This window comes from Nesoenas mayeri (genome assembly GCF_963082525.1).
Source record: "Nesoenas mayeri genome assembly, chromosome: 5".
NCBI lineage: Eukaryota > Metazoa > Chordata > Aves > Columbiformes > Columbidae > Nesoenas > Nesoenas mayeri.
In genome coordinates, this window is record NC_137548.1 from 17736864 (window position 1) to 17808952 (window position 72089).

Sequence of the window (72089 nt, forward strand, 5' to 3'; positions counted from 1 at the left end):
TGGAGAGATGGGGTTTGGCTGGGCTGTAAAACTGACATCCTGCAGGGATTTAAACTCCTCCTGCACTTCCTTAAGGGTCAGCTATGAATCGTATTTCCTTGAGAAGTCCTATTAGGCTGTATTCTGTGTACGAGAACTCCTGCCTTCTCCTCTCTGTTTTTGGTGGCATCGGTTACTCATGGGGCTCGCAGGTGCTGCTGAACGCTGTTAAACTGTCCTCCGTGTCAGCCTGCACATAGCCACAGCAGTGATGGAAAAAATGAGCCCTACATGGTTTTTCCAGGAAGCCGGACAGCAGCTCCCCATCTCACACAGGTGAACATTTTCTCATGCCAGTAACTCATGAGGGCAGCACGTGTGAACTTGGCTTGTTCACAATGATGCAAGGGTTTGTAGTCTGTGCCACTGTTCATATGGACTGACACAAATGGCAGCTGATTGATCATCTTTAACAGCGCTCCTGCATTTCCTTTTTTCCTCTTCCTAGCCTGTGTTATTTTTCCTTTCCTGGGCTCCTGCACAGTTCATCCATTACAGAATGATTGCCAACGCCCCACAAAATCCAGTACCAAGACACAGTCTCCATCTGCCTGCTAATGAAAATTCTTGTCAGCCTGCTAATGAAAATCACAGTAGTTTAACCAAACAAGCAGCCAGTGCATTGGCCGAGAAATATTCAGTTATGGTTTCATAGGATCTTGGAGAACTAGTTCAATAAATCCTTGCTTGCTAGAATGAGCGCACCTTCCATCTCCCACCGTATTTTTCATTATGTCACTTGGACACAAATGCATGTGTTTTTAATGTGAAGTTAATCCCCAAGCTGCAGTGAAATGATTAACCCTTCACCCTTGAATTCTTTGCTACCACATGATATAGTTCTTATGGAGCTAAGAGTTAAAGCAATAGTGACAGCTGAATGTAATACTTGAGGCGAGTGGATATTTGCTCACCATGGAAGGCCAGCCTTAGTCATACACATAAACTTTTTGGCTTGGGAAGCACAGTTAAATAACACAGCAAAGCTACTGTGTCCTGCAAACAAATATGTGCACCTACAGTTATTACTGCTGACTCAGGATTCTTGAAAATAATCTGTAAAGAAAATACTGTCAAGAATAAACATCCTGCAGTTTGCAGCTGTTAAACGTTCTGCTAAAAAACAGGTTCCTGACACCTGTGCCATTCAGCTTGGGTGTATGATCAAGCTGTACCAAGAACGTAACTCACTTCAGCCTGTTCAGAGGAGTCTCTGTGGAGCTACACATTCTCCCCTCTCTGGATATTTATGTGTACCACCAACCACAAGTTAAATATGTATAATCCCTCACCTTGGGGTGAGAGTTCATCCTTTTTCCTGCCCTAAAATCTCTACAGCAAGGGTTGTGGACGCAGCACGTTTGCTTCCCAGTGATTCTGGCTGCACTGGTGAGAAGCAGCCAATGCTGCGGCGGGTCTGCAAAGTGAAGGCCAGGACGGTGGGCAGCAGGTTGGCTGTGTACTGGTCTGCTTGTCAGCAAACATGGCCAAACACCCTGCAGCTGAATTAAAGTGTCAAAATCAGGGCAGAGTGGACGGGAAACCTCTGTTTCTAGTTATGCTGTTTTGTAAGTGGTTTAAGTACCAAGCCAGACTGGCCTGTTTCTGCCTCCTTGCCTCTCCCTGAGGGACAAGCCCAAGGCTTTAGCTAGAAGGTCAGCATGTGCTCTCATTTCAAACTAAACCATTTTAGATGGAAGAACAGCTTTTCATCTTCAGTGGGCAACCAGTCATTGGCCTCCATGGTTGTTTTTCCCAGCTCCCTTATGTCCACAGGGCTGGCAGGCTTTAAAGTGTTGTGATTTCTGGAATTACTTTTTCTCAGTCTTTAAGCAAAGTAAATGAAGTTTGTTTTCACCTAAAAATAGAAGAAAAAACAAAACAAAACAAAACCACAAAGGCTTTTACAACTGTAAACAATACACAATATTTGTCCCTCACGAGTTGGACCATGTCTTTACTCAGCCCTTTTCAGGAGGATCTTTTGGGTATTGCCCTTGTTCCAGCCTGTAGGTGACACCTGGCTGGACTCTGCATCCTGGGGAGACGAACATCTGCCCATCCTCAGGCACACCTTTGTCTTTTTTTGGGAGAGAGGCCAGCTCTGAGGCCCTAAGTATACCCCAAGTAGACAATGGCATGAAAACACAGGTCAGGGCAGCAGCACCTGGCCCTGAGGTCCCAAAAAAGGGAGGGGAAGAAAGGGGCCAGGCAGGTGTTTGGACATCTGTCCCTGGCTCGGCTGCCTGCCCTGCCCTTCGCTTGGGCAAACAGGTATCCGACTCCCAAGGAGACTGGGAGGACCTGGAGAGATGCCTCTCATCATCATACACTGAAAGAGGCATTTCTGCACAGTATCACAAGCAAGTGGGACAGGAACACTGTTTAGGGAGACACCTCATAGGCATCCCGGGAGGTAGCACCATCCCAGCCCAGTAGGAGAGCACCTCTTTGGGAGACTTGGCTTCACAAACAGCCTGGGGAGTATCCCCAGGTATTGGGAAAGAGCTGCTCTCATGAGGTTTTCACTGACCAGGGTGAGAGAGGAGAGAGAAGCACAAATTGTAGGAGTCACGGTCTCCAGCTCCCCGCAGCCATGGTGTCCCATTCATCCCTGGCCCATCCCCAGGCCCAGGGAGGTGCCTGATGCCCTGGGGCTGGGGCTACCCAGCTGCCCTGTGCCCTGGTTGGGGGTGCACAGGGGTGGCCAGGCTTCCCCAGCTGCCCAGGCTTCCCCAGCTGCCCAGGCTCCCAGCCAATTCCTTCTTTCTCCCGTCACAGAGCAGGGGCGTAGCAAAAACACAGACATGCATTTCAGCAATTGCCTGCATTTGGACCTCTCTTTCCAGCCCATTTCTAACTGCAGCACTTAAATCCCACAGATTTTCACTGTTAGCTGGTCACAGCTATCATTACTTGATGTGCATTTGAATCAGATGAGCTAAAATAGTTCTGTTAGATCTATTATGTCTCTGGCTTGTAAAATACAATAATTTCTTACTAGGTTACACTAATATTACGTAATTCATTCTTAATATTATTCTTCAATAAAGCTCTGCACAAACAATCTATCCCACAGGAGAAACTTCTGCCAGATCCCAGCTGTCAAACACATTTGCTTCAAATACAGGAGTTCATGACCTTTTATGTTTGTCAATGTGACGCCATGGAAATTATTTATAATAAATAAGCATATTCCAGAGTCAGGTGCTCCATGGGGTGTTTTTCAGTGATACAACAGCCTTTCCTGAAACAGGTCTTTCCTGTTTTGCCTTTTTTTTCCCCCTAACAATAAAGGTTTGGGAACAATTTAAAACCCTGTCATTGAACTGAGTCCAAATGCTTCACTGAAAGGTAGACAGGAACTCAAAGATATATCTCAGATTTCAAATCCTTCGTGAAACCAGGAGCAGATAAGGTTCTTTCTTCCTCTTTTATCCTTTACCCTGCAAATGCAGTTTTCAAACAGCAGACTGTATGAATCCAGACAAACACTAAGTATGTTGTCTTAAAGCACCAAATCACACAGGAAACTACTGGAACTGCTTAGATCCAAAAAGCAGTTTTGGTACATCAAGTGATTTTTGCATGCAGCATGCTCACTTTACAGCTGGGATAGCACCATCTACCCACAATCTTGCAGGTATAAGCGCCCTAGAAAATATCCTAAGATGTGTTGATAATATTTAATCATCTTTTGTCAGCAGATGTGACAATGTCCTCCCAAACCTGTGCTGGGATTAAGAGCAGCTGGCTCTTAATGAAGCCAGGCAAGGAAAGGATGCAATTGGAAAACCGTGGGAGAAGCACACCTTGGCTGTTTCATCCTTTTGTCAGCTGTACATGAAGGTTTAGAATGCCTCTTGAGTTTACTGTATTCATAATCTAGGATTCCTAGACAGTAGTAACAGCAAGAAATGCCTCACGTGTATGAAACAGAATCTTTTCCTCCTATATAAATATGCACCCACAGTCACTCCTGTTTGTCGCTCCAAGCTGAAGCTGATGGCCTGAAAACTCTAGTCCAAGCCCAGCCCCCACTGCTGTGCCTCAGTGTTTCTCCTTCCAGGAACCTCACCTTGCCTTGGGCTCCTTTGGGACTGGTAGCCATTTAGGAGGTTGAAGACTGCTAAGTAGCTCAGAAGCAATCACTGCAGCCAGCACAGATGTGGGACTGGCTGTGGAGAGACAGGACCAAAGTATTCTGGTGCATGAAGGATGAGCCCACCTCAGATTTATTTTCAGAATGTATATTAATGGTGTGTTTGCGTACAAAGCATAAGGCAAGACATAACAAACCAGTGAATCCCTTTTCGAATTGACAGTACATCAAACCTAAGTGAGATCAAGAGAGGATCTGATTTGGACAACAAATTATCTCCATGCAATTGCTCCTCTAGGCATCCTAGCAACATATTCAAAAGATGCTGGACATTGTGCAATAAAGCTGTTCTGCAGTGCTGTGGGAGGAGGCAACTGGCTGCAGTCTCATATGGTGGACAGAATTACAACGGGTTATGTCAGGCAAGCACAACATTCAGCGTGCATTTGGAAAAAAAGGAGATAACAAAAATGATAGTCACAGACAGCATTACAGCAGCTTTCTATAATGAAGTGTGTGGACCCCACCCAGCATCTGCGGTAGAGGAGGGAAGGTGTCTGCTAAACCCGAACGTTATGATGGGAATGGAAAAAGCCAGGCTCCAGCTGAGAGTAGGACAGGCAGGATGAGGAAACAGTTTCATGTTTCTCCCAGCAAAGCCTCAGGGGATAAAGATTACTGCTGCAAAAACTTTTATGGTAGTAAAAACCTCTGGCTGCAGAAGTTGTTTACAACGGAGGTGTATTAACTGCTTAGAGACTTCAGCTGAAAAGAACTCCAATATTTCACTGAAATCTAAATTGCAAAATCCTTTTTTCTCTCTCAAAAAGCCTCTGCATCAGAAACTTAATTTCATGGCTACACAAGGAGTTTGGCTGTGAGACCTCGTATGCTGTGTGTTGGACGTGTCCTGATAACGCCCTGCCTTTAGGTCCCGACAGCTGAGCTCATCACTTGGCTATGGCAGTATACACTGGGTTTTGAGTCTGATCACAAGTACATCACTTATGCTAGTTTCTGAAACTAAAATATTTCACATCCACTAATGTTAGATGTTTGCTCCGAAGGATTCTCAGCAGACCTGAGGAAGCTATTTGCAATCATCAACTGCTTAGTTGCATTTATTCTTTGGTAAACGAGGCAGGAACTACTAAGCAATGATGTTTTCCACTTTTTTTTTTTGCTTGAAAGATTTCAGTGTGCTCTGTGCAAACATGATTCATCCTCTAAACCACTTGACTTTTAACATTGAAGTTGGCATGATTCAGTAAGTGCACAAGCGGTGGGATCAGGTTTCCAATGCAAACGATCACGAGGGAGAATTCAGGCTTGATTTATGCAGAACTGTAGCCTCTATCAGCATTTCTGCTTAAAACCTTGTTCACTGGAGTATTTGCACAAAGTGAGGAAAATGGGTCTTAATGTGTTTGAAAGCTTCTGCAGATATAAAGAATGAGTCAAGAACATCTGTGTCAGTATTTACGCATGTGGTTTTTATTGTTTCAGGTCTATTTCCTAAAAGTTTGAGGCCCAAAAGTGATAATATGCACTCCTGCTTGTCACTACTTTCTACAGTCTTCTAGCTACTCCTCTTTCACCAAGAAAAACACTGGGAAGTTGTAATCCAATAGCACAAACAGCCTCAGCAGCAAGCGAAAAAGTGTGCTGTGCAGAGGTTCAAAACAGATCATCAGACAGGACTCGCTAGGGTATATGAGAGGTGAAGCGTAGCCCAGACTAATAAATTCTCCTCTGTTGGCTCTGCACGGCTCTGCTCCAGTGCCTCAGCTGACAGAGAGGTCTAGGGAGTGAAGAACAGAGGTAAATTTGTTTCGCTGCTGATCTTCACACTAGATTTGTTTGGGACGAAAATCTTCTAAGGGAGGCAGGAGGTTCCCCCCTGCCTCAACTAAAACCATTACAGCATGATAGTGTTCTCCCCTTCCACACAAAATCAGGTTGGCCCGTCCCTTACCATATGCAACTGAATTTTGTGCCTGTTGAAACAAACTTCCAAATTTTCAAGCAGCTGAAAGCAGAATGGAAGGTGTGTCCCAAACCATCAAAAGAGCCCCAGGGATGTGAGAAGAGCCCCCCTCAAATTACAGAGGACAGCCTTGCATTGAGAAAGAAGGAAGGTAGGCTTGCAAACTGTTTGTTTTTTTTTTTTTTTTTCCCTTTAACTGCCTTGTCAAAAATACCATTTTTAATATCCTTCATTGGAGAGGCAACCTGCGCTCCCAAAGGCTGGCTGCTACTGCCCTGCCAACTCCAGCAGCTGGTTTTTTAGGAGAGCCTGAAAAAACCCTTGAGCATGAAAATGCTGACGCAACAAGCTGCATAGAGACCTTATCAGTAGTTAAACAACGCTTTTCTATGAAGAGTGAAAATAAAGTTGTTCAATCACGTAAATTAATTCAGTGAGATGCCTTGAAATGTGTGCCTAATGTTGCACCTCAGGAGGACTCGCGTAATTTTGGAAGCATACCGGGTTACTGGTATTTCTTTAAAATAGTGAGCACACATAATCTCCTGAGCTCCATTAAAAGGAATCAGAGCTGCTCCGCTATGTGATACCCCAGTACTGTGACTGGCTTTGTGCAGAGATGAACGGAAATGCTTTGTTAGCTCAAATATTGTGAGTCTGTGCTTCAAGTAGCTGTGTTACACTGCATGATGACAGGCACGAAATTCTTAGCAACAGGTCTGTGGCGCTATTAAATTAAAAACATCATCATAGAAAAACCGTCATCTTGGTGGATGAGGAACCCACCAAATGCTGCAGTTCAAGAGCTATTAGGGCAACTGTATGAAACTTCACTGACTGAAAATGTTAACGCTCTTAGAGTGTAAACAGCAACTGTATGAAACTGTATGAAACTTCACTGACTGAAAATGTTAAAGCTCTTAGAGTCTAAACAGCATTTCCCTGAGAAAATACTACCCTTTTCCTACTAATGCACCCCACTTCTTGCACATACTTGCGTCCTGTGGTATTTTAGTGCTGCTAGTTCTTTATCAGAAACCGGAATTGAGAGGAGAGGGAGAGCGGATCATCCTGAGCCTCACAAAACTTTTGCTTCCTGCCGGGAAATTTCTGAACCAGAATTTCCTGCTGACATTTCTGAACCAAACCGCTGTGTAAGATCCGTAAATTATCCTACAGACTACACACTGTGTGGCAGAGCCTTTCCTTCACATGTCGGCGTAAAGCCTAACTTGACAGGGATCCATATTCCAGCTGGACTTACCATTTACTGGGAACAGCATGAAAAATCAAAAATTCACTTTTCCTCTCTAAAATATAGGCCTGGTTTCGCTTCTAGCAACGCGAGGGGCAGCTTTGGCAGCACCTTTGCCAGTGTAACGGTCCAGCAAGCGACATGGAAAAGTTACTGGCAGCTATTTGGAGATAAACCTGCCCCTGTGAGTAGCTGCGGTGAGGCCGGTGAAGCCCGAATCAGCGGGGAAATTCCCCCTCCGCGATAGCGATCGGTGAGTAAGCGCTGTGGGAGCGCACCTGGGGCGGCGTGCGGGCGGTGGGGCGGCGGTGCCGGGCTGGGAAGGGCAGGCGGGGGCCGGCAGTGGCCGGGCGGGAGGAGAGGAGAGGAGAGGAGAGGAGAGGCCTGGGCGAGAGAGGCGGCGAGCGGCCGGGGCAGGAGCTGCGGGGCAGGGCAGTCGCGCAGGAGCTGCGGGCGGGAGGGGCCGGCGGCAGCTGCGAGCGGGCGCCCTCCCAAAAGGTACCGGGGCGGGCAGGAGCGGGGAGCGAGGGCCGCGGCGGTGCTGCCCTACCCCGGCTCTCTGAGACAGATCCGGCGGAGCGCGGCGCCGGCAGCGGGGGCAGCAGGTGCGGGCAGGGGCCCCGCGGTGGCAGCGGCCGGCGGAGCCCGGCGCGGGGTGTCCGCTGCCACCGTCCCGCGGAGGTGGGAGTTGGCTTTCCTTGCCTGGTCGCTCATCGCAGATGAAAAGTTGGGCTCTGTGTTTGCAGCAGAACCATTCGATTGCCCGTCTGCAGCAGCCTCTGTAACTCCTGGCACACCTCAGTACCTCAAGATGGGCCGTGCGTGAGGGTAAATGGGAGCAAAACTAGCCGGGAAAGTTGGCTTTTGTTGGGCTGTTTTGGTTAAGTGACTCTTCCGTGGAACAAAACTAGCTGGGAAGGTTGGCTTTTGTTGAGCTGTCTTGCTAAAGTGACTTTTTAATATATATCACTGATGTGATTGAATGTAACATAACTGCCTTGTGTACTGATACTTAAGAGTATTTAAATGTGAATATACAATGATCCTTTTGCAATCGGGAGATTATTTTCTCACTGTGCATATAAGGCTCCTGAGAAAAAAAAAGAAAAACAACTAATGATAGTTTTCATAAACCCTGACATACGTCACCAGATGCATACTGATAGGTATATTGAATGGGGCAGCATGTTTTTTAACGTCAGAATTCTTTACGGTTGTCAGCATATTGGTCTGTGTGATTTTTATAAGTAGGCTAAAACTTGACAGACTAATTCACCTTGCAGAACACAGATTGCAAAAGGCAGTGTTATTGGGCAGCTTGTGTCACAGGTGAGGCTGCACATCTGTATTGCTTTGCCACCACACTACAGTGTGAGTGGGGCTTTGGGAAGGAAGACGGTTCAGTGTCTGCGGTTCGTTTGCTTGTGGCTGCACGAGTGTTAATTTGACAGTGTGCTTCCAAGACTTGGCTCAAGACACTGTCAAGTGGCGGACCTTGAGAAATGGAGGCCAGTAGAAAAATAGTAACTAGATTGAACTACCGCAGAATTAAATCTTCATATCAATTAGGTCCAAGATTAAATTATACTTAAAACAGTCTCAAACTGGTATTGCTATAAGAAAGTGTCCTTTTAAAATGAAAATATTCTGTGTGAATTAACACCTAAGCATTATCATAGGCAAGAGATAACTAATTATATCAGCTTATCTAGGAACACTTCAGGTAATTAGAGATACGATTTAGCCGAAACTCAGAAGGAGGTTGTGAATATAGCTAGACAGATTTTCCCTTCTGTACTGGATGAAATTAGCATCAGAAAATACATTCTGTTTCCTGAAGTTACAACCTCCTGTATCCAAGAGAACTGCTAAAGCAGCAGTCGCAATTGTAGGCAGTTTCAAACTGTCCCATTCAAAAGCCATCGTGTACTTTTTAATGCATACCATACAGCTGGATTCCTGGGTGGTTCAGATTACTCTGGTTATTAAATAGCAGTCTGAAATAAATTTCATCTTAAATTAAACTGGTCATGCAACTTTCCTTCAATGTGGAAAAATTGCCTCATGCAATTAATTTCTCTAGATAAGAATGGAAAGGTTGGTATCGTGGCTGTTCCTGCAATGTGCACGTCCAATCAGTGCCACTGTAGTGGTGCAGGAAGAGAACTGGATCTCGAGAGACATACGCTGGGCCACAGCTGTGAAGTGCTTGGGCATGTAAATGATCCTGTGGGCACCTACTCCTCAGAGGTAGATCCTTGCAGTCCTAACCCTTGGACTCTGATCTGTACAGGCCCAGTTTTTCCCCAGTTACATTTGCTGAATGCATTGAGGTCTACTGTTCAAGGTGCCTTTGGTTTTGACACTGTTGATTAGTTAGGTGCCAAAACTGTCCAGGAATCCAGGAGTGAGGTGTTCATTGATGAGTTTCTCTTGGAGAGCCCAGGTGTCTTCAGATTACATGTAGATGGCCAGAACAACTTTAAAAACATGGAGGGGAGTATATTGCTATGCCTTTTTTTTTTTTTTTCCTGACTTATTCTTTCTAGGCTTTGTTTAAAGGTGTTACCCAGATACGAAGAGCCAAGTTCTCAATTTGCATATTTTATGTCTCAAGAGAGTGCTAGAGCCATAAACCTGCGTGTTGTTCTGGGCTGGTGGTCTCTGACTCCTTACTTCTGAAATAGTTTTGCCTTGCTTTCAATACAGAAATACTCATTAGGTGAGTTGTGATCCTGCAACTCAGTGGCTAGGGCATGAATCCAGGAGTGGTGAAGGTTGATTTCTTATCCTTTTTCCAGCTGAATACATGTGGTTAAGCAATACTGAATTTCAAGAAAAATGTTTATTATTAAGGTGTCCCTTGATTCTTACAAATACTTATAAAAATCACACCTACTAAAAACGCCGCACCTAAAGGGTACGTTGGACTCCACAGAAGGCCCACCAGTTCCACTGCCCTTCCCTGCACTTAACTTAGGTGATGGATCCCAGGTGATTTAGGTCCTCTTTTTTCTTATAGTATGGAGTGAGTGTGGGCAGGGTTGTTCAGTCACTCGTGTGTAGGCTGTTCCTTTACAGTGTTGGAGAAAAAGCTCAGACTCTGGCTCTTTGTCCTAACCATTAGGCTTAGTCATTTGACGTGTTCTGTCACTTGTGTTTCCTGTCAGCTGGTTTGCTTTTTGCTCAGCCTCTGATCGTTGTACCCGTAGGTGATCTAGTTTCAGATGTACCTTACTCTAAATGCACTGTCCAGGGTTGTGGGTTGGCTGTTGAAAGGGCAGTCCTGCCATGGCTCCCCGTTTCCCTGTGACTGCACATTCTGATTGTACCTTGTGCAGTCAACTATGGGGGGAGTTGGAAAACTACTCTTTAAAAAAAAAATGTTTGTTCATTTTGGTGGTTTAGTTTAGCATCTAATCAGCGAGTTGGGCCAGCTCATTGTGCATGTTTACTAGGTCCAAGAGGAGTAGTTGTTGGCAAGGGAGAGCCGAACTGCCCCTCTCGCCAGCAGCCAGCCCTTAGGCAAGTTCAGGACAGGTGGACGCAGCCTCTGTGTGTGGTGGGTAGAGCCCAGAGGACCTGCCTGAGATGGGCAACCTCCAAGAGGAAGCCAGGCTTTGGCTGGCCTAGGCTTGCTGTCTTCCTGTGCATCCTACCCACTTTGGCTTATACCAGAAATACCCTATGACTTTGGTGGAAACATATATTGAATTTGCCAGCTTGATAAAAATGCTATTTACTTCATTTAGTGAATTTTGCATGACTGTATATCCTGATCTACTGCTCCCCTCTTTGGACTCTTGTTTAATTTTATTAAAAAAATATTCCGTTTACTCTGAATTACTATCTCCCAAGATACCTTAAATCTGGTAAATATTCTCTCTCTAATCTAAGTAGGACAACACCCAATCTGTGTCAGCAGAGAACCTGAGATCTCAGCTCTGTAAAGTGAAAGGCAAAGTAAGCTTTAAGTGGGACAGGCTGAGCTTGGGTTAAGCTGTGTTGTCATTCTGGTTAGTAATGCTATTCAGGCTCCCTCAGAAAAATTGCTTATGCAGGGAAAAATTATTTTGATAGCATTTTGCTGCCAGGATGAATCCTCAGACCTAAACTGAAGAGTCTCATGTGGGAAGAGGTTCAAATCATGCGTTTGGTTTGAATTCATCTGTGTTGCATCATATCTCTTACGTTAATACATCAAACTGTAGAATCAGTGAGGACACTTCTCTTAAGCTTAGTATGAATGTTTGTTTCCCTGTCATCACAGCTAAAGTTTGTGTTAATTCAGTGCCAAAAAAAAAGTCAGAAATCTGATGTTTATCTTTCCTTTGAATTGTACCCTGGTGATTTTTGTTTTGAAGCTTTGTTTGCCGGTGATCTAATAGCCACACTTAAACTGGAGACAATGGATAATTAGGCCCCAAACAAAGACCCTTGATGTCTGCAGGGTTCTTGTGGTCATTGCAATGAGCTTTGGGTCTGGAGATGCTGCTTTGGCAGTTAAACCAGCTTTGAAGTCCAAGGAAGCAATCTAGAAGGACCATGACCCAGTGGCCTCAAAACCTATTAGACACTTCAGTTACTTTGGCACCTGCGCCTTGGAGCCTAGGACCTGGACATGAACTTGGAGAGTGCTCCTCCAGCCTGGGCAGAGGCCTGGCTCCCTGCCCAGCTCCCCTGGGTGCTGGGCAAGGCCAAGGGCCCTGCCGCCCTGGCAGTTTCGGAAGAGCATGCCTGGGGTACAGTAATGCACACATGTAGCACCTGAGCTGCGTCTGGCGCACGGGGAGCTGGAAGGCTGCTTGGCCGTGGTGGGAGAGCTGGAAGGCTGCTCTGCTTTGTGGGCAGCCTCACCAGCAGAGGCCTGGGAGGGTCCCTTGTACCTGCAGGAGTGCAGCCCCTCACTCCCAGAGAGCCCTCGTGCCTCCTGGTCAAGGGGCCTGATGTGTGTCTGTCCTTCCTGCTTGTTGAACCACCCCAGCATCAGGTGGTGCATGTGGCCAGAATATGGCCCAGCCCTTGACTAGGGCTTGGAGGGGGCAGATAAAGTGGGGCTAAGGAAGGATTCTCTTTGCAAAATTCAGGCATCCAGTCTGCTGTGTGTGTGCCTCTTCCAATGAGGAAAGTGCCTGCCATACTGCAGGGACAAGGGTTAGTCAGAGGGAGGTTCAAAGGTAGCTTGAACTAGCGGCACTTTTGTGGTTAGCGGTGAACTGGTCCAAAAACAAGTTGTGCTTCCTGTTTGAGAGGTTCTTAAGATATTGTTCAGCACTGAGCTTCCAGGTGACAGAAAACCACTCTCAAGACCAGCTTAGTTTCACAATACAGGAAGATTCAAAACCTCTTAATTCTGGGTTGGGTTTTTTGTTTGTTTGGGTTTGGTTTTTTCTTTTTCTTTTTTTTTTTCTCCTATTTACTTTTGCAAAATGAGCTTGACAGAGTTCCCAATCCAGAGGCTGACAGTCTCCCTTTCAGTGACCGGAGTAGCTAAAGATTCCTCCATGAAATCTTGATCAGCCCAAGAACATGTCCCTGAATTATCCTGGCTTGCATTCTGTTCAGTGGTATGTGTACTTTCAAGATTTAGTCTCACCAATGTGTGAAATCATGGGTCAAAAATCTCCTGCAAAGAGTGTTGATTTAAACCCAACAGGATAAAAAAACCCATACATTCAATGTGTAGGCATTATTCACTTTGCTTTAAGCAAATCCATCCTGAGAGAGGAAAAAGGGAGTGATAAGCTCACGCTGCCAACTTCTGCTCTCAGGACCTCTGTCTTCTCGGAAGGGAGTGGAGCCCCACTGCTGTGCCTCATAGTTGTAGCAGCATTTGGCCAATAATAATTGGGATGTCAGATGTTCCCATAAAATTGAGATGGGTCTGATTTCTGCTGTTTTCTCCCAATGTCTACACAAGATGATTTACAAATACCTCTTTTATGCAGTGCCTGCACAGCTGCCAACTGCTCCAGCCAGTACATCTCTTTGAAAGGCACTGCTGGGGCCATTAAAAGTGATTGGTTTGATTTAAAGCAAAAAAAATAATAAATAGTTGCACCTTATAAAGATGGGATCTTCCTGGACTTTTAAAGTGTGTTTAGGCAGGTTCCTGAGCTCAGTGCACGTGCCCAGCAGAGCCAAGCTCCCAATCTGGATTGAATTTTAATTAAGATCCATTCTCATTTCCTCCTGTTCTCAATTCATTCATTTAATCTCTTTCATATATGAGATGTATTGGAGTCACCAGTCTCCTTTCTTAATCTCAGCCATAGTCTTTTAGCCTTCATTTATACAGCTTCTGTATTTCTTTCCTCTCATCACAATGTTGTAATTGGTTATGAAGTGTGACAGTGAGGAGCAGAACTGCTGAACGGGGAATCCTCATACTCTGGAAAATCGTTAGTATAAAGATTTTTGTTTGCATCATGAAGCAAGCTAACAGCTATATGTAAGATAGCAAATAATTAATGTAAAATAACTAATAAAACCCTGTTTCACCTAAAAGAAAGCAGCAGATGTTTGTGTGCATGTATATATAAAGACATAACCAAACCAATGTGATTCTATGATATTCTGTCTAGACTCTTGTAGGTCAACATGGTTTTAATGGTAACGAAACTATATTTTTCCATGCAAAACTGTTTGGGTTTTCTTCTTTTCCATATGTACAGGAAGAGCTATTTTTCATTAGCTGTCTGGATATTTTATGTGTATCTGTGTGTTTTCTTGTGTGGCTCCATGGTCATGGCAGAGGCTGAGGAGTCCGGGGTGCCATTCAGTGGTCTCTTTTAGAGCTGCATTGAGTTGCTATCCAAGGCCCATCTTTTCAAAGTTAGACACTTTTAGCCATGTTAGGGAACTCCACTGCAGAGGCAGATGCTCTTGCCTGAAATACCTTTGCCTTGGCTATCCTGTTGAAAAATGTATCCAGATGTTTCCAGTTCTCTTTGGTATCACGGCTATAGATGGACTGCTGACAGTTATATTTTTGTGGCTTCCTGGCATTAATGCAGAAGGAGAAAAAATTGGATTAAAACCTGTCACAGAATACATAAAGTCTTGCATTTTAAGTTAGATTATAAAGTAACTATCGGTGATCGTCATGATTTTTCCCTAATCTGCTTAAGTGGAGGGTTTATCTTATGCTGAGTTCTTTCCATGTTCTCATCAAAAGCCAAGTTCTTTTTACAGATATTTCAGCCTCTTAAGCTTTCTTCTCTTGTGTCCTCACTTCAACTCTTGCTTTTCTGTTTTCCATCTGAGTCCAAAATGATCTGCAGTCCAGGAGAATAGATTTATTCTTTTGTGTTTACTGCCCCAATACATACCATATTGTACATCCTTGTCCAAGTCAGTGAATTTATCTGGAGTTCACAGGAACAGTGTTGTCAGTTCAGTAACTGGATGAATTGGTTCCTTGCCTAATGCAGCATTAGGCAGAAACACTATCAACTTTTACAGCCCAGAGCATAGAGGATTCAGCCTATTAAAATCCCAAGTTTTAAGCTTTATCATGGGATAGATTTATAATGTTCCCTTCTTAATTCAAATATAAATCTCGCATGAGAAAAATTGGCTCAGACTTATGAAAATTGTTCTTTTGGCCCTTGTAGATGATATTATTCATCTTCTGCATACTGAGGCAGGCTTGGATGAAGTCTGCATTTAAGGGCTGCAGGTGCAAGGTTGTAATGCTAAGCCAGAGTCAGGGTGTCCCTGGGGGCCGTGTCAGAAGGACGACTTTGGATCGTGTACTTGTGCCAGGGCTTGTTCCCCTTCTCCAAGGGGTGCCTGGAAAGCAAAGGCAGTTGTTCCTGTAGCGTGATAGCCCAAGCACACACACCTGCTCAGCTTTATTTTTCTTTAGGGAAGTAGGCAAGAGCAATTATTTCTTCTTGGTGACGTACTCTGTTTGGCGGTCTGTGCCTGGGCTGCCTGTGCAGATGTGCTGAAGGCCGTTTGGCCCCTTCCAGCCTGGAGCCCTGGGAGAAGCAGCTGCTGAGCTGAAGGAGACCACAGCTAGATTGCACAAGTGCTCTTTCTGCCGGGTTCAGCTCAGGGCCTGCACAAAGGGAGAAATACATTACATCATCTTTGTCTGGGCAGAGGAGCTGGAGGGAGAAAAGAAAGTTGCGGTGGGTCATGGCATGGCCTTGCACAACTGCACATAGGAAGATGTGGCTGTTCCAGGGAAAGCTGCTGCCCTGGTTTGGTTAGGCCTAGACCTCCTCAGCAGGAGAACATAGAGAGCAGCTCGTGGGATCACAATGAGCTCTACTTTTACCACTCTGCCAACAGCTCAGCTAAGAATTGAGTTCTGAGGTGGTTTTCTTTGCCTCAGGAGAAGCCTGCTAAAGCTGAAAACATAATATTTTTGTACAATTGTCACATCTTGACTGGTAGCAGCTTAGTACTGAGCACTCCCACTGATTACAAGGGTTTTAAACTTTATATGCATCTGTTATCTCTAGGAGAGCCCAGCAAACCATCTCTTACCTGAATGCTGGGGCAGTCACCAGAGGACTTGTGGAGATGCTCTCTGCAGGTTCCCATCCTCCTCCTCCACTTGCTCAGAATACAGTCAGAAGGATGCAGAGGCGATGGTGGACCAGTACCAGTTTTGGATCTCAGTACAATGCTGCGAGAATGAGAGCAATCTTATCCTTACAAGGATTACTTTATGAAATATATTCTCCCCTTAGATGATTCTGTGACATTGTTCAAGTCTGAGGTGCATAGTTCAGTTGTGGTACCACCCTGAATGAAACTGGTCAGATAATGTTTTGACAAGAACTATACAAATCAGACCTGAATGGTGTAAAACCTACAGGTTTAAATTTGTCTATGTGGCTTGCTTCGGTCTCATTAGCTTACTGAAGAGAAATATAAAAGAAGGTTAGATCCTAATCTTTTGAGACCTGAATGAAGAAAAGAGATACTATAATACTGGTAATTAACACTCTTAGCAGAGCAAAGGCATAAAAACTGGGAAAAAAAAAACAAAACTGGAAATAGAGTTAAAATATTAACAGTGAAGGCAACTAGCTATTGGAATATTTTTCTGAAATAAAACTCAAGTGTCTTGCTGCTTAAGCTGCTCAATGTAGTGCAGGAGTAACAGGTTGAAATCCAGTGGTGTCAGTAACTGAGGAGGGTGCATAATGGACCTTCTGGTTTTCAAAATCAAGATTCTGTTTTAGCAAACCATAAGTGAATGAGAGGATTTTGCAGGACCGTACTGTGCTGGTTCAGACTGATGGTCCAGTCCATTCATTTTCCTGTTTCTGGGATCAGTGAGGGGAAGCCGTGAACTCCTCCGGGGGGCTGTTGTGCCATCATGTACCAGCACAGGAAGGTGCTCCCTGTGCCCAGGCAGTTGGTGGTTTGGTTGCATCATGGACCATGACACTTCTCCCAGCAACTTTTTACCGTCTGTTTCTGTTACCAGATGTAGTTGTGTAACTTCTTAACACCACTAGGCTCACAGGAGGACTGTACATCATAAAATCCCCATCATCTAAATTAAGTTAATTATGCATAGTCTTCCTTTTTTTTTTTTTTTCAGTTTTAAATATGTAATTACACTCTTCATTTATTTGCTGTGCTGAGCTCTGCATCTCTTCGTCATGTTTCTGTTGAACTGTTTGTAAGCTGTCTCTCACAAGAATGTCTTCTGGTTATGCCCTTCAAAAGCCTTCTCATAACTTCTCTTTTTCTGTTGTGTTATTCTGGCATCTCCTTTGTGACCTGCTGCTTTCAGCATGAAATCCCTTCCTCTTTCCAGGCACAACAGAAAGGAAAGCTTCACATTTTCTACATTTCCTTGGAAGGCAGAACAACTGGAATAATTTCAGTGTGTAGATTCTCAGATCTCTCATGCTTTCCCCTGGATTGTGGTTACAAGCAGAGAAGAAAGGTGCATGCACGCACACACCCACTAGTTACTGCAGATATCGCTGTTGTGGGGTTCTCCTGAAACAGGCATAGATAGGAGTCTTTTATCATGCACCTGGTAGGTGTGTATTGGCATGACTTTTTTTTCCCCCCTCTCTTCCTCCAGACAACCTACCTAGCCTAGACTTATAATGAACAGGAACAAAAGCTTGTATCCTGTGTTTTCACGTGCTCAGACCCACTTGAAGTTCCTCTCTCTCCTGTGTGAATGGTACAAATCAGACCCATCTACAGTCCTCAAAAAAATGCAGGGCTTTTTTTTAAACTGTGGAGTTCATGTCTTTGGGACGTGTATGCCCGTGCATGGCACTACGTGTGTAGGTGCGTAGGTGTGGTATCTTGCTGCTACAGTAGCAAAGTACTTGAAGGCAAATTTCTTAAAACCATTGAGGCTATTTGACCAGTTTAGAGATGCAGCAGTCACAAGCCACCCCCCTTCAGATGCAGAGCTGTACTTACACCAGTGCACAGCTCCCGGGTGATCTCCCTCAGAAACAAAACTACAGAAGAGCTGGCTGTGGAAGTTACACCTTTTGCAGCATCTGTACCATCAACAGAATTCATCTGACCTGCAGCAGAAGCAGCTTTTGCCATGTTGTGTTGTTAATCATCTGGACGCCTGTGGTGGTGATGTTGTGCTCTTTGCAGGATTTCTGTGACTGGGAGTGATTGCATCTCCTGGCTCTGGAAGGCAGAAAGGCGCCGAGGCAGCACAGACACGGTGTTTGGCTGAGGTGTGAACCAGCAAGCTTCGGCTGGCTTACTCCTCACGTGTTGCCAAATGCGGTGGCTCCACTGGGAGCTGTAGATGCTTATGTCATTTGAGGATCTGTCCCAAATGCTTAATAACAACTGATCATCCCTGTTTCTGGATATTTTCTTTTACACCTCCAGCTTTGTGAGGACTTAACTGCTACTAGAAATTTTGCCGCGAATGTGTTTCTGGAGCCCAGATCTGAGAATGCATTTTATACGTTCATGGCTGGCAATAAATCTCATAACATTCAAAACCTCTGGTTTAGCCAGCTTTCCCAGTTTGAGATCAGCTATTTCACCTTTGAGTCTATCGCATAGTTTTACATGTGTTACCTGATCAACTCCTATGGAGCAGCGCTGTGACTAAATGCAGTAAAATACGTCGGCAGCCTACAAACTGGTTGCAAAATACACCCTTTCATCATAAGGCAGCAAAGACCTGACATTTATTTTCAGACTGCTTTCAGCTTTTAATATTTAATATTGTGATCATCCCTTTTCTATCACATACTTTTTATTTAATGAGCTGTTGAAAATATTTACTTTCTTTTCCAAACATCTCTGTCTTGTAATCATTCTGGAGGCATCTGGAACTGAAGTCTTTTGATACTCTGTTTATCTGATTTTAGCTCATTCAAAATTTCTATCACAGAAATCTGGAAATCATTAAGATAATTTATGTTCTCCCTCTCAACCCATTAAAATAGTAGTGACTGTGATTCTCTAGGCTCTGTGTATGTGTGTGGTAGGTTTTTAAACTTTATTGTTTCCAGGATGTTCTAATAACCTTGGCTTTCCTTCTGCCTTAGTGTAGGACTATTGCTGTTATCTTACTTTGGCTTGATACTGGGAAGAGAGAAATTAAAAAACTTACTGAATTCCATGGAAAGCACCAAAAAAGAGAATTTGAGACAGAGTTACAACATCTCGGTTCAGTTCTTCCTTCTGCTGCAAGCGATTTGATTTCTCTGTCTCAGCTTTCTGCCTGAAAATCAGGGATAATTCCCCTCTTCCTCCTGTCCTTTTCTCAGTCTAATATCTCCAACACAGGGGATGTCTGACATATGCATATTGCCTAACAAAAACTGACTCCAGGACTTAGAGAAAGGGTCAAAAAGTCCTGACATTTTGTTAGAATGGATGGAATTGATGATAAATCAGTACTACTTTGGAATTTGGTGGTGTACCTAACAGATACCTCTACACTTCACATTCATTTGGTAATTTATTCCCACAAAAAGGCATGTCAGTGCAACCTTTTTACAACTATTAAATTTCATACTGAGGATTTGGGGACAGATGAAACCAGCAAAAAGTTATGGCATGTGGGAGAAGTTTAACCTTTGATAGCAATGTCAGCTTCTGTCAAGATCATTAAATACTTGTTTAATCCTCTACAAGATTTTTGTTCATTTTCAGTTAATAAAATATGCAACAGAACCTGCTAAATTTCTCTCTGTCCCACATGGTTAAGACAAAACTTTTGCATGCAGTGAAAGCTGGATAAATAACTGTAGGCAACTTGGGAAATACAGATATGAGAAAATAAATTAACTGGGAGTCAAGCCATCTAATTTACTGCCAGGATTGCTCTTCTGAACTAAAACAAAAAACCAAATATGTTTATCTGTGTAGCTTAATTACGTTAATCAAAACCTTAAAAAGTAGTTGAGACCATCCATGTTGTGAGTTCATGAACAAAGCGAAGTTCTCTAAGGAGAATGAGGGAATGCTGTATCTAGATGCTCCGTCCCTCAGCAAATGCTGTCATTTTTTCTAATGTGGCTGTGGTGTAAGTCTAAGAACACAAGCACAGATTTTGTCACTGAAACCATTACATTTTTAAGCTTAAAAAGTATATAAACTGTGTTCCAGTCTCTTAGCCTTGGAACTTTCTTTTCAAAATACTATATTTAAGCTCAAACTACATTAGAAAATCTAAGCTATGTGTCTATATACTTTGGCATTGTCTACTGAAACTGCCTTGCCTACAAAACAGTAATATCTGTAAATTGTGTACTCTCTTCTATACAATAGACAGTGGTGAATTGCTTTATCTTTGTCTTCAGATAGGAAAAAAAATGTATATTGAAAAATGGGGAAAAAAATGTAATGGTCAGTGACCATCACAGGTTACTTGGTCTCACTGTGAAAAACATGGTCTTTTTTAATTATAGAAGTACAAAAGATGTGGAATTGCATCTTTACTGTTACATCCTCACTACTTCTATGTAGCCCTTTCTTTCTAGGTAAGGCACTCAGCCCTACGATGGAAAGACAGCTTCTTGTGATAGACAATTTGCAGTTGTTCACTTGCTCACATTAATGGTTCCAGCTAACCAGTTCTGAGCAAAGAAATTGCTACCAGGAACTGAATTTTCTCTGATGCAGAAAAGCTAATTTTTCCACTCTATGTAGCTGGAAAGCAGGGCAGTTACTAACATTTTGGTTTCTTCTCCAGCAGTAGCGAATAGATTCAATCTGGATGTTTTGAGATAAAAGATGTTTTGCCTGCACAAACTGCTGCTGAGGCTTAGATACCATTGTTGCAAAGCTTAGAGCAAATGAAGCAGCTGTTTCAGCCCAGTTTAAACACAGTGAACAAGAGTAAAGCATATTAACTCCAGCTGTGTACTGATAACAGCTGGGAAGGAAAATCACTGCAAGGGAACCTTAAAGTAAACTTTGAATTCTAGCAGGCTTAGCTATTGTGAGTGTCCCACTGAGGGAGGAGCAATGGTGAAAAAATCTGATCCTTGGAAATGTGGAGAATTTAATGAGAAATTCCTGTGCCTCTTTTTGTGCTTCTGTAAAGATGCAGAGCAGGTTCCGGAGTCAGTGGTATCACCTCTAAAGACTTTTTGATGCAGATCTTGCCGTGCATTCACACTCATGGGCCATTGTGAGATCAGGGCAGTACTGAGGGATGGATTTTGTATAGCATAATGGTGTCCCTTTTAAAGCAAGATACTGCACCTCTGCCCTGTCTGGTTAGAAACTACCCTGTAATCTCTTCTACAGCATTCTGTTTTCCAGAGTAACGTGTGCCAGTATTCAGGCTACTTCTGAGGGGTCACTTGCGCTCTGTTCATTTTGGTCTATTGAACACAAAAAGCAGTATAAAACTAGAGGAAGGAATTACTGTCATTTAATGGTTAAACCAGTGAAAATTATTCAAAGAAATTGTATTAAACCACGTATTCCCTTAGGTCCTTGTGCAATAGAATAATGGCTTACTTAGGCTTAGGACTAATGGAAATATATTTTAAAAATTTCCTTCTTATCAGTATTATGTGATAGCTCATGGTTAAGAACAATTCTGGAACGGTTATGTACTTGTAATAGTAAACCTTCATTATATTTCACACCTGTGTTTTAAAGATAGCAAGTCAGTTCAAGGCTTCCTCTTGAAGCTGCGTGCTCTTGGTGGCTTTGCCAAAGGCAGCGGATAAAGCAGAGGCAGCAGCTCCCCGGAGCGGGTCGGTCAGTGGTGCTGTCTTTGGGCAGGATTTGCAAACTGACGCATCTGTTGGTAACTATCATTTGCACCCTACCGGGGGAAATAACTGATGTTACGACAAGAAAGCACATGATTTCTAAGTTAGATGAAGTGTCTGTAGGTTAATATCTTCACTTGGCATCCATCAGAGTTTTGGGGGGGCTTTTAAAATATTTTTTTTAATATATTATTTCTGTTAACAGGATTCAAGTGGTTGCCTAGCTGTCTTTGAATACACACACACACAAAATGACGGCACTGTTCAAGCTGCAGGTAGGAACAGCTTCTGTGCTGTAGCAGAAAAGGTTTCAGCAATTCCTTGCCATTGAAATAACTGAGCAAACGTGTCCATTTTTGCATAATTGTCATCTTCTCTCTGTGCTTTCCCCTTTCTCTTACTTCTTGTCTTTCCCATCATTTCAGCTTATGTTCATATGTTCTGTTTGGTGTCCTCTAAACTCGGTGGAGTTGGAATCATGTCTTGGGTATGTTCTGTGAAGAACCTTGTGTACTTTAGGTACATGTAAAAGAACTAGACTTAGACAGCTAAAGTTTTGGACAGGAGGCAATGCAGCTGTCTGTGTTGCTCTGAACAAAAGAACATAAGGATATGAATAAAGACATTTGAGTGAGGCCAGTTAGTATTGTCATAAAGTTCTTTTAATGTTAACCAGCTGTTATAGACTTGTTCTCATTCTTCAGTAGATTACATGCCTCTTATTTTGCTGGAAGTCAGTGCTCTCTATTTCTGTATGCATAGCAGACAATTATATAATGAAACAGGTCTTCAGTTTCATGTGTATACAATTATGAGAAAGCAGTAGTTCCTCAAAAAAGGCAATTTTGGCATCATTCATAAAGAGTGTTTTCAGATCTAAAGTATGGATTATGCTGAATGAAAAATGTAAACGGGTATGGATGTATGTGAAAATAGTACATGAGTGAAAGAGGATAGGAGAAACATGAACAAGGGAAATGGAATAAAAACCACATCTTGCAAATGACTTGACAAGACCACATCAAAACAGCTGTAAAGCTGAGTAAACTGCAAAGCCCAGTGGCACACACAGATACGAGGAGAATTTTAATGTTCCTGAAGGACAGGGACCTATCTGAGTGGGTCACTGAAAGTACTTAGATGGTGCACATTAAAGTTATTTTCTCTTTCCCTGTGCTTTTATGTAAAAGATTATTTATCTCAGTGAGATAAATCTGATGGCTCTGATCCTTTTATGGCTGAGATAACTTTCTCATTGACCTTGGGACTGTGTCCAATAAGCAGTCACATATTAAATAAGTGATAATATTGCATTTTGATTTCAGTTATTCTCATCTAATACAGTTTGGTTTATTGTGTTTTTCAGGTTTCATAGCTACACTGGATCTTTGATTGTGGTCTCCTCTAAATTGCAGCACTGAAAACAATGGCAACAGAATGTATAAAAAACTGCTGTAAATGGTGTTTCTGCATGGAAAAAGAGAAAAATGATCGTGAGTTCTGACATCATGACATTGACTAAGGGTTTTTTGCTGGTTTGGCTTCATTAATGATGAGATTTCCCATTAGTAAAATTACTATCACCCCTGATAAGCTTCAGTTCTTTTAAAACATGTAAAATTCTGTTCATACCTCGAACTGGAGATTGAACATGTGCTAGTGTTATGGATTAGAATTGGAACTGAAATACTAACACTTGTCTGAAGTCTGCACTGTTGCAGCTTGGAATGCTGTCCAAAAAGCCAAATTTTTACCAAGGTTGTGAAAAGGTCTCATGTCTTTAAAATTCTAAGAGTGAAGGCTTTTTTTTTTTAAAAAAAACCCAAACAACTCCCTGTGGATTTGCTGTTATGATTTTCTTTGATGTCTTAGTTGTTTAAAGAACTCTTCTATGGTACAAGTGTACCTCTTGTAAAAATTCACTTAAGAGCAACATAGCTATAAATATAGAAGCTTGGACAACGAAGAATTTGGATCAGTAGTACAGGTGTAATGAGGATGAATATCTTTTCCAGGCACTAGTCCCAAATGCCGGTAAAACTGAATACTAGGAGCCATTAAGTAATGTATCAAGCACAGATCCTTTTAAATAAAAGGATCTGTTCATAGTATTGTTCAAGACTTAATGCACATGTGGACTGTCTGTTTTTCTCACTCTTTATTTTTAGCAGTTTCCATGGTGCAGGAATCTGAAGCAGTAGCTGCAAGCAAGCCAACTATTGTAGAGAAGCCTCCATTGTCTTCTGTGTCAGTGAAGCGTCAAGTTGGCTGTTCAGAGGATTATCTGCTTTGTAAACTGCCCCTGGATGGTCAAGAGGTACCATTTGTGGTCCCTCCATTCAAGTTGGCTTATGTACAACCGAAGAACCTTCCCAGTATCTCACATGCTGGAGGGATTCAAGGTAAATATAAACCACATTGCTGAAGCAGTTGTTTCACTTCTGCTATTCCTTGAAAGTTGTCAAGTATTCCTACTGAAAACATATGTTTCCCGAACTTTTCTAGAAGCCTGGCCTTGTTTATTTTCTCTCTGGACATCCAGAGAGGTTTTGGGAAGGATTTCATCCCACTATGAATCTCTGTGATGTTGCATGAATAAAACTGAAAGGGAGGATTTCTCACCAGTGCTCATACTCAGAGTAATGGAAGACACTTAAAGGAAATGGAAGCTGTAGTTAAGAATTTATTGGAAAACCTAACACATCCCCAGCATCCAGATAAATCAAGTAAAGAAAGTGGCTTTAGTAGCTTTCATGTTTAGTGTACTGACATGTTTTAACAGACTGACACATCTTCCTTTTCAAATTTCATCAGTAGACAGCATGTGCTACTCTATGGTGGAATTTTTTCCCCCTACTATTTCCTGCTTTTTTTCCTGCTCTTTGGGAGTCTGGGGGCTGCAGATCTCAGTGGTATAAGGTTGTGCACGATTCTGTGATTCTTTGCTTCACAACAATCTTGTCCTTCAACCTCTGCCAGTTAGTCCCACGCTCAGACTGATAAAATGATGCACATGCAATTTAGGCACAGTGGCATTCTAAAAGGACAGGAGCCTGACTTGGTAACATGAGTTATGGGGCATATGCTACCGCAAGGCTCTTGGTCCTGCCAGGAGATGCGTAGAATCAGGTGAAGGAAGATTTTGGCACAGAGGCAAACCTGAAGGGTTGTTTTCTCTACAGTTGCTTTGCCTTGAGGACGTGATAAGTGGGTAATATGCTTTTAGTCTCATGTGACCATATTTGCTTTCTGAGGGTAGAAACCTTAACTGAAAAAAGTCAACCACAGGTTGTGTAATAACTAATGCAGTACTACTTAACCTTTTTGTGTTTGTGTGGTTTTATCCCCACCCTTCCCTCTTCTCCCCAGATCCTTGCTGTTGCTTCTTTTCTCCTCCTGCCTGCCTATTGCCAAACTTCCTCCTCGCCCTCACCCACCCCAGAGCCAAGCTAATCAGCCTGGCAGAGCCTTTTGGTATAGATTGGTCATTCTGTGCCTGATCTTTTTAGTGGGCTTTATTTATGATGTCTGCCTCACCAGACATGGACAGGCAACCTAATAGTTGGAGGTAGAACACGAGGCCTTTCTCATCTCTTGAGTCTGATCTCCCTCAGCCTCCCCGCTTCTCTGCTACTTCAGTAGCTAGTTCTTCTAATTCTGTACTTGAACAAGGTGTGGAAATGCCAGACATGTTTGTGGTAATCCCATTTCTCACTGGGTCTGGGCTCAGGCTCTGCCTTGCTTTGTGTTATTCTCAAGACACTGTACAGAGAAGTGCATCAAGGACTCTGAGGCACAAATGTTCTTCAGGGAGAAGGAAGATGTGTCCAGATGCCTTTAGATAAATATTTTGTGTGATAATGCTGTTCTACATAATCTTATCAGTTCAGTGGTTTATAAATCAGTGACTTGTCTTCATTGGGAATTCTGTTTCATCATCATTTCTGAAGGACCTGGTGAACAGACTGGCTATAAAGCCAGTAGATCTTCTGGCAGGATGACCTGAGTCTTCATAATTGTCTCTCTTGAGCAAATATTTTAAATTCTTGAACAAATATTTGAAAAGTGGCTCTTACGTTAAGTAGGCGACTTCCATTTCTCTTTACAAATATAAATACTTATTTTTTTAAAGTACAGCTTTTTAAGCCTTATTGAAGTTGTGTTTAGAAATGCAAAGTTTACTTTTTAAGAAGATTTACTAAATACAGGGAAATGTGCTGTCATTCCTTCTTCATATTAGCCAAAGCACCAGCATAATCAAAAAGTGTATTTAGAGTATTTGCTTCTTAGACTGTTGTTAAATACCTGTAGAAGTCCAAGTTCTGCATTCAGTTCCACTCCATTTTCTGTGCATGTCTGACCATTTTCCTTCAGTGAAACAGGACATGCTCACTGTTCACTCTTGGCATCCCTTTTGAAAGCAATTAAGTTCTGGCAGCCTTTCTCTTCAGTACTCACTGCAGCATGTCTCATGCTCTCACAGAAGTAAGCTAGCAGGAAGGAGCGTGCTCCTGGTCTGGAACACTGGCTTTTCCATCATCTGCTGTGTAGCAATTCTTTATGGCCTCATTTCTAGCGTTCACCCTGATTTGCGTCATACTCAAGCCCATTATACTTGAATTCTTCCTTTATCATCTCTCATGTTCCACCTCACTGTTTTAGTTATTCTTTTTTACTTACTCAGCTACACCTGGTGGAATGGATTTTACAGTGATAATGGTTTGCCTCTTACGGCGCAACACACTTAAGAAGTGAAGGCACTTTATAGTGGGATAAAGAACATTTTAACAGACAGGTTGAAATCCAGGGAGGTGAAGTGAAGGAAGCAAATGCTGGAGCTTGGCAGACTTCAAGTCACCCCATCCCCATTCTCTACTGTACTGTTATATATGGCTTATTTTTGTTCCAGACAGACAAAACAAAGCACTACAGCAGTGTTCTTTACTGCTCTGCTGACCAAGACATGCTTTTTTTTTTTTTTCTGAAATGATTATAAATAAAGGAAAGAAAAATAGGGCAGCTGTGCTGTAATGGGCTGAGTAAAGGGCTGGGATTTAAGCATTCACAGATCTGTCTACTTGTGCCTCAGCCAACAATTCAAGTCATTTTGGACCAGTGATTTTACCACTGACAGACTTCCTATGGAAACTGGATGACAAGGATACTGCAGTCCCAAGTTATATTATGTTTCCATACAAGACCCTCCTGAAAGTCTGGGGGTCCTTTAGCAGAGTGGGAATGTCGTGGGGGTAGGTAGCCAAATAAGTCAGACGTTTTCTATACACATGGCCCTGCTTTTCCTGTTTATTTCTGCCTTGCTGCCTGTCTTTGAAGCCTTCTGTATTTTAACTAGTTAGGCATATATCGTGGAACTCCAAGACAGAGTATGCATAGCTTTTTATTGCCAATTTAATTCCAGTGTTTGCTAGCACACTGTGGAAATCTGACATAATGTGTATGTGTTTTTTCTTTTTTTTTAATATATATATTTTTTTTCCTGAAGCAGATAATATTGAAGTATTTTGTCCTTTGCCCCGAAGGCACTCTGCCTGCTTTATGAAGCCAGGCGGCATGTGTTATGTCTGGAACTCTTGCATTTGATGTTTACATGTGCTCTACAGAATCTGCCAGAGCCTCATTCGGTGACCGGAAAGCAGAACTGCACGGCGTGTACCGATGGCCCTGCTATGACGTGTACAACCCGTTCTATTTGGAGCATCGAGTTTCGCCAGATCTGATTAGGCGCTGCCAAGCAAAATCAGATAATAGGAAATTATATGGATCAGGTGAGAAGGACCACACCCTTACTTCACTATCTTCCTCCCTTTCCCAAGGTTTATACGTGAGAGAAAAAAGCCAAGAGAAGTACACAGAAGGTGTGTGTGATTATAGCAGCTCTCAAACTGGTCTGTATGCTGCAGACACTTCTCGGTTGGTGAACTGATCTGTGAACCAGCTCTGCTTGATTTCCAGCTGCGCTGTTACTTTCTGTCTTTTGGGGCTTCACAAGGCTTGCATGCATCACATGAAGATACACAAACTGGAAAAGCAAGCTGGTGTAGCTGCCTCCAATCCAAAACAGGATGCAGTACTGGAGACTGAAGCTACCAGTAATAGTGTTTGAGGGAGATGGAAAAAGGAAGTCAGGCAGTATTTTGAGTGGAGGAATGACTGAGCAGTGTATATATGGAGGGAGGAACAGGCACTAAAAAGCATTCAGGAGCAGATGGGTGCAAAATGGGCAGTGATGCTATATGCCAGCTTTTTTGTAGTTTGCTTTTGAAGGTGCAGAAATGTCCCTACTTCTCATTGCATAGGTGTGTTTAAGAACAGGGGAGGGCTGTGAGATAGTAAAAGTTTAGATAGGAGGTGTTTGTCTACCTAGATAAAATTTTTCTGTGCTGTTCGTTGGTATATTTATCCTGTAATGAATGCTGTTAGAGTAAAAGAGATGACTAAGTGTTGCCTGCTGTAAGTGACTGCTAAAGCAAACTCATTCAGGAATCATATAGACTCGAAGAAAAGTATACACTTCTCTATCAAATCAGAATCTGGCAACAGCCTGCATTTTTAAAAGTGTTTTATTTAGAATGGTATATTGTGCTTATTTTATAGCTGGGGGAAATGTCTCAATCTATGTCCTGTTTTAAAAATAATTCTGAATCACTGTAGAGACTACATGAAAAGACTACTTCATATATTTTGTGTTAAGACAACAAAACACACATAAAATTTCAGCAGTCTTTAATGCATATGGTTTTGCTAGGTTTTGTGAACAGCGGGGGTGGGAGCCAAATAGGCTTAATGAAACTGTCTCAAACATCTTCCCTTCAGTAAATCCTCTCTTTTTCCATTTTTGTTCAAGCTAAGTAAATGCTTCACTAGTTTTGTCTTAGTAAGCTTGAACACAAGAAAGGTCACTTAACTGTGTCTAGAGTACAGTTCTAAAATACCTTCTTCCTCAAGAGTTTTTTGACAGCTGTTTCAAAATGATCCTCTTTATGTGCATCTATGGACTAAGCAAAACTCTACACCTGTTTTGTTGCAGCAACTGCTATGATGGTTTTCATTTGTGTGGGCTTACAACTAGAGAATGTGTTTATTTGGAAGCTATGAAGTGAAATGTCCTTCCATAGATGTTATTTAGCTGCTTTTCAATTCTACTGTAGGTCTACTTAAAATTAAAAAAAAAAAACTTCTTAATTTTTTTTTCAAGGAATGATGCTTACATTATTTGTGTTGTTCTCTGTCTTTTTAGTTAGTGATTTAAGACCTAGTGCTTTGCCTGGATCATTTGATGTGAGTCGTTCAATGTTTGACCTCAGAAGCCCACCTCATCGATTCATGAAGGTGCGTTCCCCTTGTAACTTCAGCTATACTGAAAACTCAGCTTACATGGTGTATCTGTTCCTGTTGCATTGTTTTTCAAAGTAAACACTGAAGGGCATCGTACTATGCACTTGAAGGACTAGAGGGACTAGTTCAACATCTTGACCAGCTTCAAGAAGCTCTTTCCTGGTGTCTCCTCTGACTATTGCTGTTCTGGCGCAACAGGGCTGTTGAGAAACCTGAGTAGGCTGTTAGGCAGGACAAGACAGACAAGAAACTGTGGTTTGTCATCTTGTGATTTCTCCCATCGGTTGAAAAGTAGAACACTAGAAGTTTCCATTGATGCAAAAACCACTGCTTTTTTGCACCCCCTTCCCCCTTTTTTTCCTAATAATCATCTTTTACATGGAGATGAAATTGCACATACATTAGGGAGCAAAAAATCTGTGCTGTCCATATGTGTCCTGTATTAGCTCTTTGCGTCAAACAGTAATTCCATGCTGCTGGATGAAGAGATTAGTAGGGAATGAGACAATTATTTGAAATTGCATGTTGTTTTGTTTTCATCATGTCTTGCCTGATGGTAGAATCTCTCTGACTTTTCGCATCTGTTGCTCTGAATGAAGTGACTTTTTTTTGCCCCCAGAGATACGACTCACTTTCCAGTGTACCTAGCAGTACCTCTTCCAGGAAGGATTCACAAGGCAGTAACAGGAGTCTGGGTAAAGTTCTGTTTGTTTACCTTGTAATGAAATACTTCCCTTTGCACTTGAAACATCAAGCTCGCTCTACTGTTGATGAGTTGGGGTTTTTTGAGGTGAATCTGATCAGAAAATCAGTTTGGAGATTACTTTGCAGTTTGAAATTAAGAGTTTTGGGGTTGAACCTTCCTTCTATTAGGAGATTGAGCAAATGAGCCTTTAAGAAGTCCTTGTGCTTTTGAAAAACGCATTCCTGCATTTACTACTCCAGTGAACTAAGAAATAGCAGGTGTTCTGTTAGGATAGAATGCAGCACCTTGTTCACAGCTCTAGTCCTTTTTCAGTATTTTACAGTGGTAAGTGGCTGGAGTCCAATACCCATATTACACTGAGAATTAGGCAAGAATATTGCATGCAAACCCAGTATCCTTATTTATTAATGAATGCTGAAGTAGAGATTCTGCAAAATAAGCTCTCAGAAATTAATCAAGTCCCCATGGAAGTCTCCGTGGTGAAAGTCAGAATTTCACCTAGTCTCCTCAAAAAGAAGACAGGAGAGTGATGACCAAGTTTCAGTCATGACAGAGAAATGCTGGATATTAAATGGCTCTTCTGACTTGGAGAAAAGCATACTAGTAAAATGTTTACAAAGCCGGAATCGAAGTCTGAGGAAGATGAAAAGCAGGCCAGTTTAGAAATTTAACAGTGACGGTGATTAAGAGAAGTTATAGACTATAAATGTGTTCTGGGGGTCTCAGGCACATACTTTTCTTCTTTCTAAAAGTTGTTTGAGTACAACACAAGTTATTAAGTTCAGTAGAGGTAACTGAGGTAAACGTGTAGGCTTTTAGCTATGTGGAAGGTCAGGCTACAGGGCTTCACAGATATTTTGTCCTTAAAATGTCAGTGTTCAGATATTTCAAACTTATTTTGAGGCAAGTTTTTAAATATAGGCAATCCACTTATTAATGAGTTCTCTTATTCTTGGAATGAACTTTTAAGATACTGCATTACTTCTAAAAACACTAATTGGCTTTCTTCCATAGATACTATTACATTATCAGGTGATGAACGGGAGCTTGGAAGACTAAATGTGAAGCTGTGTTATGTTTCTTCCGTAGAACAGATTTGGATCACAGTTTTACATGTAAGTAAATATAAATAATTTTATTATAATTTACTTAAATGGCTATTTTACTGAGTGTTAATTCTCACTAAATTTGGCTCTCTGTTACTTTAAGGAATACTTTTAGGAGAAAAAGAAATTTACTTTTAAGTATTAGTATAAACAAAGTTCAGTCAAATATAATACTGGGCTTCATTCGAAGTATGTTCCTTGCCTGTATTTTTTTTTCTGATGCAATCTCTGTTCTGCTACAGTCCATAGTAAAAAGTAGTATATAACTCCTTATGGTACCATACATATGTTCTGATTGTGGAGTGAGGAACTATAGATAAGAAAGCTGAACTGGTCATAGGTTGGTCCTGCTCTGGAAATTTTCCTGTGGAAGCTTGGAGGCAGCAAATTGGAGCAACTATGGAGGCAGCATTTAACTGACTTCAAATCTAGCAGTTCCGTCAGGGCAGAAGCATAATGGCACTGGAAAGACCTTTAGCTCCTTGTGGCTTTTTTGTTACCTGATGTGATACTGTTATACTGACTGTTCTATACACTTTCAGGAACCGTAAATAATTTTTAGGCAATGGAACTCTGAGTAGTCAGAAACCTCATACTATGTTGAGTGTTAAATACTATATAAGGGATTTCATTATTTATCTGTTGTCAAATTGCCACATAGTGAAATCATTAAAATCTACAGAATAACTTTTTAGCCTGTGGTTGTGAAAATTAATTATTAAATGATCAGAAGTGACACAATCATTACACTGGCTCTGATTTATATTCAATATTACAGGAATTATGCATCATTCTAGAACAGTGTAGAAGGCTCTTGTTTCTAAGTTGTCTGAAGTTTTCTAAACTGCTTGTGTTTTCCATGTTGCAGTGCAAGGACCTGAGCTGGCCTTCTAGCTGTGGGGAAAATCCTCGTATCTGTGTCAAGGGGATTCTCACACTGCCCAAGCCAGTGCAGTTCAAATCTTCTGCCAAGGAAGGGTGCAATGTAAGTAGAGGCAGGGAAAACACTGAGAAATCTTTTTCATCAAAAAATAAAGTGAAATGTAAATGGATTTTTAAAATTGACCAAACATGTACTCCTATGCCATATTTGCTGTGGTAGTTGCCTAGTTTGGAGTTACTGTATCCTTTTATTTTTTTCCAACTTCTCAAAATCCTATGAAAAGCCTTGTTCCACTCCCTCCCCCTGTATCCTCTCTGGCATTGTACTGTTACCTTCCTTTTCTGCCAAGCCTAAAGGACAGATAATGCTCATGGGGAACTGAACCATGAGCTGCTGGCCTTGGCAACACAGTGCTGGGGGACTAGAGGAAGCCTGGGGATACCTGCAGGTGCACACTCACCCCAGGGAAGGTAGATGATGTTACTGCCTCTCACTAGGGCTGGAGACAAAGTTCATGCTACCTCTCTGCAGAAAGTAGTAAGAATTATTCACATGAGACAAGACTCCTGATAGTGGCTGTAAAGAAATATTAAGGGGATGGAAGGCAAAGCAACATAAACCTTCCATAATGTGAGTCAAAGGTGAAAGCAAGTAAGATCAGCAGGAGAGATGGAAGCAAAAGGCCACAGGAGAATTTGCTACGACAATGTGTGTCTGCTTTTGTAAAGCTCCAGAAGAGATGGCCTCAACTCGTTAAGGTAGTGAAAATAATCCAGAGCTTTGTTCCTGCCAGGGTGTGGCAATGAGGTGGTGAGTCTGTGGGGCTTATGGCTGTAGAACCACACTTTGCCATGGCAACCTATAATGGTATCAGGGAGCAGCAGCTATGGGACCAGGAAGCCTTGGTTTCTAGATTTCTGGCTCGATGCAGCTCTCTTACAATGGTGATGTTACCCCTCTGTTTTTCTTTCTAGGACATGGAATTTATGGAAACTTTTGTATTTGCTATTAAACTGCAAAGCCTGCAGGCTGTCAGATTGGTATTTAAAATCCAGACACAGACTCCCAGGAAAAAAACCATTGGCGAGTGTTCTTTGGCACTGCGGGAGCTCAGCTCAGAGGAGTCAAGTCATTGGCTGGATATCTCTCCTCCTTCCAAAGCACCTGTAAGTGCCAATACTGTGAAAGTGTGTTGTTATATCACCTAGAAAGACTTGCTGGAAATCAAAGTAAAATAATTTGTACTAATTCAATGTTAACAACAAACAAAGTTGGTTTGGTTTTTGGGTTTTTTTTTTTTCCACTTTCTCAGGGAGAGACATTTTGATGGGGAAAAAATGCAGACTTTTGAACTCTGCACATAGCTGCTCTGGTCATAAACTGGAGCCGTTTCTGGGAAAAGCGCTAGAGCAAGCTCTTCCATACCATGACACAGAGCTCAAGGGAGGGGCATTCTGGGGAAGCACTCAGCAAAGGACACCAGGTAATTGACTTTTCCGACCAAAAAAGCATCGGAAGATCCTTAGGACTCACAGCAAGAGCTCAGAGCAAATGGAATGTGCTTTTGTTATGGAAGAAAAGTGCTAAGATCTTCAGTGGCTTGAAACTGCAGAGAGAGCTATATATTTAATGTTCAGATTGCATGCTGTGAGGTAATAATTCAGTCAGTTCATTTCCATTAGTGTAATAAGAAGCAGGTGGTTTTCACAGTGGGATTTCCTTTCTTCCTACCCTCACTTTGTTTCTTTTACATATTGTGTCTAGACATTTGTATTTTTGACAAATTAAACTTGAATTAGCAATTAAAAAAAAAATTATCTAAGTGTGTCTGAGTAACATGAGTGATAGTCTTGATTTCTAACATAAGTTACACTTGACATTTTTGAGTTCTAACAAGAGTAACCATATTGTTTCAAAAGCAGCAAGATTTAAGTGAAAGAGGAAGCTGGTTTAGAAACTGCTTCATCCCAGTGTAAATTCCTGAATCATCGCATAGTTTCTGTGTTGGCTTTCCTCACTGTTAGATCTGAGAGCCCTCCAGACACTGCTGGAAGTGATCCCTGTACTGCCCCCTGAGGCAGCAAACTACCCTCACTTGCCAACAGAGAGCCAGAGCTCCCAGGTGAGGAACTGGCTTCCTCTCAGGGTGACAAAGAAGTTTTGCAGCTGAGCTACAAAGAGAATTTGGGTCACTTCAATGAACTGGAACCTGATTTCTCTTTAGCTGACCTGTTGCTCTTATGCTCGGTGTATTTTGCTTCACTGGAGTGTGTTAAAATTTGAAGGGAACCAGGATGAGCAAAGTGCTTTTAAACGGAGGCTGTCAGGAAAGCTTGGTCTCCACTGGCCTTCTCCCGCTGTTCTTAGAGTGTTCAGTGTACATCAGCATCTGACAGGAGAGTCATGAAGATGCATCAACACAACTCTGTAACTAGCAAAAACTCTGAAAAATAATTCAGATTGGAGATCTCAGTGGCAGAGCGGTGGGTATATGTGTGTGGGCATGTAAAACACAAGTACTTCCATAACACAGGGAACTCCGCAGCTTGCAATTACCCTGAACATTCATGACATTAAGTGACAGGGCCTGTGTCTATGGAAAGCATCACTTGTATCTCCATATTGCAAAATTCAAAAGTGTGGGAGGAGAACTCCAAAGGTTTTTGTGTTAGTGGAGCATACCTGGTCTCTCATTTCCACACCCAGGTTTAGCAGAGCTACAGCTGCTTCTCTGCTTTTCCCTGTATGTATCTGCTCCTACCATTGCAGAATCTTTCCCAGGTGAAAAGTGAGGACTTGTTTATGTGTCCATATCTCTGTCTGCGGCCCGTGAGGGCCGTCTGCACCGCACATAAGCCATCAGTGGAGCACATGTACTGCGGCTATAACAAGTGCAAGATGCACTGACTTACTGTGTATCTGCAGGTTGTGTATACAACACATGCTTGTATTTCTGTTCAGGAAATCCCAGATAGAAATGTGGGAGCCCAATATATGACAGAATTCCTGTGTTTCCTGAGTTTATAAGCAACTTAATCCAGATGTTATAGCAACATTCTTCTGCTCGTAGGTGTGGCGCGCAGAACTTCAAATAGGAACTTGTTTTCAAGCAATAAACAGGAGGATTCAGTTACAGATTCTTGAAGCACAAAACCTTCCCGTTTCATCTACACCGCTGTGTTCAAGTAAGTTACATCAGCTGTTTCATGCCTCCTGTCTAAAAGCATTTGTAACAGGTAAATTGCTGCTTAAATGGGTTGGCAATTCATAACATTCCTTACAAACCTCAGACTAACATATTGTGCAGTAGCTTTTCATTGCCAAGGCTTGTTTCCACAGATGTCTTGCTTGATTACATTTTGTTTGGTTTGAAGCTACGTGTTTATGTATTTTGGAAGATTTTTATCCCAATATTAATCCTGACATACAAGGGCATTAGCTTGCACTTGCTGTTTGGATACTGTGTTAATCAATTCAATATTATTGAATGTACTCTGTGTGACTAGTCAGGATAGCTATTGTACAGTTCTTTTGGCCAGACTTTTGGGAAATTGTTGCAATTTGAACCACACATGTGGATCTTGTCAGTTCCTCTTGGGATTTGTTTGTGAGTAACCCTTGGTGTGCTCTGCCTTTTTCCCTCCCTTTTGTGCTAGGTTTCTTTGTGAAAGTTGGAATGTTTAGTACAGAAGGGCTGATCTGCAAGAAGAAGACTCGACTTCTGAAATCCACTAATGGCCAAGTGAAGTGGGGAGAAATGATGATTTTTCCCGTTAGCCAAGCTGAACATGGAATTAGCTTTCTCATCAAACTCTACAGCAGAAGCTCAGTGAGAAGAAAACACTTCCTAGGACAGGTTGGTTTCTGCTAACTAGCATGATATCCTTTACTTAAAATCCAGTTCCACAGGTTTCTTGGTATGAGTTTTAAAATATTTTAAATAAGGTGGCATGTAGCAAAATGGTAAATTCTAATAAACTCTTCTGGTTGTAACCCAAGACAGAACAGTTTTGGCTCTTAAACATGCACTAACATCAGAATGGGAGTTGACATATGATTTTTCTTTTAAAAAGTAAACCTTAAGTAATTTTTGTGTGGAGTATTACTATGTGAAAGATTCCTTCCTACAGACAGACATACAGTTTCCTCCTGGCCTCTAGGCTTTCTAAAGAAAAATCAGCACTCACAGGAGCTCTGCAGCGTACAACGTACTGCACAGAAAGGGGATGTGTTGGCTTAGCATACCAATACACTTACACACTGGTGCGTGTAAAAGGAAGAGTCAACAGTTACAATATCAGACTGCCTTCCTGGGTATAACAGTGCTGAAATCAATGCTCTAAATGTGTATGATCAAGTGATAACATGGCTGAACAAATGTAATTTTTTTTTTTCAGCTAGAAATTCAGTAGTATCTCTTTGAGAGCATTTGTGTCATCATATTTAACCAGCATCAAACTTGGTAGTCTGGTCTCTTCTTATTCTCTCTCCTCTTCCCCTTGTTGTTCTAATTGACCGTCATCCTGTCCCTTCTTTCTCTCCTTTTCTTGTTGGTATAGTGAGCCATAGCTGTTCTTAATGCTCCTTGCTTTCCCTGACCCAGCTAGATTTAGTAGCACGATTTTAATATGTGCATAAATTAACAATGTAGAATTTATTTTGAGACCTCAACTGTAATGTCCCTTGTCAGATGAAGGGTTTTGCTGTCCTTAGGTACAGAGGATGGTACTGTCCCATTCTGGTGATGTTTCTTGTGCCTGCTAAAAATGTGCAGCTAAAGAAGATGCAGATGTGCTATAGAAATGATGTGCCAGCAAGAGTTAGTTGAAGTTCCTTCTTTTTATGGAGCCTCATGTCACATGTGTTCCATTTTTCTGTGATACCTGTTGGTGGCATTGGATTTGGAATAGGAAAAGAAAAAAATTGCTCTTTTTAGATGTGCTACCTTGGGGCAAAAATAACTGGGTATGATTTTGCAGTCACTTAGCAATATGTGAGGTGATCTCAATCTGACGAGTTACATTTAATCATGGATATTATTTTTAGGGAGAGGAAATGAGCTACTTCTGCTCATCAGAGGTTATTTGGAAAAGGTTATTTCAGCTTATGCAGGCAGACATTGCCACATAACACATGAAGACATAAAGGAAAAACGTACTTTGAGCAATTGGCTGGGTAGTTGGAAAAAGATGAATATAGCTGGATCTATTAACTTTGTTCTTCAGAGAATGATGTTTAATTGGATGCCTTTCTAAGCAGACAATACTTAGATTAGGCTGCTTTTACAGACATGTCTTTAATCATGAGTAAGATGTATGTTGAGTCTCAGTGGATGGAACATCAGCTGTCTGTGGTATTCAGGGAGACATTATCCTCACTTGTGGAGGGCTCGGGCCTCAGCAGTGTCGGCTGAATGCACTTCATGGTGAAGGTTTCTGAGAAGCACTGGAAGGATTCATTCTTGGAAGACTTGAGGAAATAGAGTCCTGTAAATAATGATACGTACTTACATAAGCAGAATTATTTAGGCAATGGAGGTTGCTGCTAATGTTCAGGAGGGAAACTTCCTACTTGTACCTCATTTCCCCATTTAATGGCCACTATCCAGTAACTGAACACTGAGAAGAAACGGGCTCGTTCTCCATGACCATGTGTGGTATGGGCATGGTATAACCTCTGTGGAATGCAAGTTTGGCCCTGTCTGTTGGAGTGTGTGATTTTAAACGCCCACGGAAAGGCTGGACAGTGAGCTTGCGGATGCCAGGTGGCTTGGAGCCAACTGGGGTTTGACTGCAAAGAGCCATCGCTGGCCCTCATGCACCCCTGACCCCAGCACGTGCGTTTAAACAGAGCAAGGAATGCTCAACTTAAAACATTAAGTAGAGAAACATTAGTATGTAGTGAGTTCTCTAAACTATTTATTTAGAAGCTAAATTTAAACCCAGACTCCACGTGTTCCCAGCTGAAAGCCAAAATATGTTAGTCTTAACAGAACTGTATTTGTTGCTATTGTGCTTTGGTCGCAGTCTACACATTGTATCTCATTCTACACTTCCATAGTGTTTATTTGGACCTAATAAAGGCTGGACTTCTGTGTTATATCAATAACTCAATTTTATTTTTCTTTTTGTTTCTTCCTGCAGATCTGTATAAGTCCTGATAGCAGTAACAGTGAAGCAGTAGAGCAGTGGAAAGATACTATTGCCAACCCTGAAAAAGTTGTTGTTAAATGGTACAGCATTGGTCCATCTTGAAGACTGCAGATGAAACTCAGAACTGACTTTTCTAGAAAGATATTCCTACACTGTTTAAAATAGTATAAATGAAAAAAAAATTGTCTACACAAGTTCTTCAGAAGGTCTCCACTGCATCACACCTTCATAGTAACTGGGAAAATGCAGTTTCACCAAGCGAAATGCTGGGTAAATGCTATTAAGAAGATGACATAGGAACTGGGGAAAGTACTCATTTGCTTTTAAAAAAATCGACCTTGAAAAATACATTTTTAACCCTTTTAGGCACCATAAAAGCACAGAAATCCACTCTTGGAGAGAAGCAGCTTGAATAATCAGCATCTCATTCACTAGTCGCTGACATTATCCTCATCTGCGATCTTGTCTTGGGCAGACTCCAAAGTCCATGGGAACCAGTCCGGCCAGTGGCTGGATCCCAGGTACCTCTGAGCCTCGGGGGCTGCACCCCTGTTGACACCATTTGATCAGAGTAACATGTGGGAAGGCTGTGGCTGTAGGAGGAGGCATGAAGGGAACCATGCAGTAAGGCAGTATTCAGTGGCTTTTCTCACCTCCATGTCTGATGCAGGCTTTTTCAGTACCCTGACCTGCCTGTAACCTGGTTTTTCCCCATCTTTCTCTTTGAACAGAGAGATGGAAAGAAAAGAGTTTTTCTGAATAACTGTGAACTTTGCAAGTGGGACCCTCCAGACTCGCTCTGTTTGAGTGAATTCTGATTGGAATCAATGGAATAATACAGAGGCAACGGCCCTGCTTAGGATCAGGGCAAATATTTTTAGATAAATTACTTATATAGAATTCTTATACGTAAACTACTTCCTATCTAATCAACAATGCTTTAGCATTTGCTTACATTGCTAAAAGCTAAACTAACATTTACAAAGGAGTAAGCAAATATTTACTGACATAAGTGCTTTTTGATGCTAATTAAGATGCAGCATAGTAAGGGACTCAAACTTTGTTTTTAAACAAAGATGGGCTACTACTGCAGAAGCATTTGTTACATGTCTAGGATGCTGAAAAATTATGTGTGGGAGTATATTTTTGTTACTTGTTTCTAGCAAGAAGAAATTACCATATTTTTATTGCAAATACTATTTTTCCTACAAAATTCTAAGATTATTTTTACTATTAGTCCCCATATTTTCAGGGGTTCATTCGTAGTTATTTTTAAGGTGGGAAAATACTGTGTATATAATTGATAATATATACATCTAAAAGCAGAGACCTCCTTGCACAAATTTAACTACTGGAGTTAAAAATATATATTCAATTAAATCCACTGCTTACACGTTTACTGTTGGCTGTCTGGACTGTACAAATATACGTGTTTGCACAGATGCTGAATAATTTTCTCTTTTTTATAACTTGGATCCCATTCAAACATCTGACATGAACTAGAGTGGTAGTGAGAGCATTCACTGCTGAAAGGTATAGGAACAGTGGGGAGCAGAGAAAACACTAACAGAAAAGCACATTGTATTTATGCATAGAGCTCAGAGTATCTTTTTTAACTTTTTTGACTTTGACGAAAGGTCAAGAAAAAGTGGAATCTCTTAGATATTCTTTTTTAATCAGCTGTTCATCAAAGCTTTTAAAACTTCAAACATCCAGATTTTTTGTTGTCGAAATGTAATATTTTGAAAATGGGCAAACAAAAGGATTTTCCTAGGCTCTTCTGTGCATTCTGCTTTTTGACCAGGTTTTATAAAAGAAATGAAAGTTGCATGTTACTCAGAGAATGAACATCAGTTCTAGCTCTTACTGGCACCCTTTGCAAAGCTCCCAGTTGGCCCCAAGGATCTTGACTGACAGCGTTAACTTCCAGCCAGTTCCAGCACATGGGATGAGCCTGGCTTGTTGGGTAAAATGAAAAAAAGAACTGGATTGAGCTGATAGGCTTTGTGTATCTTTACTTGAATATGTGGATTTTTTTATTCATTGTAGCTGAATTGAAGTAAGCAAAAGTGCAAACTAACTGTTTTCCTTATGCAGAATGCTGCTGCATTTGATATAGAGGACAGGGAATATCCTCAGGGTTTTGGAGGATTTGATTACCATGAAAGTGGTTCTACAGAACTTTCCAACACATTGGATAGTGTGTAAAATGAGCTTTCTGGGCTGTTTTAGGACACCTAGCCTTTTAAAAGCCTAGTTAGTAATGTCACCTTTTTCCTATGTTAATATTTCATCTATATGTTTATAATAAAAGTTATGAATGGAATTTTTCTTTAATTGTTTATACCCGTGTTTTCCAGCATCTCAAACTGAAGTTCAAATCTTACTGTTTCTCTGAGAAAATGCCAGCTAAGGAGCTGTGTCCCATGTAGCACTGCATGTGGAGGAGTTGACTGCGAACACACTAAGGAGCTGTGTAAGGGCTCTCTGTGCAAGACGCACACAGGTACTGGAGCGCTCGAGAATGTGCTCTGAGGCACCACTTCATCCTTGGCCCCTTTCTGGGCGTTGGGCTTTTCTGCATCTGCATATGTGTTCATGTAAGAATTTAATGAATTATTAATAGTTGGCCAAAGGCAAGCACAGTGGAGCCAGTCCAGAGGAGGCCATGATGATAAGAGGGCTGGGGCACCTCTCCTATGAAGAAAGGCTGAGAGAGTTGGGGTTGTCCAGCCTGGAGAAGAGAGGGCTTCTAAAAGAGGCCTACAAGAAAGCTGAAGAGGGACTTTTTACAAGGGCTTGTAGTGCTAGGACAAGGGTAACAGCTTTAAACTGAAAGAGGGTAGATTTAGATTACATGTAAGGAAGAATTCTTCACCATAAGGATGGTGAGGCACCAGAACAGGCTCCCCAGGTGGGTTATGGATGCTCCATCCCTGGAAGTGTTCAAGGCCGGGCTGGACGGGGCTTTGGGCAACCTGGTTTAGTTGAAGATGTCCATGCCCATGGCAGGGGGTTGGAACCAGATGATCTTTAGGGTCCCTTCCAACCCAAACCATTCTATGAAAACTGGAGTATTTAAGTTGCTTGTTGCCTAGATTCCTCAGTTTGTCCAGAGAACTACAGTGTTCTTGAGGAAACATGGTATTTCAGTTGTAGAAAGCAGAAAGTCCTTTATTTGTCCCACCACAAAAGATGTGGCTTTGCTTGTTACTAGTCTCAGCTGACTCAATGCACACTCCATTTCTGAGAGGATGGCAGTTGTGCATTGGGTTGTCCATCTCTGTAGGTGCTCCAGTCTTGTCAGGCATAGCAGGGTAGAGAGGGAAACGGGTAATAAAGGGCTGCAATATGATGATGAGGCAGAGAAACTTATGTTGTACTGTTCTGGCTTCTTAAACAAACAAACAAAACCAGCAACAACAAAACAAAAAAAACAACACACAAAAAACCCACCACCAAACCACAAACCTGTATCCTACTTATGTCCTAATTACTGACTCCTGGGAGGAAAGCTGGACTTCTCTTTGCATTCACTACTGAGGAAAACCATCTAGGGATGGAGAGGACCTGCCCAGCTCAAGAACCAATGAGTACCCATTCATTGCATCAGCATTTACCTTGCAAGTAGACCAAAGCTGTGCATCAAACACCACATCATCACCTGAAGGTATAGTCCACCTCCTCCTAATAAAACCTGCCAGGTAAAGGGTTTGTCCAGAGGATTGCTATAGTGGTTGGAAAATAAAACTCTTCTGGAGGATGGGGGCTGCCAGTGAGTTAATTATGTGAGGTGATCTGCCTAAGAGGTGTTGCAGAGGAGGTATGGAATGGAGAATGACTATAAGCAAAAGTCTTTGTAGATTATTTTCTTCCAAGCGCATGTTGAGAAGACACTGAGGTGCATACACACTGACTGACCTGAACAGAATTGTGAAAGGTGAAAGACAAGTTGTGGTGTAGTAGAATCAATTGGTTACACACACTTACTAGCTGTCACATAAAGCATTTGTCATCGATGATTCATTGTGTCTAGAGCTTATCAATATGTCTGTTTTGTTAGACAACAGTCCTGAAGTAAAAACCACGAGACAAGGGGATACGTGTACATTCCTAGCACCAGTCCTAGGGTACAACTGGCTTTAAAATTGAGTGTTCCAGCAGGTATTATTTCAATTTTAATGTCTTAAAAGGCCAGCTAGAAATCACCTGAGATGCCTTGCCTTTTAAGTGAAGAATGTTTTGCTTTACTGCTTAGTGACTGCCTCACTATAAATGCATGTGAAATTTTGGCTTCTCCAAATTCCACTCTTGGCTTATTTGAGACTAAGGCAGTTTTCCAGAAAAGGATGATGATGCATCATTTGAAGGCTGATCCACTATATAAATTAGCAAGGAACTTTATGTACTGCAGGATACATGCAAGGAGAAAAGGTGTCTCAAACCATTCTTCTAATGGTGACAGCTGAATGCTGTCCCTTTAATGCACACTCAGCCACTTTTTGATTGTTAGATCCAAGTTCACTGTCATTGAAAATACTGTTATGAAAGCTGTTTTGTCAGTTCACTTAATTTGTAGATATAAGGCACACATGGTTTATAGCTGGACTTGCTATTGCTTGTAGTTAGTTGACTCAGCTTCTTATAACAGTTTTGATGAAAGTAGCAAAGTTTCAGAAGCTGTACCAGTTTAATTTCAATCGACCCAAAATGGATGTAGGTGAACTGGCACAACAGTTATGATCTTACATTAATGTTGTTCATACAGAGGTCTGTGCCTGCCTTGTTAGAAATCAACCATAGACTAAACTTAATCAGATTTTCCAGAATATGTGCATACATTTTCACTGGTTAATCAAACAATTCTGTAATAAGTTTATTTATTTATGATTAATAACATCCTGTATTTAAATGAGGCCCACAAATTTAATTTTCAAGTCTTTACATCTCAATGGCACAGCATTCCTTTTAAGGAAAAAAATGTAAGATTCTAGCTCAAAAGAGCCCATCATCCAAAGATGAGTGGGTGTAACAGTTTGTAAACCACATTACCATAAAACATTACTTGGAAAATAATTGTATTTGAGTATCCCATCTCTTGTGATCACAACATAAATAGTGCCATATTGCTAACTCCATTAGACGTCCCTGGTTTGTTCTTTTGTTGGCAGGACATTTGTATAAAACAAAAGGTAATTTTGTAAGCATCCAATTAAGCACATATGCTGTTTGGCTTGAAAACTGGCTGCCCGGTGGAGGTTGCTTTTTGAGTTATGAGTTGATTTTGCAGCCAAAGCATAAGGTCGTCTAGAAGCTGAGGGCAGGGTTGTCCTGCTTCTTCCTTTCATCCTGCCAACAGATGGATGACATGGGAGGGAGGCTACATGGTTGTGGAAAGCTTGGCATTAATCATGCTGGACATGATCTACCCTCCTTGTTTTCCCAGCTTCTGCTGTAAAATTACATCACCATGTAAATACAGCCTTGTACGTGATCTCATGCTTGGTGCATGGAAAAAGCCATCACTAAAACCAGCACCATGTTCCACAAACACCGCTCCAGCTGATTTACATTCTTTTCTCTAGCTTGCACTGAGGGACAGCCCATCATCTCTCGCAATCTATGGCAAAACTCCCCTTGTGTTCAGCAGAAGCAACTGATCTTCAGACCTGTTTATTTCAGCATTGTGATGAGTTATCTAGCAAAAGGTTAAACGCAGCTTAATATTTTTACACTTTTAAAACAGACAAACATCTATTCGGTGATGTGATGTCTGTAGAAAATGAATTTCATTGAAACTGGATCTGCATCTCTTAAACATAATGCAATTCTTCCCGTAGATTTCAGTGGCTTTGAAACAAATCCTGTATGCTGATTTCCCTCCCCACCCCCCCCCCCATATTTAGGACACCACAACTTTTTAATTCCTTTTATTTGCCTATGGGCTGCCCTGTGCTCCCTCAGCATAAACAAGTCTTAAAATGATGTCTGCTTTTTGCCATTAACTTCCTGCTTCTCAAATGATATTTCCCTTCTTCTTTATATACTCTTGGGACCAGCATTATACATCTTACTTTTGCTCTTTAAAGAACCAACTACAAGCAGAAGGCTTTCAGTCCTAGGGCTTGGATCTCATGTCTGATGCTTCCCACTTCTGAGCCTCCTTTGCTTGCAGCTTTGATGATATGGTTCTTTTGGAGCTCCCTGAATGTGTTGTCTAATACCATTGAACACAACAATGGAACAAATCAGCCATGACTTCTCATGTGTGCCTGGGTATCTTCGCTTGCCTTTCTCCTACTCCAGAAATTACCATCAGAACTTATTTTGGGTGATGAGAAGGAGCAAGCTGTTTGTGTTTCTGACCTTCAAGGACAGCCTGGTTGCTCAACTGGCATTGTCTGTGCTGTGAGACAGAGGAAGAGTCATGAAAAGCTGCACCTCCGGTTGGAGGGAGGCTTCTGCCTCCTGTATTTATGATCTGGGAAACACATATCAGCCTGGGAACTGGAATCCCTTACCAGATGCCCAAAGGGAGGGGTTATCATACTGTACTTTTTATCCTTATCCTGCAAAATTCTCTGGAGCTCTGGAGCAGCAGAACAGGGAAATGTTCCATAGGAGGAACAGTATGGTTCACATATTTCTATGAAGCAGAGCACTGACTGAAAGATGTTGGGAGGCTTTGAAAAAATAAGTCGTAGGAATGTACTTGTTAGTTTTAAATATAGCCAAGCTTTGTCACTTGTCATAGGAGAGGAGTGAATTCTTAGTTTGTGGTACATAGCAGAAGAAGAAAATGGCACGTACACACAAAACAGGGCTGGGTCTCCTCTGCATTAGTATTTGCTAGTCCTTCAAATGCTGAGGTGGAACTATTCACTTTTATCTGGCCCTTTTCCTGCAGTACGGACAGGTTGTGTGGGGGATTGTTAAGGGGAGGTCATGAAGGAGGTAAAATAAAAGGAGCGCTTTCGATTTGAAAACCATTGTTTTTCAAAGCAATGTGTCGTGACTGTAACTATTGACAAAGCTTTTGTTTGACATGAGTTAAGATAGATGATTACGCATTTAGATATTTACTTAGGTTCTTTCAGTACTTCCCTGGCATGAAACTGAATTCATCTTCTTCATATTTAAATAATGCTTCATTCTGCTGTGTTCATTGACCTTTGAGCTCTAGTCCCAATTATGCCTGATTTCCTATGGATTTGTTCCTTGTGGCTGATTGACTTCAGTGTTCAAAGCAGCGTAGACCTTCCTGAATCTTTTTGCTGGAAATGAGGTACTTAAAGAGCTTCCCTCCCAGAGGGATTCTCTGATTTCTAGTAAGAGATGCGCTCAGGACAGCTATTTCCTCAGCTGGGAAACAAGGAGCTGGCTCTCCCTTGTCTACCTGAACATTGTTGGGCGGTGTTTGAAACCTTCAGAAACAGAATTATCTGTGACATATCTACTGTCAGTCAAATTCGGCTGCAATGACTAATGGGCTCAAAAATTACGGTGAGTGCTGCTGAGAATGAGAGAAAACAAGTTATGCTGCTTCAGGCGCCTGGGGCTCTGCTGTGTTCTCCTCTGCTCAGCCACTGGTCAGAGCAGCTTTTCAGATCATTGCTAATCATGGCTCCAGCAATACTAGTTCTCAAAGCAGCTCAAGTTGTTTCTCTGAAGACACATTTTTAAAAGCATGGATATTTTGGAACAGCATGCTATGGACCTGGCTGCTTGCTGGGGTTTCACAGTAATGCAGTCTTAAAGACCTGGGTGAAGAGAGTTTTGATGTACTTTGAAATTACCCTTGACAAAAAGGAGAAGCAGAGGTTTAATTAAGGTTAGTATGAAGAAATGTTTTTAAAACTTCATTTATGAATAAAAAAACAACCAGTAGTAGCAGACAACAAGTCCCCTTCTAATCTCCACTGTGTACATCTAATTAGAACGCCATTAAAGCTCACAGGCAACAATATTGCATTTCTTAAACCACGAGCCTTGCTATGTTTAGCAACTCAGTGTTGAGATTGAGAAGCTCTGTGTTCCACTGGCAAAGCGTTGACTTCAGCAGCTACAAACTGTCCTGAACCTTGGGCGCATGATCTGAGATTTCTAATCATTGTTCTTAGATCTACCCTGTGACTTGTGCAGAACATCCAAAAAATTCAACAATGGAATCAGCTTAGTTTCAGGTAGTCTGACTTGCTTTCGGAGCACAAACCTCACTGAGAGTTGTGAGTCTGGGGACCTAGATTTACTGCACAAACATCCCCCAAAACTGAATAATTGGATGATGACTCAAATCTATAGTTTTAGTTTAGTTTAATTTAGTTTAGTTTAGTTTTGTTTTAAGAGCAGGACAAATAAGGCCAAGAAATTCCAGATAAAACTGTGACAATCAAATCTGCATTAGTGATTAGCATGACTGGATCAAGCTGATAAGCCTGTTTGGGGAACAAAGTGGGTCAGAATGCCCATGAAAGTAGGGAAAATTGGATAAATATAGAGAGAAAGGGCAACAAAAATCAGGATTGATATACTCCCCTAATTTCAAAGGCAAGGAAGTAGTCTTGGCAATGTTAGAGGCGCTTTAACCAAGCTCTTGTGCTAAGGTGAAGTAGATCCTGGGAGAAGAAGTGGATCTCCGAGGCTCTGCTCCTTTGCTGTGATTTGTTAGACTTAGCTGTCTCTCCACATTACACACTTTGGAGACCAAATGCAACCCTGCTGATTACCAGTCTTTAGTGTATACAAATTGCATTGTGTGTATAAATTAAAGCCTTGAGTGTGATGGATTAAAAAGTATACAACAATGGGATTTCTGGTATTAACTCTGCATGTAATGCCAAAATTCATAGAGAAAAAAATGTATCATCAGTGTGGATTCAGCATTCTCTGTCTAGCAACACTGTTCCTTCCTGTGGGAGTAAAAATCCTACAAATATCCTTTTTGAAAAATACAGCAGGTGCTGATATTCTAGTCAAACTGAGCGGTATTTATGGCATCCACTTGTTCTCAGCTACTTTATTTCCTCAGCACTTCGCTCCCTTTCCCTGCCCGCACCTCTCTTAGTTGCCTAAGAGACAAAGCACAGTCAAACACATCCAGCTGGTTTACTTCTTTTAATCAACCCCTGGAAGGTCATCGGAATGACAAGTTTCTCTTGTGCTTTAGAAATGTATGTCAAACCTGTTTATAAATATCCCTCTGTATGAACAGATTAAAGCAGTAGCCTGGTCAGCAAAAGCAAGGAGTGGATCAGCCACGCCAACAGCATCAATGCTTCAGCTGCACTTTTGGCAGAACAATATGAGTCCATTATTCAGGTGCAGATTCTCAGCTGGTGCAATGTAAACTGGACTGTGCGTTGGTTGATCTGTGCCAGTTCATCTTAGTTGAGGGTCTGGACACACAAACCACAGAAACTATAATCTTCTGCTAAAGAGTAAGAAGGTTGTGGTTGCTGCTGTTCATCTCTTGGAGAGCTACAGTAGGCTGCACCAGGGTCTTGGAAAAGCATTGAGCGCTGCAAATACACTTTCAGCAGCTCACATGAAAATGGGAAAGAAGAATGTCCACCTGTAGTTTGGACTGATGCAGAGTTATTCTTTCATATTCCTGGAGAGCCATGATTTGCTTTCTCAGTTTTAGTGTTTCCTGATTAAAATACAGCTTGATGATCAGCTAGTAACCCTTACCCTTTCGCACCTACATGCCACAGTAAATAGTATTTTCTGATATGGCAGGCAAGATGGAAGTAGAGGGGAGGAATGGTTGATCTTGGTCAACACTCCAATAAGCTGCTTTAGTGTTTCTCTGAACTAGCTGTCTGTGAGCTGCAAGCTACTTTAACCTTAACTGAAAAGGTTAAGATACTGGACTTGGAAAAAAAAATAGACTAATTCAAGTCTTTGGCACTGATACCAAGTCTGTTTCTTCACAGGATGCAACAGAGATACTTCTTTCTTACCTTACAGAAGAGACCTAAATCAATAAAATACATCAAAATTGCTTATATTTGATGTTTTAATACATGTTCTAAAAAGCCTCTTCCAACTAAACTTTTATGGGTGTTACTAAAGTTCTTATCTTCTTACCTGTGTTACTAAATACCTCAAAGAGCTAAAACAGCAATGAATTTTTCAGACATTTGGTTTTTTGTTTGAGCTCCCTTGTTTTTGACTTTGGGCAATGGAAATAGATCAGCCGTATCTACTTGGACTGAGACTGAATTTCCTGCATGCAGTATTCATTCAATAACTAATTTTCTGTAGAGGATGTTTAATAACTTCTTTTGTTGACTGATTTTGATCTAAAAATCTGAATGTACAGTTCATTTTAGTATTGCATTGCCTTGATTATCTGAATTATGCCAAATAAAAATCATATAGGTTGTCAGAAGCAAAGGTGGCAAAACATTTACAGGAAGGGTAGGTCTTGAAGGATGTAGAACTGATTACTGAGTTGTAGTTCTAACAAGTTCAAATACAACTCTAGCTGATTATCCCTGGAAGCAGTTACATGTTTGAGGTTGTTCGACAGTCTTTGCAAAACAATGCAATGTTTTCAGTCCAAGGGTGTCTCCTTTGCTCAGAAGGTGTCCACTTCTTTTGAACGAAACAATGGGAAAGACAAGAATGAAACTGGGATTATTCCTTGACTGTGAGCTTTTGGGTCAGGCTTGAGACACAGCAGAGATGCATCGAATGGCGAGTGGCTGCTATTCATGCTGTGGGCATTTTGTGCCAAATCAAAGGACTTTGTTCTCCAGCTCTGCTGCCAGTCATGGAACTTAAATCTTAATATATAATCTCTAATAATAAGCTTGCAAATGTTTCAATTAACTGGTTTTGTGCAGTACAGTGACTTCTGATTTCTGTGATCCTCAGTCTTTTAAAGAAGAGCCAACAACACATGCTTTGAAATGCATCCACTTAAGCAATTAGTCCGGTAGCCATCTCTGGGATTTAATGAGTTCTGTAGAGCCCAGCCTTATAGGTACTACAAGCACATAGTCACACTGAGCTACACAGCAAATCCTCATTCCAAGGATAAAATTTTGATAATTTGGAACATTAAAAAATATTCACTAACAAGAATCTGAAATGTTCAGAATCTGCAACACATAAAGTTTGTAGTAATTTCAAAGCATGCCCAGGGAAGGAAGAGTCTAGAAATCCGGGAAGCCGGGCATTTGGGTGCTGCAGCCTCCTGGGAGCACATCTGACAACGCGGTGCTTGAGGCTTTTATGACTTCTTTATGGAGATACGTTTTCTAATTAACGGAGATTAACTTAGGCTGTTTATGAAACTGTCTTACAAAAAAGGATGGACTGCACTACATGTGAAAATGAAAATTGCAAAAGTCATAATTTTAGTAAGAGAAAGTGAAGTACATTACAATCCTTTAATTTGGAGGAGTTCGTTGAAGCCCTAAGAAGAGACAAAACCATACCTGGAAACTAAGATAAGAAACTCTGACACTACAAACGCTACAATTAATTTATGATGAAACCACTGGACTTTGCAAAGCAGTGGTAGTTGTCCAGCTCACAGTAGCTCCTGCAGAATTATTAAAGCTATTACAAAATGTGTGTAATAGGCAATCCATGATACAAGGAGAAAAGAAGGCTAAAGAATAAAGGCACGCACCCCTAATGAAGAGGTCATAGGAAAAAAAAAACCAACATGGCGATTCCCCATGCTGGAGCAAATGGCACAAGCAAAGTTAATGCTCTGGATTTCAATTAAGATTCAAAACCTGTAGTAGCTTGGACAACCAGACAGGAGTTTCCTCGTGTCAGTACCGTGTGAACACATGAAGACACTGTCATTGCTACCACGAAGAAATTCTTCATAGGGAAAGGATCGGGGGCCATGCTGCGACAGGGAAAGCACGTGGTCCTCCTGACAGCACGCTGGTTATTGGCTGCTATTGAACAGAGTCACAGAGGGAAAGCTGAGAAACAAATGGGACTGTGTTTGCGTTGGAAACACATCCAGCTGCCTGGATGTCAGTTAGAGCCAGAGATGGCAGAAAGGAAAAACCCTAATATTCTGGAGTTCTGAGACCTGCCGCTTACTTGGCATCATACATAGATTTACATACACGCAAACATATATCCAGACACACAGACTGAGAGACAAATGGTCTTGGCAGCAGCATCGTAAGAAGTGATCCTGTTGTTGAGTGAGCTTATTAACTGTGAGTAGAAATAAGCCAGCCAAAAAAGGTGACACTTTCTTCAAATCCCACACAGCACATTTTGCCCAGAGAGCCAGAATTCATATCATGTCCCTCAGTGAAGCTGGCATCTTTCTCTATAAATATCAAGCTGGCAGCCATTCAGTTCAAGACTCAGAGTTCCTGAAAGCCTGTGCTGAGGACTTCCACAGAAATGGCTGTCCAGCACTTTGGCAGCAGATCCTTTTATGATATCAGTTGTAAATGTAGAAAGAAGGTGCAAAATAATGTGAACTGCAAAGGGGGCACAGCTCTGTACCTTGTTTGTAATGTCATGTATGGAGACACTATAGACTTGGCCAACTATCACACCAAAAGGAAGACACGTCTTGGTACCACCCATCCCAGCCACTGGGGTATGATACCATGGCACTGATTCTTGGTATTTCATACAATTTTGAGCGTGCAATCATGTCAGGGATAATATTTCAAGGTGCTGAGGTTAATTGCTTAACCACTGTTTATCCAGGCTGATTGCAGGCCTCCCAAATTACATTTACTTTAAAAACATTGAAACATTTCCTGACGTCTGCAATAAATTAGCCTGCTGTTGGGACTTACAGGAAGGGGGTAGTAAAGGCAAAAGTATAGCACAGTAACTTCTGGAAGTTCATACTGAAAGCAGAAATGGACACAGTGCACAATTTCAGAGGGTGAAACTGGTACACTGTGCTTCAGAAAAAGATATTTGAATTGGCAATGTATTACTGTTGCATAGAAGGGAAATACAATCCTGAGTTTCGCACAGATGACACGGAGCTATGCATTGCTTCACTTGGTGCTGGGAAAGCCCCAGCTGCAGGACGGTTTCAAGCTGTAGTCATCATCTTTCAAGGCAGACACAGACAAAATGAGAGAGCTTTGAGGAAATGACAACACTAATAAAAAAATCTGACCTGTGAGTAAGGACTAAAGGTACTGGGTTGTTTAAAATGGAAAAGAGGAGCATGGAGCTAAAATTCAAATATTCTAACATGCAAAAGTTTGTTGAAAAAGAGGACAGAGAATGATTGTTCTCTATGTCTGCTAGGGATGAACTGAATACTCACGTCATCACAGGTGACAGGGAAGTTTTGGCTAGAAAATACCTGCTTCAATTGTTTAGCAACCTGTTAATGTCTCTGTGAAATACTGAAGCAAGAAGAATGTGCTTAGATGAGACCTGTGTATCTTAAACATTTGATTATTGCGGAAGATGAATGCTAAGGTGGTTTTCTTCTTTAGTTTGCCGCTGGCAGCGGAGTCTTTAAAAAACAGTTCTTACCAGCAGTCCAGAAATGACATATGGAAAGTTTTTAGTGACATTAAAATAATTTCTCTTTTCATCTGGCTTTCATGAAAGTTTGGCAGTTCTCAGAATTAAAACTGACAAGAAGTTAATTTTGTAAAGGGAATGTGAAGCACTTACCTCATTTATGATGAGGAAATAGCCTTACATAATTCACTCATTGGGTAGATATGTATTTCTGACACAGTAATGGTCGACTATAATGTTAGTAGTACCATAAAGCACCTTTCAGCAAACACAGCATCTCTCTCTCTTTTGTTTAATCCATTAATTCCTTCTTGTCTGCTCTAACCCTATGCATTGTTTTGTAAAAGCTTTCCATTACATCAGGTATGAGCAAAGAGCTAAAACAAAGGTTCATTGACTTCCTCAGCCAGGGGCCTCATCACCTGTTCTTGGGGCACCGTCATTGCAAGGGGTGTGTCAAGTGCACACGGGCTTCCCAGTCAGGCCACCCGCCACAAATCAGGGATTAAAAGTGCCATTGAAAAGGCTTAGCAAATGCTGGTTTGATCTTATTTTGGAAGCTCGCTTAGTGATTTTCACTCTCCAAGCCCACCTTCATCAGTTGAGATGTTAACAGTGACATTTAATCAAACAGGATAAAGATGCCTGCAATAAAATCACAGTGGTAGACAACGGGGGTGGAATTTGTTCCACTTTTCTCTCCTGGAAACAACAAGGACCATACTGAAATAGAGAAAATGCTTTTAATTTGTTTATTTTCTTTTTAAGCCACATGGTACCATCAGTTTCTTTTTGACTTAGCAGCTGGAATCTGATATTCTGTCTATGGAGATGGCAATGATTTGGTTAGAGTGAAGAGTTATGTTAATGATGTGGAGCAAAACACTGGCAGCAAGAAAATATATTCTGTTCTTGGTTTAAACCTGGATTTGCCTTAACATGGTGAACTGGTGGCTGCAGGAACTTGAATGTGTTTTGACTTATTAACATGAAAGAGTTATAGGAACGCTATAGGAATAGCACACATGCATGAGATTAAGTTTAAGAAGGTAGCTTTGGCTTGATCTTCTCTAACGTTACTGTAACAGATAGTTGGAAACTCAATTGGCGCTGCTGAAGACCTTTAAAATTAATGTGTCTACATTTCAGCCCCGACCTATCCACATTTATAGCACAGTCTGTATTTCCAGATGAAACTGATGAAGCACATTTCTTCTACGTTCACTCATATTTGTTAAGAGTTTGACGCACAAACAGCTCTTTGCTGATTCCTGAATGAGTCCAGGTACAACAGGACCAGGCCTACCATGTCTTATGTTGATTTTCTGATTATGGTATTTTATTACACTTAATTTACACACTGAAACCATTCCATTTTTTCTTTTACAGAGCTTCCTGTTGGCACCATGACATTGTGTGAACGGCATATAATCTTGACTCCTTTTGCACTATCGAGTGGTCTAATGCCAACTTTTTGTTTAAAAAGGGTGTGAAAGGATTTGACCTATGAGAAAATGATGCTAAACATTAACTGCGACATCGTTTGAGCACCTGTCTCATGAATAACCCCGGATACTCTCACAGATGCAGAGCAGAATAGAATAGAAACACATTAATCAAATTCAGCAAGAATTCTGCCATAAAATTCCATTTGTCCTTTCTGTCTTTAGTTTATAACTTTCAAAAAAATTTTGTTCTTGTTTGATGAACAAAGAATTTTTAGCTGATACTGAATACCTAATTACTATACACTGTATGCTCTGGACAAAAGCCAACTATGATAACCATTCTTCGCCTTGGTAAGCTTCTAATTTTGTAAGCTGCCTAATATGGTTATCTATTTCCCATCTCCAGTTGCTGTGCAGCATTGCCAGGTGCTCTTACAACACCTCTAATTTACTTCTGCTTGGCCCATATTATGAGTTTTCCTCTGGGCACAGAAAGCTTTTAAAATGTGCAGGTTGTGTTACAGCAATAAAAGGATCACAATAGAAATCATGAATGGAGATTTTTACAGATGAAAATGAATATGCAGAAGATCTTCTTTATTTTCTAATTACTTAGATCTTCTGCCTTGAAATTATTATTTATTTGACATATAAATATGTCAATGGCTGTAAGTGATTCCAAGGTTTGCAAGTGAAGCACTGCATGAAAAAGGGAACAGAATTAAGTGACTTAGTGGAGTACTTATTGCCATGTTCTCTTCAGAAGCTGTTGCCTTACACAATAAACAAAATACTATTATTCAGTTCCACTGCTGTTTTTTTGTAAAATGCTTAGGTCTTCAAGTAATGTCTCAATGTGAAAAGCTCTGCCTTTCCATCCAGTCATTATTGCACATATTTCCTCTAAGTGTTTCTTTGTGTATAGGTGAGGGGAAGAAAGAGAATTGCAGCCGAATCTGCAAGTCTTTGATTTTAAAATATTATATCCCATTCAAATAAACTTTAATGATGGTATCAACGGAGCTGAAAATACACTCTGAGGAGTGCAATAGAAACGACTAACTACATCTCACCAAATTCAGTCACTGTAGACAGAGCTGGGGAGGTCAAACAACAGACCAAAACCACACTGTAACTGAATGGGGATTTTGGCATTTCACAGTAAATGAAAACTCCTGTAGTAGAACTGCCCTCTTGGAATACAGCTTCCACAGCTTCCGTGGTTGAACTTACCTTCAGCTGAGTAACTGCTGTGTTTGTCTTACTCTGTCAGTGAGACAGAGGAAGGTGGTCCTTATACTGCCTTGAAATGCTGTGTACGAGCCAATTTAAGCAAGCAGTTTTTCTATGTGGCTAGTGGCCCTTTGAAACCAATGGAGTTCCTTTTGAAAAGGAACTTCTAATGCTATAGCGTTCCTAAGGAAACTATATTTTGTATTATGACATTACGGAACCATCATTAATTTTATGCATTTTCTTGACAAACTATTCATTGTGCCAGATACATTCCACAAGGACTGAATAAGAAAGAAGCAAAAGACTTAAGAATAAGCCGTGCCCAAGTGAATGCGGGATAGTAGAAAGCTGATGTGTGCTCTCTGTCTGTGCGAGTTTACACATTTGGTTTATGTGTATTTACATCTATATGGAGGTAACTGTAGAAGAAACTGGTTGAAGTACCACAACATCGTTGTGTACAGAGGAAGGCTCAGGGAAAAACAGAGAAGCCCAAAATGTAGCAGGCAGCTGACATATCAGCAGTGGAGCTTGATTAGACATTATGCTGTTCTGGCAATGCCAAGTGTCCTGTTTCTGCCTGGGATAGAGTTAGTTTGTTTCCTAGTAGCTGGTATAGTGCTGTATTTTGGATTCAGAATGAGAATTATGTTGATAACACACTGATATTTTAGTTGCTGCTAAGCAGTCAAGGACTTGCCAGCTTCTCATGCCATGACAGGTGCACAAGAAGCTGGGGAGGGCACAGCCAGGACAGCTGATCCCAAAGGGCCAAGGGATATTCCAGACCACATGATGTCATGCTTGGTATACATTTGGGGGAAGAAGAAGGAAGTGGGGGACATTCGGGGTTATGGCGTTTGTCTTCCCAAGTAACTGTCATGCATGATGGAGCACTGCTATCCTGGAGATGGCTGAACATCTGCCTGCCTATGGGGAGTGGTGAATGAATTCCTTATTTTGCTTTGCTTGTGTGTGCGGCTTTTGCTTTCTTTATTAAACCATTCTTACCTCAAGCCACGAGTTTTCTCACTTCTACTCTCCAATTCTCTCCTCCATCCCACTGGGGGGTGGGCAAGCAAGTGCTGTGTGGTGCTTAGTTGCCAGCTGGGGTTAAACCACAACACCAAATATTTCTGAAAGCTATTTGATTATTCAGTGCACTCTGGCTGCTTTAAGATGCTCTGGAGTAAATCAAACCAAATATGACTTTTTTTTAGAACTATCAAGTTGCAGTATGACATGGCAGAGACTAAAGTAATTTTCATGCTCGAATAATATATTTTCTCTATCTTTAATGTGCTAGATTTTAATTAACCTTAATTCTGAGTTTCCTAGGTTTATCATGTTTAGTTTAAGAATAATAACAATATCACTCTAAAGTCATCTGGAAAAAATTGTCTGGATTTTGCTCTACATTATGAAATCCATTTTCAAGTAGTTTTTCAGGGAATATAACTCCCAGCATTGGCTGAAACAGTTTTGGTGGAAAATTAGATCTTTATTAAATGCACATTTTTAAACAAAAAGCCTGCTTTCTGTGTAAAACCTTGTTTTCTTTTAAATTAACTAATTAAATACTCAGAACTAGTATTTTAGCCAAAAGCTGAAAAGCCTCACTTTGGAAACACTCCCATCTCTTCCCATGGGAGCTGCAGCTGAAATGTTTAGTTGTCGTCTATTAGGACTTGCTCTCTCTGAGGAGGCTGCAACTCCAAGGAAGCACTGCAGCCACCCACAAGACAGGAGACTGACAGACAGAGTCACAAGCCAAACCTGCACCCCCAGTTACAGCTCCCAGGACCCAGCAGGATGACATTTTCTAGACTAAGGCTTTTGGAACTCGCAGAGAATGGCTGGAAATGTGACTTTCTCTTGTGTTCCAAGTTTCAACACCCTTTCTGCTATATAAAATTTCCAAAAGCAGTGGAAAAAAACTACTGTCAGCTTGTCTTCCTCCTTGCTGCTCAGAAACCAGCATTATTCATCTATCTAAACATGAGAATTCTAAAAGGTTTTGATGTGGTGGGTGTTTGGCACCTGGTAGTGCTGGTCCCACTATCTTCCTGTCATCTGACAGTTAACTTAAATCATGTTATACCCAGTGTCTCTAAATGTGTTTGTATATACCCATTTTAGACTTTATATAATCCTTAACAATATTGTAAAAGAAAGTTCACCCACAAAATACCCATCCACATAGCTTAATAAACAGCCTTATCTCCATTTACATTAGGTTTCCAGTCTTTGCCATTCAACATATGGTTTCACTTTGCAAGAAGAGACTTACAGTAAACTGCAGCGTTAGTAGGCTGATAAATGCTGTAATTCATAACAGTATGTCAGTTTGAGGAAGATTTCCCATGTCTAGTACATGCCTAAGGGCTTTCTAAAATATGAACTTCATATATTTCAACACTGAGTACTGTACATAGAGAAAAAAAATGATGGTTCTTGTCCACCCCTCCAAGAATTTTAGCTTTCCATTTTTTGCACAAGTACATGCTGGTGTTTACAGAGATGCTAACCTCAAGATCCTTTGTACTTAACAGGCAAATGGGATCTTAATTCTACCTCAATGCACATGGGATTGTTGCTCTTATGATGTAGCACATTACAAGTTCTGAATAGTGTAATTTACATTTTGTAATGCAAGGTGGTGGGATCACCAGGTACTCTTCCTTTTTCTTTTTCTTTCTCTCTTGCTTGCTTGCTTGAAGCAGCAGTTGGACATCACCAGAACATGTACATCATTAAAAGGTGAGGAAGTCAGTTCCCAGTTGAACCATTAGTGTCTTTTGCCCAGCAGTGAAACAGATCACTGCAGTCAGACTATTTCTTTGCATGTGGTAGTTGTGGCTGCATCTACACAGCTCCAAATGGAGGCAAACCACATGGCCCCTTGAAAAAATAAGGCTAGAGCAGGTCGATGCCCAGTGTTTTGTTCTCGTAGACTCCAGTCTGCAAACAAATGCTCCCAGAAGAGCGTGCTCAGGTAAGACATACATAGAGTGGGATGAAGACTAATGACATTGTAGAGGTTGGAGAATGCCAGGTGAAGTACTGCCATGACCTGTAAACATGGGAAAGGACTAATGTCATATCAACATGCTGACACAGAAGGTTTATGACTAAGTTCATCCCTGTGTTTGAAATGCAAACTTGCACCCATCAGAAGAGCATGCAAAGGGGCCACTAGCAGTGCCTGGAGCCAGAAATTTCCAGGTTCTGCTCTCACAGACTTGGCAGTTGGAAAAGACAGATTCTGTAGATGTAACAGATGTAAGGCAGGAGAAAATGAGAATAGAAAATCCAGGTACCCCTTCCCTGAGTGGTACTAAATGCTAAATCTAGCAGAAATCATCAGCCTACCCCTGGTGTTGGATGCAACGACCTGTGCTTCAGGGTAGCAAGTCCTGGATCATTTGGCAAAAGAAAGAACCAAACTGACCAAGCTTTTAATCAACCTTATCGCATTATTAAAAATAGATACATTTTCCAACACCTTCAGGCAGATAAGGTCACAACGCAAATGCTGATCCTGAAGGTATAGGCCAAAGAAATGCTGCATTTGGGGCTGTTCCAGCCTTGGGAAACAAACAATTCCCCATGTAATTGCCATTGTTGCTGGTTTTGGCCATGAGTCCATAAGGGCACTGAGAGGCTTTTTCTTTCATGTCCTCAAATCAAAGCTTTAATAACTAACAGTGGAGACATTTGGATTTCCAGACATGACAGCATGAACAGTTTCTGCCTCAACTCCCAACAACTGAACACTATAACCCATTTTGGTGTCAGGCTTTAGCGTGATGAAGTGCTGGAATGGGGGGAGAAGGCAAGGCACCTGGAAATACCCCGATTTCCCAAGCGATACTGGCATGTTCCTTTTGTGATTGACCGATATGAAAGGTGCTTCAATAACACCCTTTGATTTTATTTCCATTCAGCCTAGACAGAGGTGCAGCTATTTCTCAGGAGAAAACAGCTCATTTCTTGTCTGTATGAGCCGTTATATTGCTTCCTGCTTCATTAGTGTGTCATCCATTATCAAGATTGAGAATGTCACTTGCAGCTGCTGATGACTTTTCTACAATTCACAACAAAGTATAGATTTTACAACCAACTCAGTTAAATACAGCTCTAATAAGCCATAAGCTCATTGTCTCAGATACGCGTGAGGAAACAGACAGATGCTGCTGCTGACAAGGCAGCAACATACATAGCCTGTATTATACTTCAGTTGGAAGGTATTTCCATGAGAAAACAGTGGGAAGGCCTAGCATGACAATGGACTGAAGCATATCTACTGGGTAATTTGTTTATATGAGTCTGCAGGAAAAACTGCTCAGTATGTAGACCTGATCCTGGAGCCTAAAGCGCTAACCTGAAGCAACATTTCAGCTGGTGCTACTGAGAGATACAATCCCAGAAACAACCTAATCATCAAGAACATAAATAAAATCAAGCTTGGTCAATTCTGCCTTTTGAAGAGCAACTTGAGCAGTTAGTCGAAGGAAGTAGCTCATCAAAGGAAGCAGGTTGTCCTGGGTCACAAACTCCTGAAAGACACATCTCTTTGAGTGAGATCAGCAATGAATACTGACTTTGAAACCTGCAGGGAAAAATGTAAACAACCCACTGAGATGCAGAGGCCAAGTTCACCCTCCTAGTGTTACTAGTTTTGGCTGAGGAAGTGGACACACTTGGTTCATACTTCCATGATTGTCTTTGAAATCATAAAAATAGTATTTATTTTTCTTTTTTCTTTTTTTCCTAGTAGATTTTACAGGAGTTCATAGATTCTATGTCAAATTCTACATCATAAAAACTGAGATACAGCTGAATAAATGAGCTGAATAAATGAGCAGAAGTTTGGTACAGACCAAAGACTGCTTAAGTGCTTCTCTGTTTTTCACTTTGCAGTGCACAATGAAAACCAGTCTCAAAGGACCAGCAATTTAATAGGACCATGTAAAAAGATCATACGAATGAATAGGTCTTTGTGAACTAAGTAAACTTGAATAACTTTGGGGTTTTTTCTCACTCCAGGATCTTTTGTTTGTTCCATTCGGCTGTTTATTACTCCTTTGGCCATTGACAGATGGATTTTGGTTCCTCCTTCCACATACACCCAACATTCTCTGTTGAAGTTTAGCCAGAGGATCAGATGTTCAAGAAGTAGGATCAGTGCTGTCACATTCATTTCCTGCAGCAATAGTGTCTTCAGTTGACCAACATTTAAGCTTTCTCACAGTTCTTTCCTGTTCAGTTGCAAACCTGTTTAACCTGTAACCAGTCCAAAGTTGCTGCTTATAGAAGGGACAGACTTCGAGGCTTATGCAGGTAGTCATCCTACCAGGCCAGCTTAATCAAATTATTTAGCATCCATTGAGACAAATGCCCACATTCATATGCTGGAAATACATTCTACATGTTTTACAAAAGCCAGGCTATATGCATGGTGCCTTTCAGGACTAATATCTGCATGACTGTACCATGAGAAATGGAAGACAAACATTTTAGACATTGAAATGTAGCACAGGTTTGTGAGACAGAAGTCTTCTCCAAACAAGTTAAAAGGCACACATTAGCCACAGAATTCCTAAACATTCCCACAGTGAGCAAATAAGAAGTGAAGAGTTATATTTTCATACCTTAATTTTTTAATTTTCATGGGTTTCTATCAAAAACATTTGCTTAAAATTGGATCACGTTTCCTGAAACTTTTGCAAATCCATATGAGTGGTTTTGTGCTTTTGCTTTTTTTTGTAGTCTCAGATTTCAACATCAATTTTTCCCATGGTTATGTTCAACACCATTCTCTAAACAGTCTGGTATTGCCTGAAGTGTGGTTTGACACAATGGCTTCAGTTAAGAGATGTAGGTTTGGGGTGTTTGGTTTTGTCTTTTAGTTTGTCGATAACTAAGCAAATGCACTGAGACTGTAGCTTATTACAGGCACTACATAATAGACAATCATATTTGCCTTTTCTTTTGTACTACCCAGCTCTGTTTATTTCTGTTTTCTACAAGCACTCTGAGCTGGCACCATCGTTTCTCCCTGTGTGTGTGAGCATTACTTCACAGAGGCCCTGACTCACTTCTGAAGCTTTTAAGTATCTAATAAAAAAAAAACATGAAAAAAAAAGAAAAAGCATTTTTTATTTAAACTCCTGATCAGGACATACATTCTGACAGTAATTCCACTCAGCATCTATCTTAAATACTGAAGTGGATACAATTAAAACCCTGCTTGTCCTCAGAAATGTCTCTTTTGCCGTTATGTGTGGATAAAGACACATTGGCTTTTCAGTTTGGTGGCCAAACTAAACAAATGGAAAACTATTTTGGTTTGGTTAGAACTGAAAACATTTTAGTCAACCCAAAACAAATGATTTTTTTTTAATTATTATTTCTTGCTATGCATTGTCTGGAAAATCAAATTTAAAATTAAAATGCAATTTTAAAACTATAGGCTTGTCCCGAGTTTGCAGCAACAAAACACTTCAACCTTTCATTTTCAGGTCTGGAGAAAACATTTTTACTAGTGGCATCTGACCTTGTTAATAATTATGTTTTGAAAGCATGTTTTTCAGAAAATCTAGTACTTGCCAAGTATAGGGCTCCCTATTCTGCTGAGAATATGGGTCAGTACATTTTCTGTTTCTTTTAAGGAACGCTGGATTGTAAGAGGGGAAAAGCCATTTAATTTTTCTCATCACACCAACAGGAACTCCCTGTAGTTCCACTTTCTTGCCTTCTGTTGAGGGGATCATTTTTAAACTCAGTTTTGACTCTATTGCCTGGCTTCCCCCACACGCACGTCCAGGCAGCTCCTTCTGCTCAGAACCAGCTTCACCGGGGCCGCGCTTCAAACCCTCCGCGCCGGCAGCTCCTCGCAGCCGCTGGCTCTGCCCGTTAACTGAACGAACGGCCTCCCCCGGGATTCTTTCGCACCCTCAGAAGCAATTAACCGCCGGCTCGCCTGACAGTTGTTATTTCTGCAGCCGGTGCTTGTCCCCGGCCCTATGGGTCCCCACAAGCAAGCAGACAAGATGGCGTCCGTCCCACAGCGGCGGCCGCAGGCTGCGCTCTTCCCCCGCTGCCTCCCTTCAGAAGATCGTAGTCTTGATCTCTTCTGCCACGCAGTGGCCACTGCGGAGAACTGCCCGAAAACCATGTGGCAAACTCTGATAAATAGTGAGATTTGAGGGGAGGTTTAATTCCCTCCTCCAGCCCCGTTTCGGTCAGTTCGAGCTGCCCCCTTCCCCAGCCGTGGCTCCATCCCTGTGCTCGCACATCTACACACCCCAATACTTTTCCCAGGCTCTTTCCGAGCTCTTCAAATGTTCTTTCCTTTTTAGCGGGGAAAAATGAACAAAACCAGTAACGAGTTTGATTTACTCTAACACTGTTATTATCTTGTAAACTGATCATTTGAAAATAGGGTAAGAGCCATACTGGATTCTGCGGTGCTCCCCGTGCTGATGCCGTTCTGAGGTGGCAGGGCCACTCGTTGCCACCAAAACACAAGGTGCAACAGGACTGTTTAACCCACCTCCACGCTCACGGGGGTTATGTGTCCCCTGGGACCTGCGCTAATGTCCCAGACCGTTGCTGAGCAGCACTGGATTGTGCAGACACACCAAATTGCTCATTAGCTCCAGCCTCTTATATGGAGAACTCTGCCGAATCACACAGGCACCACGTTAGATGCTGCCAAAGTTGAAACCGGAGACAACCACTATTAGTGAGTTGCAGACCAATGAAAGCAATTCCAGTAGGTAAGGAAGTAGCCCTGTATCCTCTTACAGTTTATTTGAAGGGAAGTATGTCTTCTCAAACTGGTTTGGCAATTTCAGCACACGTTGCTATCTGCACTCAGGTGAGGGAACCTGCTGCTTTCTTCATTGTGGAAGGTTTGAATAAGCTGCTAGTAGGGAGCCTCTTCTGATTGATACTTCACAGAAATGGATTTATGGTGTCTGCAGAGTCTCTGGTAAGGAGTACACTGGAGTAAGGAGCCATCTGATGCATTTGTCTGATGAGCTAGAAACACATGGATTTCACCACAACTCTGACTCACCTCAGAATGGACAGAGATTGTGAAGTGTTTCTCTTTACCAGCCCAGCTTATCTTCATAAAAGAGTTACATGTAGAGACTACATTAGGCTAGGTCAGATTTATAGCATTAGCCAAGAAGGTTTTGAAACCACTGCCCTGCCTTCCACCCCATTGCTGATACTACTTGGCAGAATGAATTCCTGATCTTCCTTGAAGAGAAGCTCTCTCCATTTAAGGTTATAAAATATAGAGTCAGGATGGTATTACTTTTCATTTATACTGTCCAATAAAAGTTCAGTTTAAAAATATGGCCGTTATGCCGCTTAATTTGCTGAAAAAGTTGAGTTTCCATGTTACTAGAAAAGGAAAAATGATGTTGATGCACTTCCAGTAATTCACATACACATGTGCAAAACAGCTGGCTTCTGGGTTGGCTGACTGACCTCTCCATCCTTCTAGAATCCAGGCTGACAAGAGAGACATTTTCAATCATTTTTATCCTTTCAATATTCATGTAGAAACTATGAGACCCTCTCTTCAGGTATTACTCCCTGAGCATTATTATTCTTATTGTATATTACTGAGGAGTCTGATTCGTTGTTCATTGAAGCCAATGGCAAATTCTCCCTTCAGTGACCTAGTGGTCACAGGTGAGGGCCGGGCAGGGAGCAGGCCCCTGTTCTTCCAAGTTCCAGCCAAAGACACACCAAAAAAGGCAATACCTCTCCCAGGGAACTTAAAATCTAAGATAAAAGATAATAGTAGTCTGCTATTTCCTGCGGTTCCTAATGAACAGTTTTGAGCGTTCATAAATTTTGAGGACTTCACTTCAATAAAATTCTTCAGTTTTAACATAACTGTGCCAATGTAGTTCGTCTGGGACGTCCTGAAACTTTCTCTCCCCCATCTAACGACTGACATTCCAGTGTTGGTTGAGAGACACATATTAGCACTAGAATGAACTTTGGGAAAATATTTCTTTTTAAATGGATGCACTCAGCCAAGCACTTTCTGTGTTGCCTCTGCTAATTCTGGAGCTAAGTGTATTTGAATAGAAATCTATCTTCTTAACCTTTGTTTTCTCATTTGGCTGAGTCTACAGTGATCCTGTGTTCTATGTTTGCAAAATGAGATTTGCTGCTACAGATTTATTGCAGGGTCAAGTACAATGAAAAAGTAGGTTGAGAGAAAGCCAAAGCCTTCTTTAAACACAGATGTCTTAAATATTACAGATGTCATCCATGTTTAGCAAATAGGGTGGGGGGCTGGATAGCTGATGAGATTGATGATGAGTGATCAACCTTTCACTGTTAGACACAAGACCTCAACAAGCACAGAACGGTCAGAATTACCACTTACATGTTTGTATCTGATTATATGAAATATGCTTGCTGGCCCTTATCCATTTCACAGTGAACAAATGTGCATTTCTTAAAAACCTATAGCAACATAAGAACTCATTGCTTTATCACAGATACCAACTAGTACAAAGCCTTTTTTCTTTCAGCAGCAGATCCTTTAGATTAGGATTGGGGGAGAGGCATATGTTGTTCTTAGTCTGCATCTCCTCTTCCGCTAAAGAATTCAGGCCTCCAGAATGTAAAGAGAGAACTCAGTAGTAGCAAGAAATTTAGGAAATAGAAAGTCAGCCAAAACTAGTTTATGGAAACTTATGGAGATTAGACTTGGGGACACCACTGACCTTTAGATATTATGTGATGGGAAGGGAGTGTGCTATTTACAGTAAGTATTTGGAAAGCTCTCACAGCTTCCTTAAGACTAAGAGAAATGAGTTTGGCAGTATGGACTGTGCTATGACCTTCTTTATCCTTCCCAGTGATTGCTGGTTTTTTTCATGATTGACTTTCTGGTGCAAACTGAACTTAGCAGAATATTATTATACCTAGTGATTTCTTTCATTTGAGTTAATATAAAAGCTTCCTTTGTTTCTGATTTTTTTTTTTAATCTTCAAATACACGTTTCTGTTGTTTTAAATGGAACTTTTCCTTGCTAAGTACAACTTTCCACTGCTTATTTTAATTGTAATGTTTCACTGGCTTATTGTTGCTTTTGCAACACAACATTTGGCAACTATTGTTGTCCTACACCAATAATATACTGATATCATAATGACAACATGGTCTTATTTTTAAGAGACTGACCCAACAGCTCCTATAATACATGAAAATCTTTGTACAGATAACAGTGTGCTTTGTATCAGTGCTAGATACCAGAAATTGAAATTCTGTGGTCAGAAGTCTTTTCCTGGCTATGTCAGAGACATTTTTAGGTGAGTTAGGGACAAGGGTTTTCACTATGGTATCTTATTTTCACCATCTGCTGTGTGACTATGCCTCTTTGTATCTCAGGCACATCAGAACTCAACTTACTGGCATTTGTAAAATACTTCAACATTTTTGCAACTGTTACTTACAATTACTATTAATTCTACAAGCTGAGCATTGCAATATATAGATGTTAAGTTCTAATGCATGTATTGTGACAAGTTAGACTGTAGAAGACTTACTGCTGTTTGTCACTTTCATAGTCCTGTGGGCATTAGCTATTCTCTTCAGAATTTGCTCTTTGCCACACCTGGCCTGCAGTATAAGAAATCTGTCATAAGCCCGTCAGAGGAAATAATGTAGCTCATACCAATTAACCATATGATCAGATGATTGCAAGCAGATGTGTGAGGACTGCTTCAGACGTTTCTAACCCTGCTGCTCAGCTGGCTGCAAGTACACATCTAATTGTTTGCAGGATGAAGTGAGACATGTTAATCTCCCTGGAGGAGTGACCTGTGGCAGACAGCTTTGGTTGTCAACCTTTTTACATTGCAAAAGGGAAAACACAAGCTGCTACTGCTGGTCTTCACCGGGTCAGAGTGAAGTACAGGTGAGCTCCAGCTCCACAGTGATTGCAGCCGTTGAGGCAAGACTGCTGTCCAAAGGGTGAAACGTGACAGAGCTGTCAGCCCTCTGGTTTGCTGTCAGGAGGCTCTGTGGCTCTGCTTCCCCAGAGAGTCTGGGTCAGCTGCAGGAGATGGTTGGAACTGCTGATGGGCATGCTAGTGTGCCCCAGCCAAGGAGCTGTGGTGGCTCATTGCCAGCCCAGCAGAGCATGGGTGAGGTGGTAGAGAGGTCCACCAAGACACAGTGGGGGCAAAGAAATGGTCTCCCATGCTGCCTGCATTGCGGCTGTGCTAGAAAGAAGGGGTAGTACCTTAAATGCAGGGAATAATAGGGATAAAGCTGAAGTGGGAGGTAAGAAAAGTAAGCAGGGAGGAAGCACAGGTGTGTAAAGGACTCACTAAAGTCTGAGCAGCACCAGTGATAGTTACAAAATCACTTATGATTATTTGAGACATAATAGTTAAATTTAAATGGTGAATGAGGAAAGTTTATTTACAAACATTTTGGAACACCCTAGGTTCAAGGTGATGTACAACTTCATAATAGAATGGTGAGTAACTTATGATTTCCATATAAACAAGGACAATCTTTTGCTTGTTCCAGTTTAGTTTGTCTTTCTCCTGCTGGTCCCTAATTCCTTGCTGTTTCCTGAGGCTCATACCTCTTCCTTATCATGTGACAGGCACCAAAGGTTCTTCGTTGTCTAATCCAAATGCAAGTGCCTGCCATATTCTGCTATAAGAGTAATTTCCAGTCCTGTAATAATGTGATGATAGGCTTTTTAGCAACGTGCTCAGTCATGCCTAGAGCACAACAGGACTGTGCTGCCATCCAGAGGGACCTCAACAGGCTGGTGAAATAGGCTGCCGTGAACTTCATGCTGTTCACGAAAGGGAAGTGCAAAGTTCTGCACCTGGGGAAGAACAAACCCAGGCACCACTCAGTACATGCTGGAGGCTCACTGGATGGAAAGCAGCTTTGCAGAAAAGGACCTGGGGGGTCCTGGTGGACACCTAGCTGAACAGGAGCCAACAGTGTGCCCTTGCTGGAAAGAAGGTTAGTGGTATCCTGGGCTGAATTAGGCAAGGTATTGCCAGCAGCTGGAGGAAGGTGACCCTTCCCCTCTATTAAGTGCTTGTGAAGCCATACCTGCAGCATTTTGTCCAGTTCTGGGGCACCCCAGTATATAGACATACTGGAGAGACTCCAAGGAAGGGCCACTAAGATGATTAAGGGACTAGAGCATCTCTCCTACGAGGAAAGGCAGAGAGACCTGGGACTGTTAATCCTGGAAAAGAGAAGGTTAAGAGGATCTCATCAATGTGCACAAATACCTGCAAAGAGGATGCAGCCAGGCTCTTTTTGGTGGTGCTCAGTGACAGGATCAGAGACAATGGACACAAATTGAAACACAGGAGGTTCTTAATGAACATCAGGAAGCACTTCTACTGTGAGAATAACTGAGCACTAGCACAGGTTACCTGGAGAGATTGTAGTGGCATCTCTATTCTTGCAGATATTCAAAAGTTGTCTGGACATGACCTTGTTCTCCATGACTGTGCTTGGTCAGGGGAGTTGGACTAGATGACCTCCAGAGGCCCATTCCAACTTTAACCATTCTCTAATACTGTAATATGTATGATTGGGGTGTTCCTTCTAGATCTGAGTTTTCTTTTGAGTTTTTCTTGTATTCTTTACTAATCCTGAACTCCTATGTGCTTTTTAGATGCTTACAGCTTGCCTAAAAGACATTGTCCTGACAAGGAGCTGGCCACAGCAGAACATGGTTTTGTGACATCCAAGCTAATTTTATAATCTCCCTCTGTAGTCTGACATAGCATGGATGTTCCTGCCTATTCCTCCAAAAAAAACCAAAAACCAACTAACCAAAAAAACCCACAAAACAAACAAACAAACAAAAAACCACAACAAACCCAAATTATGCTGATTAGAGAGCAGTTTTCTTTATGTTCTGTGCTCTTGTTGAAGCTTTCCAGGCTTTGTCCTATTCTACCAACCATGTTAACCCAACTTCATTAGAATATGTGGAAATATCTGTGTTCTTGTGAGAAGGCAGGTGAACACAAACAGATTACAATACATCTTGCTAGTGCAAGTTATACAGCTCTACTTGAAAGATATTTCCAAAACTATATTCTGAGCTTTTTTGATGTGTTTTGTTTGTTGTTGTTGTTTTAAAGCTTCTGAGCTATGAGGTTTGAACTTTGGCTTCTTCACTATTGTTTGGGGACTTGTCCAGGATTCTGCACCATTGGGGTACATATGCATGCCCTCTCACCCAAAGCAGATCGACTTTACAGGGAGTTAAAAAGTAGAACCTAATCTGAGTGTCTGCTAGAAAGATAATTACATCTAATTTAACACGTATCACTCAGTTGTTTGGATGGATGTATGGATGGATTATAAGAGAAGCAGTAAAATGCATTTTAGCATGAACTAGAGAGTCAGCAGGAAGTCTGCATTCATGTTAAGGAATTACATCTTTAGAAGCTTCTTTAATGATCACAGGAAAATTTCTCGATTAATAAGTGTGACTTTTATAAGGCACAGTTTCACGTATGTTAATGTATTACATGTTCCTTTTGTAAAATTGGTATTTGAATTAAATCTAGTTTTGCAAAAGGTATTTAAGTTACTAAAATGCATTTGGTGCTTCTCTTAGAAGGGCATAAGATTCTCACTCTTTAGCAACAAAATGCATGGTGAGAAAACAAGGTCTAAAGCAATCAAATTGTTCCTAGATTCACATCATCTAGTAAGTTCCAAGTTATGGATTTGTATTTGATATTTGTGATTTGTTCACTTAATGTAGATAAAAATACATATTGTAGTTTACAATCTTTCCAATACAAATAAAAGGTAGTACAATCTTTCCAATACAAATAAAAGGTAGTAATGAAGTACCCATTAAAATGAAAATTGTATTAAATTGAGGGGGGATTAACAGTAGCAAATTTAAGTTTTATTATATTTTTTTGCTGTCCTAATAACCTTAGTATACCTTAATGCACAGCTGAGAGGCAGACTACTGTCTTGATTTTGGTGATGATCACATCATTTAAAAAATACATTTTCTCATATATGGAATAATGGATTAAATTTGCGTGTAAATGATGATAATTTGGATTTTCTTTTATATGCCCATTCTTTATTTGGGTAATAGTATTATTAAATATTTCTTCAGTCAGATGAGAGAAGATACCTCAAGAAAATTAGTGATAGCAAATGGAGGGTAAGGTGAAGAGCACCAGGTGTTGACCGTTGTATTAGAGAGACGAGTTGCAGAATACAAAGAAGAAGGGAGTGGGAAGTTAGAAGCTGGAATTTCCAGGTGGAGGTACTGAATCTCTGTTGCCCAGGAAAGCATGAGTGCTGTAAGTGCTGAAGATTTCATGATCTTCTACATATACTATTATAGTTGCTTGGAGCAATTAAATGCAGAACAAACAAGAAATTCAAGTCTGGGTTGTCCAAGGGGTTCCCTATAATTTCTGTATACTTTGAACAGCTCTCAAAGAGAAATTCTATCCAGAGTATAATGTCTAAATATCATGGAATTTCTTCCACTATATTGCAAAAATACATAAAAACCAGTAAAATTTAGTCTTAGTCTTAGTTCAGAAGCAATACAAACACTCTCAGGTGACAAAATTTATTCTCCAAGGGCACGTGATACTGATACAGTATAGCTGTTCTACAGAGAGAAATTACACTGGTGTGGATCATCTTGATTGGCACAACTGCATCCACATCAATTGGTCTAATTATTTTTCCCTACAGATACAGTTATACTAGCAACATACATACCTATATACATACACACCTCCCCCCCCCCCCCCCGCACTGTTCTTGTCTCTCTATATATATAAATCTATAACCACAGATGTAATTATACCTTGGTGTTTAGGCCAAAATTCCTGTGTATATTTAATGACTGGTGAAGAAAGTTTTGATATGCAGTCAGGGCTTAATGGAACAGATACAAAACCATAAGTGACTCCCAAGGTTTTGTGAACCAGTGGAGTCCTAGTGTATCCCCACTGATTTAAGACAGAGATGAACTTAAGGAATGTGATCTGATCCTAAGACTTATGATCAAAAATGGTGCAGTCAGTCATGGCCATTAGACATGTACTCAAGGAAATGGGTATTTTTTAATGTAGCCTTTAAAATAAAGTTTCAAATTATCTTTTAAATACTGGCTTTCATTTCTAGAGTAAGCTGTAGACAATGCAAGTACTTGGGACATTATTATCCCCAGTGTAAATATTACATATAATACAAGTAATAATTTTAAAATCATACTACATATTGATATGTTTTTCTTTGGATACAATTGACAACTTTCCAGTCTGTGTTCAATACTCTTTTAATTTTGTTGTCACCCAAATATTTGTAGATTTTTTTTCTAATCCACTTACAATGGTATCATAGCCATTCTATGGGTGGTTGGTTTTGCTAAACATTCCTTAAATGTAAATTTTTCAGTGTTTTTCCTTGAATTTTCTTTATTTTCCAAAGACTTTGCTGGTAGGAATGCAGTTACTGAATGATGAACATTCATTGCTCGCTATAGCAGAAACTGAGTTCAGTCTTAATAAACTATTTTTAATAACAGCTCTCCCTACTTGAGAGTTCAAGTGCAGGATCATGCTGACCTATCTGGTCTCAAAGTCCTGTATTTTGTCCAGTAACAGCCTGTTTCTTCCAGTATTGCTGCTGCTTATATTTGTGTTTCATAAAATATCTGGTTTTCATATTAAATGTCTTCTCGCAGATTGGCTTGAACGTTTCTAGATTGGATCCCTGAGGTATTTTTTTTTTTTTATAAAATTCAAAGACCTTTAGATGATTTCTCAGTGCTCATTTATGGCTGCAAACTCTCCTCATTTAGTGTTTCAACGTGTTAACACTACAATTTCCTGCCAATATTGCAGATTTTCAAAGAAATATGCCTGGCACCAGTCACTATGATGTTGCATTAAATGCCCTCCCAGCCCAGGCTGTTGACAACTTGCTCCAGGGAAGTGGTTTTCCCAGTGTCTCCATTGCAGGGCTAGTGGCGGTCTGCCGCCAGTGGGCTTAGAAGTAATTTCTACAATCTTTGTTATGCAATTGCACGAGTGTACAATTGATGCAAAGTACTTGATAGCAGTCTTCTGCCTGATCTAGAGCTTAGTTTTGTGACAGGAGTCATTTTGGATAAAACTTGGTATTCGTATATCGAAACAATTGGCTTTCCAAACATGGTCATTTTTCACTTTATTTACTTTGCATTCTATCTTGCTTTCACTTGATGCAGCCAAGAGATTTGTAGTGAATATTTAGGAGAAAAAGACAGTTATCTTTTACTTGTGAAATATCCAGGTATATTGACTTCTTCTATTCCTCATATTCAGCTAACTTTTAATATTAATTGTTTATCCATGTATTTTTTTCTAGCTGGGTGCTGATTGCCTTGCTCATAATTAATTGCTACTAAAAAAGAGATCTGATGACACAGGGAAAAGTATCACTTCTGTGAGTATCATGCTTCTATGGTATTTTTAAATTGAAACATTTCATTAGTATTTACTTCATGTTCAAGCAGACATTGTTCCAATAGAGGATTGACTTGTAAAACTAAGAATGCTTAATTGATTAAATATATTTACCATTGAAAAAAAGTCACTGGATACTCTCAGCAGTGAGAATACGATGAGCCCTAGACCTATTATATATTGAAACCAGAGACTAAGTTCAGTGTACTGTCCCAAACCTCTTTCCATTGAAATCCAATCCCAACCACAGCAGATATGAGGTTTCAGCTCTTAAGGTTAACTTCGCAATCTTCATGGTGTTCAGATGTGTATAAAATCTAATCTAAGAAACAAAAAAGCTCTCAAATTCTACACAGTTGCTTTTTGCCACAGTATCATAGAACCATAGAATATGGTCTATGTGTACTAATACTGCAACACAAACATGTTTAATGAATTTGAATTGTCTGTGTTAAAGGCATGGCCTTACATTTCAGTGAGGTTTCTTTTTTTGACATGTATTTATTAGTAAGTGTATTCTTCCTTTCATGCTGGAGATAAAGCTATTTAATACATTTATTTTCTTACATACTCACTATACTTAACCTCCTGTTTGTTATATTTGTCATCTTGGTCCCCAAATACATAATTTCTCAAGACTGGTTCATATGCATACAGCTTATTCCATGCTTTATATGTTAAGCAGCTGGACATTTCTCTTCCACATGATCATATCACATTGTCAAAATCTCCTTGTGCTAACGATGTAGTGGACATTGCACTCATCTGTAGTGCTACAGTTCATGGTAAGTGTAGATCTGCGGGCTTGCGCAAATGCACAACAAATGTAACAAGTGGAAAGCAATGAATATGTGAAAGAACTGATATGTTCCAAATTAGCTATAATTTACCAAATTACCTTCTGCAGTCTGCTGTGTCCTTTTTGCAAAATCAGTCAAGCAAATGAAACAGTCTGGTATAATGCTTCAATTAAAATTCAGACATAGATAATTAAGTAGAAGTATATTCTCTGTATCTGTATGTGTTTTGTATCTCATTTATATATTCTTGCTCTTCCCATCAAGTGTTATTCCTTTGTTAAAAAAAAACCAAAAACACAGAGTCTAATGGGAAAAAACCAAACAAACAAACAAAAAACCCCACACAACAAAAAAAACCCATAAAATCCAACACATCAAAAAAAACACCCCAATTTAAATTATCTGAGATAGGAAAGGACATTCAGAAGTCTATGGATATTTAATGTGGGAAACAAACAGAGGACGAAAAAAATAGATAGTTCTGTAACATACTGCACAGGAAAGGTCTTTTGAACCTCTGCTTCCAGAACAAGGGCTCTCAGTGAAGACCTTCCTCTTGGTCTTAAGGCAAGTTATAAATAATTTGTTGGCGTCAGTATCTCATTACATTTTGGGACAAAGAGTGGTTTGATTTTTCCAAAGGGCTATGGCTTTTTATACAGACAACAAACCTGATCTCTGTTGTTCTCTAAGGCGAGATTCACCTCTGGATTTGTTTATGTACATTGTGGGTGTTACTCCAGTCTCTCTGCCTAAACTCTTTGTAGTCAATGGAG

General features: G+C 41.0%; 1 protein-coding gene across 1 annotated transcript; it reads left to right on the plus strand.

Annotated features, from left to right (window-relative positions):
- Positions 1–23019: 23019 nt before the first annotated feature.
- On the plus strand, positions 23020–37898 carry TC2N (tandem C2 domains, nuclear; the record flags this gene model as incomplete). The annotated part of the gene is made up of 11 exons (XM_080345890.1): positions 23020–23086; positions 23762–23995; positions 27215–27379; positions 28852–28943; positions 29569–29644; positions 30670–30770; positions 31630–31746; positions 32619–32810; positions 34715–34829; positions 35301–35500; positions 37788–37898. The coding sequence occupies 11 exons, from the start codon at positions 23020–23022 to the stop codon at positions 37896–37898; spliced, it is 1470 nt and encodes a 489-aa protein (XP_080202016.1).
- Between the last annotated feature and the right edge of the window lie 34191 nt (positions 37899–72089).